At 36.0% G+C, this 70,421-nt stretch overlaps 7 protein-coding genes across 17 annotated transcripts in view; 2 read left to right on the forward strand and 5 right to left on the reverse strand.

Annotated features, from left to right (window-relative positions):
• Positions 1-2,931: 2,931 nt before the first annotated feature.
• On the reverse strand, positions 2,932-10,582 carry LOC18103572 (uncharacterized). The gene is made up of 4 exons (XM_006377948.3): positions 10,423-10,582; positions 8,750-9,407; positions 6,854-8,036; positions 2,932-6,411 (listed from the first exon to the last, which is right to left on the reverse strand). Exons 2-4 carry the CDS (start codon positions 8,971-8,973, stop codon positions 3,322-3,324), a joined length of 4,497 nt encoding a protein of 1,498 aa, XP_006378010.3. The 5' UTR covers positions 8,974-9,407; positions 10,423-10,582; the 3' UTR covers positions 2,932-3,321.
• Positions 10,583-27,475: 16,893 nt separating this feature from the next.
• On the reverse strand, positions 27,476-32,902 carry LOC18103573 (uncharacterized protein At4g26450). 3 transcript variants are annotated; one of them, XM_006377951.3, is made up of 6 exons: positions 32,722-32,902; positions 32,183-32,330; positions 29,902-31,824; positions 29,530-29,719; positions 29,174-29,228; positions 27,476-27,805 (listed from the first exon to the last, which is right to left on the reverse strand). In XM_006377951.3, exons 3-6 carry the CDS (start codon positions 31,776-31,778, stop codon positions 27,750-27,752), a joined length of 2,178 nt encoding a protein of 725 aa, XP_006378013.1. In that variant the 5' UTR covers positions 31,779-31,824; positions 32,183-32,330; positions 32,722-32,902; the 3' UTR covers positions 27,476-27,749. The 3 variants fall into 3 exon arrangements, with proteins under 3 accessions (XP_006378013.1, XP_006378012.1, XP_006378011.1); XM_006377950.3 differs by lacking the exon at positions 32,722-32,902 and having other exon boundaries at positions 32,183-32,677; XM_006377949.3 differs by lacking the exons at positions 29,174-29,228; positions 32,722-32,902 and having other exon boundaries at positions 32,183-32,682.
• Positions 32,903-34,127: 1,225 nt separating this feature from the next.
• LOC18103574 (probable WRKY transcription factor 2) lies at positions 34,128-39,740 on the reverse strand. 4 transcript variants are annotated; one of them, XM_024581376.2, is made up of 6 exons: positions 38,973-39,740; positions 37,565-38,079; positions 36,289-36,474; positions 35,204-35,982; positions 34,949-35,107; positions 34,128-34,830 (listed from the first exon to the last, which is right to left on the reverse strand). In XM_024581376.2, exons 2-6 carry the CDS (start codon positions 38,012-38,014, stop codon positions 34,278-34,280), a joined length of 2,127 nt encoding a protein of 708 aa, XP_024437144.1. In that variant the 5' UTR covers positions 38,015-38,079; positions 38,973-39,740; the 3' UTR covers positions 34,128-34,277. The 4 variants fall into 4 exon arrangements, with proteins under 4 accessions (XP_024437144.1, XP_006378014.1, XP_024437142.1 ...); XM_006377952.3 differs by having other exon boundaries at positions 35,204-36,033; positions 38,973-39,488; XM_024581374.2 differs by lacking the exon at positions 38,973-39,740 and adding an exon at positions 38,840-38,950 and having other exon boundaries at positions 35,204-36,033.
• An 11,723-nt stretch (positions 39,741-51,463) lies between these two features.
• Positions 51,464-56,698, reverse strand: LOC18103575 (receptor-like protein kinase BRI1-like 3). Its single transcript, XM_024581140.2, has 2 exons — positions 56,066-56,698; positions 51,464-55,903 (listed from the first exon to the last, which is right to left on the reverse strand). The coding sequence occupies exon 2, from the start codon at positions 55,606-55,608 to the stop codon at positions 51,934-51,936; it is 3,675 nt and encodes a 1,224-aa protein (XP_024436908.1). The 5' UTR covers positions 55,609-55,903; positions 56,066-56,698; the 3' UTR covers positions 51,464-51,933.
• Positions 56,699-62,208: 5,510 nt separating this feature from the next.
• LOC18103576 (putative 4-hydroxy-4-methyl-2-oxoglutarate aldolase 3) lies at positions 62,209-64,313 on the forward strand. Of its 3 annotated transcripts, none has more exons than XM_006377954.3 (2): positions 62,209-62,737; positions 63,405-64,313. In XM_006377954.3, exon 2 carries the CDS (start codon positions 63,429-63,431, stop codon positions 63,927-63,929), a length of 501 nt encoding a protein of 166 aa, XP_006378016.1. In that variant the 5' UTR covers positions 62,209-62,737; positions 63,405-63,428; the 3' UTR covers positions 63,930-64,313. The 3 variants fall into 3 exon arrangements, with proteins under 3 accessions (XP_006378016.1, XP_052312902.1, XP_024467549.1); XM_052456942.1 differs by having other exon boundaries at positions 62,226-62,737; positions 63,415-64,313; XM_024611781.2 differs by having other exon boundaries at positions 62,233-62,732.
• A 670-nt stretch (positions 64,314-64,983) lies between these two features.
• Positions 64,984-68,004, forward strand: LOC18103577 (F-box protein At-B). Of its 4 annotated transcripts, none has more exons than XR_002976822.2 (4): positions 64,984-65,454; positions 65,765-65,858; positions 65,973-67,408; positions 67,563-68,004. XR_002976822.2 is itself a non-coding variant. In XM_024581487.2 (3 exons), the coding sequence occupies exons 1-3, from the start codon at positions 65,093-65,095 to the stop codon at positions 67,299-67,301; spliced, it is 1,785 nt and encodes a 594-aa protein (XP_024437255.2). In that variant the 5' UTR covers positions 64,984-65,092; the 3' UTR covers positions 67,302-68,004. The 4 variants fall into 4 exon arrangements, 1 of the variants encoding a protein (XP_024437255.2); XR_002976821.2 differs by having other exon boundaries at positions 67,618-68,004; XR_002976820.2 differs by having other exon boundaries at positions 67,632-68,004.
• Positions 68,005-68,236: 232 nt separating this feature from the next.
• LOC18103578 (COP9 signalosome complex subunit 6a) overlaps positions 68,237-70,421 on the reverse strand; it is a 4,052-nt gene continuing 1,867 nt past the window's right edge. The window contains exons 7-9 of the mRNA XM_006377957.3: positions 70,109-70,209; positions 69,262-69,317; positions 68,237-68,493 (exon numbers count right to left, since the gene is read on the reverse strand). Coding sequence (XP_006378019.1) covers positions 68,412-68,493; positions 69,262-69,317; positions 70,109-70,209 — 239 coding nt within the window. The 3' untranslated portion in view covers positions 68,237-68,411. The remainder of the gene's footprint in view (positions 68,494-69,261; positions 69,318-70,108; positions 70,210-70,421) is intronic.

Consider the following 70,421-nt stretch of genomic DNA (forward strand, 5'->3'; position numbering starts at 1 on the left):
ATATATATCCACCCTCCTTCCTAGCCCTTTGATTCTGTGCTAGGTGCTCGTACTCATCTCATCTCAATATCCCTTCATCTCTTCCATCAGAATCATTTCATTTAGATTTCTTTCTCTTTTCACACATTGAATTGCCAATATCCTTTGAGAGGGAAATTTTGAGATTAATTCAACTTAATTAATTTAGTTCCCTACTAGAATCTTTATGATTTTTTTTTAAATTTTTCTACTTCATATTAATTCCTGATTCTTAGTCTAAGAGTACAGTACTCACTGTGAATTACTTTCTCCCACTATTAATCAAGTTTTTTAATATCAATTCAAATTGAAACCAATAAATTATATATATATGGGATATTGGTGAATTCACTATTTAATTTGCTGAATATATATATATATATATATATATATACACACACACACACTTCTGGTTTGTCCAACCTAAACCTAAACTAACATATAGATGGAGGTGAAGGTAAAGAAGAGCTGGAGAAGCTGAATTGATGACAGGTTAGGACCAATTAATGAATAGAGCATTGAATTTTTGTTAAGACATAGTTTTTTTTTAATTAATGACTAAACAAGATTATTAAAACCTGATGTTGTAGGTAACGACTAATCATTAAGTTTAAATACAATAAGAAATTAAACGATTTCAAGTAAATATCATCATCAATGTCTTAAGAAATAGCAGAAGTAGTGCTGTGGGGGTGTTCTTGGCATGTAATAATTATAATATTAATATAAGTGTATTTAAAACAACAAGGATTAGTCAAGGTCATCATAATCTTACATAGCTTCTATTACACAAATTATTAAAAAAAAACTAAAGGGGTGTACGAGGAAAAAAGTTTTATACTATCTTGCTCTGGTAAAAAAAAAAAAAAAACCCTCGTAGGCTAATACGTGAGAGTAAAATTGTCAGTATATTAATTAGGTCTATTTAGACATTTTAAAATTGATCGATGATAAGACGGATATTTGCCTTCTACATCCTTTATTTTATCCTTAGTTATTTTTTTATTTAATTGAGCTATTTCAAATTTTTTTATTTGTCGTTCTTGTTAAATTTATTTTTTTAAAAAAAATTTGATTCTTCAATTAAATAGAATTAATTGATTGAGTATAAACATGAGATGCTCACTTAATGATTTTTGTTTGTTTGCTTGCTTTCCTAGCGGCCCATGCGGTTTTCTTCGGTATCATCGTACATCCTTTTACAATGGGTCTACACCGTCTCGGAAACTCTTTTGGTGGTAGACGGTATAAATGATTAAGTGACGGTAAGTCTCAAACAAACTTTGTTTTATTTTCTTTTCTTTCCGGGTATGATATTGACAATTTATTTTTTATAGTTAATTATTATAAAATATTTTTTTTATGATTTGTCTACTATTGTTGACTATGTTTTAGATTAAATTATTATTATTAGGTCGAATAAAATTAATTACTGGTGTATCAAGTTTCTCTTGTTTCTTAAAAAAGAAAAACGTTGTAATCACCTTAACATCCTTGTGTTTTTTACAAGTTAAAAAAATGTATTATTACCCCCTGAAAAAGGTTCTGGAAGGGGCGGAATACATAAAGAGATGAAGGGGGACAAGTGATGGCCCACACGTGATTAAAACAGGAATGGAGCTTTCTCCCCTTTGCTTTCACCATGCAATATATAATAAAAATGCAAATTAATTAATAAGATGGGAAGATAGCCAGGGGAGGAGTGCATGCAGCATTTCATGCCTGTGATCACAATCCCTAAATGGTAAAAGCCACTTCCTGGTAGGAAATCTCCTCCTCAGTCCTCCCGAATGGCGCAAATTAACCCAAAAGAGCCTGCCTGCCTGCCTGGCCAGGCCATCATGTCTTGTTCTTTACTGCCCTTTTGACTAATGACTATGCCCTTCTCTTTTTTCTCCCCCTCCCTCTCAGAGTCATGACCCATCATACATCATCATCGTACTCTCCTCTCGTTTACTATGCCATAAGTAACGGCTATATATTTCATGGTCCGGCAAAGCAGCAACACCCATCTCTCCCCATATCATCAATTCACTCATCACCAAAGATGAATGCACAGTGCTCACCATCTTTTTCCATGGAATATATTGCAAGTATCAAAGGCAAAGAGAATCGAACGAAGAAAAAAGGAGGAGAGAATGACCAAGTTCCACATTTTCTAAAGGGTCCTACAATCTTTATTGTCGTACATGTAAACCCCACATGATAAGCCTTAACTTGCTCCGCTTCTCTCTACACACACACACACACACACACACCAAATTAAACCATCATCAAACAAGTAGATGAAGACTTAGAACTGTTCAATGCCCCCCCAGTAATTAATTGAAGGACATCTTTTCAAGTGATTCATTTCATATCCCTTGCACACACTCTCTCTTCCCATCGGCGGTGAGAATAATCATGATCATATGTGTTAATGTACAAATGCATGGTTCAACAACACAGACCCTAGGAGAAGAATAAAAGGGGTCTGCATTTAACATGCACCCTTGTCGTTGCTTGCGTCTAGCCAAGGAATTTGGCAACTTGGAGTCATTTCATGTGCATGCACCTGTTAGAGCTTGCCCTATCATGAAAATGACTTCAAAGGATAATTGTCACACGCATCTACATCCTTTGATGCAGATGCAGCCATATGCTTGTATGGTAACAAAAATACATGCCCTCAGTTTGCCTACTTATAGATTCACTCATACCCTCACAAAAAGTTCTTGTTCAAAAAAATTACCAGCTGTCTTTTTTTCACTTGAATCTCGCATGCATGTGGAAAATCAAATCCAAATGAAAATAGTTTAATGATAAGTCACGAATGCTTTGTAACCTGTGATCATGCACAAATTTTAAATACCGAGACAAATAGCAGCTCCAATAATTGTATATAACAGGAAATAAATGTCAGAAAAGAAAAAGGAGGTGAAATTTTCTCTTAGGAACACTTGACTCCATTGTGTTTCAGCCAAGTTCCTTGTCAACTATTATTCAAGGATTTGCTTATACACTGTCTAGTTTTTGAAAGCTTTGAGATTGCCTAAGCAGAAAGCCTAAAAAAGTTGCATAAAATGTGACTCAACAAAATCAGTACATTGGGAATAAATACAAACTTTCTGAGATCTCAACTGCTGAACTCATGCAGTACTTGACTAAACTTCCGTAATTATTTCCTCTATAGAGAGTCATTTCTGAACCCAAAAGTTTTTGGCAGCGGTAGCTATGGGAGAAGCTCGAGTTCAGTGCCTCGATGTGAAACATGCTAAAGCACATCTGTGCAGAAATGGCCAAGCAAGATAAGCTCACTGAGTATTAAAAGCTCGGAGAATAATACAGCGATGCAGATCTTAGATGACCAGATGAGTTTGATGCGGCCACAAAAGGATTCATTTGCAATGCGCCAGGACCATCTGGAGGACAACCCCACCTAACAGGACTTGTGTTAACTAGCCTGGTGGTGGATGCATGAAAGCTGCCATTGTGCGCCACTGGTGTTCCACCAATTGGAGGGTGCTCTTGTGACTGATAACAAGTGAAGGGATTCACATTTGTCATGTTATAGATCGGGATAGTTGGAACCGAGATACCTGATGGAAATACTTGTCTTTCCCTCCAGCCTTCATTGTATTTTGTAATGTCACTCATCACAACAGTTTGACTTTCAGGAACATCATCAATGATGATGATTTCTTTTACGGGATGAGTGAATGAATCAGCACGCTTGCAATGGCGGTCAGGAGTTTCGGTAGCTCTTTTCATAGTGCATGTGGGAAAAGTTTCCAGTCTTCTCTTTAGCCTGTTCTGTGAACTTGAAAAATTGTAATCCTCTTTGCACTGATGAGGCTTAATAGATGGTGCAAGTCCACCATCACTATGTTGGTCACAAAACATGCCTGCTGGTAACTTTGATGGTGCTTGTGATAGCTTAGAATCAGTGTGGCTTCCAAAACTGTCGGAAAACCCAGCATCCAAACGTTGAACCGCTGTCTTGTATGGATCCCGACTAAAGATGACAGAACCTTGAGGGGTCATGGGATGAAATGAATGACTGTCCAGATTCTGAATATTGCCAGGTGAGACTGCAGAAATTGTTGGAATGTGAGAAGTTTGATTGACATTTTGAGCACAAGGTCGGACCTGCCCATTTGGCATGGATACATTATCTTCTTTGTTGACCACCATTAAGTTCTTCCCCATCAGCCTAAGTATAGGATTGGAGGCAGATGGACTAGCAGAATCAGCATCCGCGCGAGCTAAGAACCTCACTCCAGCACTACTGGGAGAGTCCTTCAAAGGAATACAATCTGTGGGGGGCTTGATGAGCGGGAGGACCATCTTTTCAGATCCTGAAGCTGAGTAGCTGTTCAGGGGAACTAATTCAGGGCTGACATCCAAATTAATCGGTGTCAGGTTTGAATTGCAACCCATGTGCTTCCCCTCGGAAGGAACTGGCATTGATGCCATTTTCCGCCGCCTTAGTAGCAGTGATTCTTGGTGATTTAGAGCAACATTCTCAGAAAATCTCTCCTTTCTTTGGCAACAGCATGGCTGATCGTTTTTGAAGCCAAAAGATTCTTTCTCAATAGAGATTCTATCAAGTTTCAAGTACTCTCCAGAAAAAGTGGTTCTTTCCACTCCTCTAGTTGCTGCTTGCGGAACTGCACCAGCATTGTGTGCCAACGGCTCAATTCCAGCAGACATTAATCCTGACCTAATCTTGTCTTGAAAGACACAATGTCCTGCTGATGATGCTGGTTCTGAATAACTGAAATCAGATCTACCTACCATGGAGTTAGAGATGGTCGATACTGCAGATAGAGGGGAATCTGATGAATCACCATCGATCATGTCATGCTGGTCTGGTGAAGAGTGAACCCGGATAGTAGTCAATGATGAATTCCCTTGAAAATCTTCAGAACCCATATCTCTAGGACTTGGCAAAAATGACCCTGGTGGTCCAGGAATAGGAATGGGATCAACCTCAGGAAAAGAATCTACTTTCGCAGCTTCAGAATCCAACCCCACCCCCATATCACCAGCATCTTGGCTCATCATGCCATTACCAGCTTCAGTAGCAGAAAACATCCTTTGGTCATGGATAAAAGGCCCAGTTGGACTAGTTGACACGTTGTTTTGACTTAAAAGTCCTCCATAATCTTCAATAGACCGAATGCAGTTTGATTGGACCTTTGAACAAATACCCAGCTCATGAAATTCAGTGTTGACAGATTTACTCATACCTGCAACGCTCCTCCTCCCATCCAAAGTCTTGGAAGATGGTTCAACAACAATGTCCTCATGGATTGGAACTTGTGTTCCAGGAGACTCTAGGGAATCAACTTTGTGTACATAATCGCCATCACCTCTACCTGAATAATCTACATTTATTCCCTCAGCATGACCACAGCCAAGTGCAGATTTTGAGCTCCTCAAATTCAAGGCTTCCAGCCTTTCAGAACTGCAAGAAAATCTTTTTCCTTGTCTAACTTCCTGGACGGGGCTTCCACCAAGAGACACCTCATCAGTCATTTCTTCTCTTTCAAGTAGATTTTCTGTATGATCCTGCATCAAATCATACTGTTCATCAACCTCAGAATGCCTACCCACAGCTTCTTCATCTATTTCTCTTGTCAAAGGCTCTTGAGATTTGTCAAGGGTGGACCATCTCTTACCTTTGCTGGGCCTGGATTCAGTCACAGAAGATTGGCTGCTGACAGACAGTACACTTTTCCTAATGGAGGAGAATCTCATTGCTTTAGTTACAACTGCATGAGAACTCCGGGATGATTTTGTGCTAGCAATGGGATACATATCAGAATTATTACATGTATCATCATCAGTATAGACAGTCTTCTTGGTTAGTGAAGAAACATCATTCCTGGGAGAGTTTGGTGGTCTCAGCATACAGCCATCATGGATAGAAGTGCCATCTTTGTTCAACTGATTGGCATTACGCTTCATTGGTGGAAACAACTTATCCACTTTCCCACTAATCCTGTCCCCCACTAGAAGATTCCCTACTGTCTTTCTTCCAGGAGACCACTCCCTCCTCTCATTAACCTGGTCTTTATGAAAAAGCTTCTCCATCCTCTCACTGTTTCTGGGAGAAGATATTTGATCATCACACAAAATGGTAGGTTTCTGAGCGCGGCTCCTCTCTGAAAGATGATCACCCACAGATGATTGATCATTCTCAACCAGCAAGTCCTGAGCCAGGTGCCATTTACATCTCACAAGTTGATGACTCTCTTGTGTTGCAATCTTCTTTGGAAAACCCCTTCGTTTGGAGCAAACCCATGGTCTTAAAGTCCCACAATCACTAGGTTTGATTTGCCTCAACATCTGATGATCTTTCTCGCAACTCTTCTCCTCTCCATTACCTTCTTCTCGACCTCCAGAAATCTGCTCAACAGAAACATTAACAACCATATATAACTGAACACTTAAGCTACAGAATTTTCAACAGAAGATGGTGCATAAATCAAAGGGCAGAATGATCACGATAAGTGTACAAAATGTCATAGAAGGGCTTAAGGAAGTAAAGAAGTGAATATGTCATACTGGTGTTTTAGCAATTTTTCTGTGAAACAATTCCATCCAATTTAACTTAAACACTGCACAAATGGAGGCGACACAATATCAGCTGAAGCATCCAAGAACATTTTGCCCCAAACATAACATGATTAAGCTTCTCAATGGCATTAGAGCACAAAAGGTAAAATAACAGGTCTATTACATACTCAAATTTCTTAGGTGTTGAAAATGGACAAGGGCAGTCATTGAGATGAATACGTAGAGTTTGGGAAGGGAATTAATAATATACATTGAAAGCAAGAAACTGTACCTGAGAACCAGGTGCCTCGTGGAACAAGACTTTTTTTCTCTGAGAAGCAAGTTTTAGATACTTCTGATGCTTTTGTGCTAATCGTTTTTTCTTTTTCATTGAAATGTAGTTGCTTGCTTTGCCACCTTTCAAAGATTTCTTTCCTCCAATATCCTCCCTTCTTGCTCCATCATCCTCGCTTACTTCTGCTACTGGTGATGCATCATTAAACTGAGATAGAATCCTAACTTTGGTGCCATTTGCATCTATATAAACTGGCCCTACATCACCAGCATCCTCAGGATGAATTGGCAACACCCTTGGCTTTTTCCCTTCCTTAGGTGCATCACTCTTCTCAGTCTCTTGAGCGGGCAAGCTTGACATGGTGGCCCAGCTTGTACCATTTCTTCGATCAAGCTCTTCCAATGTGCAATATTGAGCAGTAGTATAAATATCCACCATCAACCGTGTCTTCCTTGGCTTAATTCTATACCTGGTTAGCTTAGAATCAGCTGTCCACTTGGGTGTTGACTCCACAGAAAGGCACTGATCAATGTGAGCATTCAAGGTGGTGTTGGACGAGGATGAGAAAGTTTTGCAAACAGGGCAAAGTTTTGAAGCCATCGTTTCTGATATAGTTGTACAATTAGAAGCAATATCTTCAGCCGAGGCACGATCAGAATTGCCACCAAATTTCACAATCAACCTGCACTTCTTATTAGCCAATGGCCTGGTGGTGCTTTCAGTCTTGTGGGTCACAGTAGCTCCAACTTCAACTGCAGCTTTGGCCAAAGTCCGAGTTTCTAAAGGTGATCTAGGTTTCCTGCTATCAGGAACTGAGTCTATCTCACTTGTTGCTGTAGATGGGAAATCATTTTCTTCTCCATATCTACACGAACTAATGTCTACACAAGATTCTGCTAACTTGGCATGCAATTGAGCATCATCAGATAAGTCTACCACCACATGACTTTCTGGTCTAGAAGCCTCCTTGTCAAAACTGCTTCTTTTGCTGATATTTTGCTTCTCAACTGAATTGGTTTCACCCTTAAATCTCTTGAAGAACTGGTTTCTTACAGTATCAAGAGGCTCAAATTGTGGCAACACGCCCTTAACGCCATGTTTCAAACAAAGTTGCAGATTTTTTTGAGAAAAAGGCCAGCTATTCTTGATATCCTTGCTCCTGGCTTTAAATACATAATCTCTGCAGTGCAAACAACCAAAGTTTCTGTTAGCATCAACTAAGATCAACCTATCTATAATAAGCTAAAGCTATACCAACCATATGTACACAAGAACTGGAACCCTTAATCATATCATATGTTAGAAAAAACAAGTCTGGTAGGGAAAATCTGGTTCATGGAACTGAAAGTGAAACACGAAACAGTAGGAAAACAGCCAAGCAAAACCCAAGTGAACACAAGATTCGAAAATCTAGTGTCTGAGAAAAAGTCTGCAGCTAGCAGCACGATATGGTTAGAACAAGGACAGATTGTTTGTACAAAGTGACATGAAATCACAAGCAACAACAATCAAGAAAGATTAGAGGCAGTGAGTATGACTCGGGAATCATTAAAAAACACAAACATAAGAGCCCCAAGGAGAAGCCTTGGATATGATCACTAAAAGCAAAGCAAGAGAAATTCCTCAAAAACCAGAATAAAGACAAGAAGGGGGGTGTGCCATGTTGAACTGAGCCATAAGGGAGCATGTTACTCTGGATCTGACCCAACAAAAGATCTTAAAGATTGATTAGCTGACTTAGATCAGATCACCACTAAGAAAAAGAGAGAAGTAGTTAGCTTAGCATAGCAAGACAGCCATGACAAAAGGAAAAAGAAAATCGAAACAGTACTATTCATAATATCCCTGAAAGAAAGGATCATATAAAAGGAAACAAAGAATGAATTGTTTTACCTTATGGAGAAATTAGGAAGTGGGGTAGGATTATCAAGACATGGGTTTGGGTTTGGATTTGGGTTTGGCAGATCTACTACTACTACCTCTGACAAATTAGAAGGTGGAAGCTTATTATAAGTACTACTAGTGGGAAGCTGAGAAGCCCTCTCATCACTTCTACTATTCGGTTGAGAAGAAGAACATGGGGGATCTGGTACTGGAGGGTTTTCAATGGAAAACATCTGATGATGATATTATTCTCTCTTCTTCTTGTGCTGTTTTTTTGGAACAGTCACAAGCAGCAGCTTCTCCACAACTATATCTTCCAGTACTGCTGTCTTGCCTTATCTTTATCTTCTTAGTCTTCAACATATAGCTAGTAACTAGTTGTATATCACTACAGCCCCTCCTCTCTCTCTCTCTCTCTCTCTCTCTCTTTCTTTCACTTATAAATTATAGCAGTAGTAGCTAGTGTCTTTCTTTTTATCTTTCTCTCTCTTTCTACACAAAAAAACCCCACCACCAAAGAACTATCACCACATGCGATTGACCTCCACAGCCGCAACAACAAAGAAGCAAACCAAATTAAGCAGCTCTAGCTATCTATATATGTATTTATACAAGAAGAAGAAGATCAAGGAACCCCACTAGATTCTTCATCCATTTAGCCAGCTGCCTGCAAGGATGAAAAGAAACCGTGAGATCATTAACAGTTTTAGCAAAGACCTGGCAAGAAGGAGATGAAAATATTAAAATCAGTGGTGGAAGGAACAGCTAGTTAGGTAGCAAATTAAGGAGAGTTTCGTTATTTTATGTGGGAATGATTAGTAGTGTTTTGATTGATAAGCAAAGCACCAAAATAAATTTTCAGCAAAACAACAAAAACTCAATAACACGCACTTAAGCAAAGATGATGTTGAAACTCTTCTCAAAAAGTTTGATGGGCATACGTTATTTTATGTGGGGAAGACAAACCCACATGAAAAAGAAAAAAAAAGGAAGAAGATGAAGCCAAGTACTACTCAAATTCAAGTACTCCACCAGCCAGCATCATCAAAGCAAACCTCATATGATAATACATAGTCATAGAGATTAAACACCTTAATTAAGAGATTGTAATTTGCAAGAACACCAACTTTCAAAAATCAAAAGGAGCAAGGAGCTCTGAAAAGGATGTAGCTATCCATCCATCCATCTTGCTAACCATATGAATTATGAATGAAGCAAGTTAATTCCAAAGACAAAAAAAAAAAAAAATCAAAGCAAGAAAGAGTTGGAGAAACAACATTAGTAGACATAAGCCAGCTGAGAGAAACAAAGAGGACAGACAGACACCCCAAGATTCTTGGCATCTCTAGATACACGCAGATGTATACTTCAGAGTGAACAGTTTGAACTGACCAAAAACTAGGAGGAAATCTAATCTAATCTAATCTAATCTAAGAAAGGAAAGGAAAGGGCATCTGAGCAGAGACCAGACCAAACTCTTGACTACTTCCAAAATATGGAAGAAGCTGAACCAACCCGGAAACTCGAAAGGCAGGAATTTGAAACAGAGCGATCATGAAATCAAATGAACCCCATATAAGGCCAAAAACAAGAAAAGACTTGATCTTTGAGACAGAAGCAAGCAACCCACTATGACAGATATAGAAGAGCAAGAAAAAAAATCAATAACAAGTTAAACCAACCTTAACAAGCTTTGTGTTTGAGAAGAGAAAGTGAGGATTTTTTGGAGTCTTTGAAGAAGAAAAGAAGGGAAAAGAAAGAGCAGTAGTAAAGGGAAAAAAAAAAATAGAGAGAGTGAATAAGAGAGAGAAGAGAGAAAAGAGCACCACCCACTCACACATCAAAAGAGGCATCTGGTTCTCTTCTCTCTCTTCTTTTCCTTTTTTTTTTTTTTTATTTTTAACTTCCACGTTAAAGAAAATAAAAAGTAAGTTTTTAGGTATTATTTATTTATTTTATTTTATAATAAATAAATTTCAAAATAAAGAATAGAGATGTATATGATTGTGGAAATCAAGATAATATAGATTAAATATCTTTTAAAATATTTATTAATTGATAAAAAGAGAGATGGAGTAGTTTTTCTAACAAATATCTTTTAAAATATTTATTAATTTCAGTTCTTAAGACTACATTTAGATTTAGATTATTAATGATCCAACTAACTTATTTTTCACCATTAAATCCAAGAAATTAAATAAGAAACATAAAAAAAATCTTAAAAAATTACTAAAAAGATTACCGTAAGAGTAAAAATTATAATCTTAAAGAGCTCATACATACACTTAATTTGGACATTTATGTATTTGGTTTTATATGTAATAATAATACATGTAGTCAAGAATAAAACATATATTTTTTTTTATCTTGTCTTCTTGTCTCTTGTTTAGCAAATAAAATATAAAAACATTTAATCTGCGTCGTAAATTACCATCGAACGTTTCTTCTTTCATTCTATTTTAATTGTTTTTTGTTTTTTTTTATTCAGAGAGAAAAACCAAACTCTCTACTTTGAATTAGGAGCAAAGAGTTTTTTCCTCTCTCTTTTTTTTTTTTCCCCAACAAATAATGAAGAGAAAGATAAAAACAAGAGAGAATGTGAAAGGCATTAAACAGCGTGTGAGGAGTTTTTGAGGTTGTGTTTATCTTTGTCTGCCATGGGAGGGAGGGAGGGAGGGAGGGATGGATGGATGGAAGGAGTAAATTGTAGGTGAAAACCAGTGAGAGAGATAGGCGACGAAATATTAATATTTACTCAGTCGCTACCTATCAACCTCCTCCCCTATAGCTCACAAAAAAATAAAAAAAAACACTTGTTTATTGGTTGATATTTTCAATCCCATGGGGTATGTGGGTCCATGCGTGATTTCTCCTTTCTATCCTCCCCTTTCTTCCCTATTTTCCTCATTGCTCGTTTCTTGCCCTTACTACACGACAACGCCTCTCTGTCAAATCCTTTGATTGTTGACAGTTACCTCCCCTCTTTTATTTTATTTTATTTTTCTCTTCTTTTATTCCAAGTTTCTAGTGCTTCAAATATTTTTAAAATCTATTTCTTGAAATACAATGGCAGTTCTAAACACCCCAAAGTTTATAAATCTTTTTAAACCTGTCTTTTCAAAACATAATCACAAACATGGCGTGGCTGTGTTTTTTAAAAAAATTCAGATTTTTTTTATGTTTGTTCATGTCAAATACATTAAAGTTGTTTTTCCATGTTTTTTTTTTATTTTCTACGTTAATAAATCAGAAAAAATAAAAAGGAATATTTCAATTTAATATTTTTTTTTAAATAAAAGAGGCTGATTGTACTCGCTTGGTTCGAGAATAAAGCGAGATTTTGTTGAGAGAGAGAAGGAACAGTATGGGGAGAGCATTCATGCACCTAACGGTACTGTACAGTACCAGAAAAAGGAGTAGCAAAATGACAAGAAGATATATAGGGTGAATGGTTATAATAGATGGAAGACGATGGTTGTCATATACCTCCATGTCCCCATTGTGTCTGCGACCCCTCTAAAAGACAGAATCACAGAGGGAGAGCCGAGGAGGAGATAGGATCTCCTCCTCTTTCTTTGCTTTTATATGTAATATAATATAATATATGACAGCTTCCTTTCTTTGATCGAACCAAGTAAATATATATATATATATACACACACACTTCTTCTGCAACTCCCATATAGCTAGCTGAAAAGCTAGGAGGAGGAAGAGCCGAGGAGGAGGAGGAGGAGGAGGAGGAGGAGGATGCATATAATAAGGTCTCTCCTCTCGAAGCAAATCTATATGTATCAATCAGCACAATGTGTATATATATATATGTTAAGGTGGCTACGTTTCTCAAGGTCGAGCTACGCGTAGGTCACAGTACAACTACACCACTCCTTTTCAATTCTTGGTTTGGTTTCTTCATGCATTACATTTACCCCCTTCCTTGCCTTCACTGATCAATCAATCCCCATTAATTGTGTGTTCATACATGCTTGTTGTATGGCTATGGTTTTTTCCTTATTTTTTAATGATACTCCCACTGGTTTCACCATCAATCTTAAAGTCTATCAATATTCACTTCATACCAGAGATGAACATCAGAGAGAAATTGAAGAAAGAAAATTAATATATATATATTTTTATTATTTCTCACGGATCCAATGTGTTTTTCTCTTTTATCATTTATGATCTCCTTCTTCAATTATTCATTGAACACCTCAAATCTTCTTATTGAATATATAGTAATATATATATACCTCGAATCAAAACTGCCGGAAAGAATAATATTTTTTTCTATCTTTAAATATATAGTAATATCTTTAATTACGTGTTATAAACGAATATATATATATATATATATATATATATATATATATATATATAGCTAGATTGAACAACGTTGCACCCTAGCTAGGGTTTATATATACTTTAAAATGTTTCAAATTAAGTTAGCTCCAGAATTTCAACAAAAACGTTTTGCTAATTAATATCATGACTTCGGCCATTTATCAATTATAGCAGGGTACTGAAACTAACGTGATATTCACCCTTTTTTCTTCTTTTTTTTTTTTTTGTTGTCATTATATTATGCATGCATACGTACTGTGTTCATAAATGAATATGGATGCATGCATGAATTTATTGAATATTGTAATTATATACAGTCGATTTTTGATTTTTTATATATAAAAAATAACAGAGAATTCACCCTCCTCTCATTAATTCTCTCTCTTCTTAATTTCCTCAATATATAGACAGATGGAAAAGAAATTAAGAGCTAAAAAAGAAATCCATTCCTCTTCACCACCAAGGATTAACCATGTTGTTGCCAGTTCGATCGGTCCTTGCTCCGGAGATTTTTCTTCCTTTCATTTTCTCATATCGATTGTTACTTTTAAATTTTGTGTAATTAATTTCTTGCTTCGGACCTTTTCGATCGGTTGCGAGCGAGGTCGAAATGGTTGTGTAAAACGAATTAAGAGCGTAAATAAGGGTACGTGCGTAGGAGGAGATTGTGCAAGGTGGAGTGTATATATATATATATATATATATATATTTATGAATGTGGGAAATTAAATGATAAAGAAGAATTCGGAAGGCAAAAGACGCCTTAATTAAAATCATTATCATGCCCCGCCCCCCTTTCTTTTATAAATTTTCTTTTTCAACTCTTGATATTCGTCATATATATTGCATAAATTAAAAATAACAGAATCTGCTTTAACAACTTTTGCTGCCAAACAAATTCAGATGCGGCTCTGCCCATATGTATATATATATACACACACACTATAGTATAAACTATAAGAGTTCGACCAGTGCACTGTGGCATGCGAGGCCATTTAATTACGTACCATATATGGATTATAATAATAAAGTGACGAATTTATCATTCAATCTAAAATCATTAAGCTTTCCATGAGGGAGGTAGAATGGTACTTTCTTGATGGCTAAAGAGTCATTTACAAATAACGGCAAGAAGAAGATCAGTACTACAATAAAATTGTTCAATCACCCTTACAAGAGGCTTGGTGGTCTTTTTATTTTTTTTAAATGATTTAAATGATTTATTTGACTTTAAAAAAAAATTATAACTTAAGCGCCCTGTCTTTTTATATGGGTTATTTTGTAATATTCATGTTGGTCGAGGGGCTCTTCAATAATTAACTTAGTATAGAGATTCTATTTTAAAAAAAAAAACTCGATTGGCGTGTGTCGATTGTCTCGGTGCTCTTATGGCGGCATTTGAGACGTCGTGCGATGATCATATGGTGGCTTCTAGGACGGCGTTTAATTCATCTCGACTTTCCTTCCGTCTAGGTGCGACACATGTTCCAAACGAAGCTCTGGTTTGATGAGTGCAACCTTCTTTTTTCTTTCTCCTCCTTGATTTCCCTGTTAACTCTGCAAAAATTAAAAGTAGCACTTTAATTTGTTTATGCCTTGCATAATATCTATGAATAGCATATAGGGGAATATTTCATCCACAACCTCTAGTAGACTCTACGAAAAGAAAAAAAAAACAAGTCAAAACATTATATAACATAGAAAAACATGTTTAAATATTATGGATAATATACCATTTACATATTAGACATCATGCTAAAATACCTCTGATGTAAATGAATATCAAGTTTTTGATGACCAAAGAAATATTTTAGCTTATTTGGATAAAAGAGAGTGTTCATGTGGTAAATTTTGAAATTTAATAATTTTTAAGTAATACAAAATACCAATTTACCCCTCCACTAATATGCTTCTAACATATAAACCAACATGAAAATCCAAAATGCCCTCAAAGTAAGCCTAAATTATTTTTTATTCCAAGAGTAAGTTAGCAATCTAACTGCGCTAAAAAATATGAAATATCAAAAAAATTCTTTGATTTTTGTTTTTAAAGGCTTTGACTGTTTTAAAAAATATATAAAAAGACATTTGCTACACCATTAAAAATAAAAAATGAATCACCTGGGAAAAATCATTTTATCCATAAACTTAGTTTTTCTAGACTGATTTGATAAAAATAAAACAGTATTATTAGTATTCACAATAATTTATGTCGAGCGATACCATATATATTTTTCCGATCACTGTATATTTTGTAAATGCAAAGGGGAATGACTTGGCTTAAATTTCATGTATTCATACGGAAAAAGGAGAAAGGAGAGTGATGGCACGCCTAGCTTGCTTGCTAGCTAGCTACTGGGCAGGACAAGAAAATGGGATGACTAGAAGCAGCAAAACAATAATTCTTTCAGAACTCCATCTAAGAAAAAGGCCTTGTACCAGTAGCTTATAATATATATATATATATATATATATATATATATATATCGATGGCCCTACAAGGATTGTTCTTGTTATGGAGTTCTGAATTAAAACTACGTACCACTAACTTGGCCGAAGGACGACATCACTTTGAGTATATGATCGATATTGACTGAAGATATACATACACACACATACATGAAGTAGTGCTTCATGCATTTATATGATACGACACACACACATGTATATACACGATATTTCTCACTAATACGTATATCTATTGATGTCATTTCCCATGGCAATTCTCAGCTGATTAATTAGTGTGTCTGCGTTGCCATTTTTCCAAATTGGAACAAACCTCATACCTCTAATTAATTAACCACGTAATTAAGTATATGATAATATGGTCAATGCACTAATCAGCTACTTCGAAGACTAAATCCTCAAGATAATCAATTTAGGCCATTAATCATTACTTACGTCTTACAAACCTACTCGCAAAATCAGGAGAAGGAAACTTACGTCTATACAGTTTACTTAACAAGATGTTCGGATAATAAGTTGAATTTTAAATGAAATTCAAGCTCTAAAAATAATACAAAAATAAATTAGATGTCAAACTAAAATGAAGAAATTAATGTTAAAATTGTTAGTTTAATATGTCATGTAGTCATTCGGCTGGTTACACGTTGTATTATTATATTCATATAAATACATATTTATTATTAATAAATGCTTAATTTATCTTTAATACTCATATGATATTAGATTGATGAATCTAATATTTGATTTATGAATCTAGAGTAAATATAAAGTCCATGCGATAAAAATATTTTGCAAATGAAATTATAAAGTTGTTATCATTATGAGATTCATATTGCATCAAAGCATTGTTCCTAAAATATCCATGGTCGACACTCTCTTAAATACTGGACATTTATTAGAGTCGTAGAAATTAGTACATATTATGTTCTTTCCTTTATGAAATGAAACAATTGTTCTCATAAACTAATGTATAAGGGATACATAGAACTAATATGTAGGTGCTTGTCATAAAACATGTATATTGAATTGATCCTCATGAGAATTTCATATAGAGAGATCACCTACATCTATGGAAAAGCTCATGTGATGGTTGTGTAAGTAATCATTAGACTTAAGATCATTAAGTTATCTTATATAAAGAATGTCATGCTTTGATCATGCAATATGTTATTTTAATCGAGATGACGAAGGGGCAGACATTAGATATAACATGAACTATATGAAGATACTTGACTGATCAAGAGAGGATTCATCATCCTAGGTGAGGAAAATGTTCCATCTATTCTTCAAATAGTACTGACTAATAAATCTTTGGCCAAGGTAGAATGGGATGTAAAATTGGTTTTTATTTTTGCAGGACTAATAGTTGAAGGAAAAGGAGAAACTTCAACAGGGCTTGTAAAAAAAGGTTTACCTTGGGGGTCTTTGCTCTTATAATTGGTAAAGGCAGAGGTGAAGAGGTGATGGGAGGACTTCCCTGTCATGTTGGTGAACCTTTTACTTATAAGGGTTATGTAATGAATTATCTTATTTCTTTTTTTGTTTGGTTTTATGATTATCATTTTTTACATTTACACTTGGTAGACCTTCATGATGTGCGCCCACTCTCAGAGGTGCTAGGTAGTCGAAAAGGGTTATGTGAGAGAGGTCGTGGTTGCGAACAACGCAAATCAAGCCGCCTTTAAATGACTGCATGGGAAAAAATCTATTTTAGAAGCTGAACTACATAGCCTTAAGGTGGTTTATTCCATGTTGAAGGACCAAGCACATGGCCTTGCCCTTCAGCCAAGCTCCAGTGAAAATTTGCTTTAGACTGTCTATAACTAAGTGGATCCTCTAAAACAAGAGCTCCTTGAAGCGAGGGCCTCCCAAGTTGGTATGTAGGCCAAGCTTGTTACTGCCAAGGAAGAAGCCTAGTGTTCTCGGGCTAAGTTAAAAGCTTTAAAAGACTCTTCTAGGGAGTACTATGAATTTTTTAGAGGGTCGGTAACTTTGACCAAGACGGTGGGTGATAAGATATTTATTATCATGTCCAACTTGTATTTGTTTAATCTCTTGAGGGGAATGTAGATGGATTTCAGTGTAGCCTTCCATCCAATCCCAATTCCTGATTTTACAAACGTGTTCGCAATCAGGGTTGTTGTTACCCAATATGGAGAGTATCTAGTTGAGGAGTCTAGGCTAGATTATTAAGCCCTTTTTGTGTATATTGGTGGTCTTGTTAACCACTGTAACATAATTTATTTAATAAAAAAATCTCTTTTATAGAATTCACTTATCTCAATATGAAGTTGCATAAATATAGAGTCCTTGTGTAGAGATTTTATTTAAGTTCAACACCCATACTTAGTCAAACATTTCTGGGTCCAACGCCCATACCTAGTCTAAAATTCCTTATTTTTTAGCTTTGAATTCTCTAACCTTAATAGGGTTTAAAGGGGTTCTACCTCCTTCCTGGAACTGAGAGAGATCTTTCTTGTAAGTGTCCTCTTATCAATCTAGATGTATATATAATGAATTGTTAAGAAGCCTTATTTATCCTATCTTTGGAGAGATATGTGATTGCACTAAGAAGACCATGCCAATCCTTTTTAAAGTAAACTGTGCCATAGCGCTAAAAAGATATTGATTCCTTCCAAAGTAATTATACAATTGCACAAAGGAGAGTGAATTCATCCTATCCTTGGAAGGTTGAGGGGCTTATGCCCTGGGGAGACTGTATTCATCCCTCATTGTTGAGGCAATGTCTATCATATCCTTGAAGAGATGTGAGATTATACTAGAAAGACCAAATCAATCTCTTCCAAAGTAAATTGTTCCATACCATTAAGGAGATGTTGGTTCCTTCCAAAGTAATTATGCAATCACTTTAGGAAGAGTGAATCCATCTTATCATTGGAAGGTTAAGGGGCTTGTGCCCTAGGGAGATCGTATGTATCCCCATTACTAAAGTAATGTCTATCTTATCCTAATAGAGATATGTGATTGCATTAGGAAGACTATATCAATCCCTTCCAAGGTAAACTATGTCGTGACGTTATGAAGATATTGATCCCTTCCAAACTAATTGTGCAATAGTACTAGGGAGAGTGAATTTGTCCTATCCTGGAAAGGTTGAGGGACTTGTGCCTTGGGGAGACCATATTCATCCTCATTGTTGAGGCAATGTCTATCTCATCCTTGGAGAGATGTACGATTGCACTAGAAAGACCATGTTAATCCCTTCCAATGTAAATTATGCCATAACACCAGAGAGATGTTGATTCTTTCCAAAAGTAATTGTGCGATCACACTACGAAGTGTAAATTCATCTCATTATTGGAAGGTTGAGGGGCTTATGTCCTGGAGAGACCGTATCTATCCCTGTTATTAAGGCAGTGTCTATACCATCCTTAAAAAGATGTGTGATTGCACTAAGGAGACCATGTCAATTCATTCCGAGGTAAATTGTGTTATATAACTAAGGAGATGTTGATTCCTTCCAAAGTAATTATGCAATCACACTAAAGAGAGTGAATCTATCCCATCCTTAGAAGGTTGAAGGGCTTGTGCTCTAGAGAGCTCATAGAAAGCATTTTTTAGGTAATGAAGACTTGTTGACACACCGATGGAGAAAGTGTATCAATAACTATAGGAAAGTCTGTGACACGTCTCATTTCAATAATGCTTTAATGATTTACCTTTAGTAGTGAGTAGGGATGTTAATAACTCAACTCTTGAAAGAACAATCGATGGTTTTTTTTTTTTTTATCAATTTCTCATAGATGACATCGTTGATAAGGTTTGAGTTTACCCAATGGGCTTGAAGGCCAAGCTGATATATTGGACAATAGGTTAATCTCTTGATTTTGACAATCTAAAGCGTTCTTCGTAGCCAAGATGACTTACAGATAATACCTTATACCTGTAAAAGGCCCTCTCTTGTAAATTTAGGGACTTTTCAATGCTTAAATAAGTATCGTTTAAGAGAAAATACAATCAAATTTTAGAGAAGAATTCTAAGAATAGATATACCATAAGGAGTGGAGAAAAAAGAAAACCTCTCCCGTGAGAGATATCTTGGTCTGTTTTTATAGACTGTCCGACTTATCTATACATATCTCTAACTTATCAATGTAAAATATCTTTAACTTAACAAAGTAATCATGAAGCCCAAGATTCTTCAGAGTTAAAAAATATATATATATATATAGGCTCAATACTTGGATTCATCAATACTTGATTGAAACCAATATTACTGAGTTATTACCCTATCTTTGACTATTCTTTTAAAAAAAAGGATCAATGTAAAAAAACAAAATACGGCCCATCATCATGTTTTGAGTTAAACCATTAGGGTTTGTCAACTTTATAAAAAAAGTAACCGTTGCATAATTTTGTAAGATCTACAAACTCTGTTTTATAGTCTTACATAGAAGAAATTATGATGCTAATTCATTTTAAGAACAATTGAAATCTGCGATGCCATATCAACGAAAGCAAGCGTTGTAATTTAACTCTCCACAGCAAGTAGCAAGTAGCAAGTAGCAAGCCTAATATTTGTAGTTACAAGTCTACTCTTCAAAATCTAAGATTTCAAGTCGCTAATACTTTGTTTTTAACCAATTTGGTAAAACACAAGAACTGATTTAAGAATATAATTTATCTATAAATTATATTCTAATAAAAAATAAAGTGGACTAATTGATCATTAGGGCCTTTTTGTTTTATTTTATTTTCCTTTTGAGTTGAAAGATAGAGAGGCAATTAAGAGAGAAGGAAAAAAGGGGAAAGCATTTTGAATTTTTGGAAGAGATGACAGAGGAGGAATCAAGGCTTCTAGTAATGTGAATCACGTTACAGGCATCTTGGATTGTGAAAGGGATATATATATATATATATTATCAAAGTCATTTAGGACATGGTAGTGAAAAAGAAAGGAGAAGGGCCACGTGTACGGAGATTAAGGCTATGAAGATGCCACGTTTACTTTTACTATTACTCTTTTTTTTTTTTAGTTTATGAATATGCATGCAGCATGAGAGGTGATTTTACTCTCTGGACCCTACCATCCTTCTTTTCATGCTGCTGTGGAATCTGTTATTGCATTTGTAATTGTACTTGTATGAGTTTTAAAAATGTATTTAAATTGAAAAAAATAAATTAATATTTTTTAATGATTTTAATATACTATATTAAAAATAACTAAATTAAAAATAAACTATTTTAAAAAAAATACTTCGCAAAATAATATCAAATACTAATAAATCAAGGAAATATACTCAAATATATTGTTATTTAGTTGACTCGCAAATTGATTTTTTATTTTCAAGTAAAAAAAAAGAGAAAAATTGTATGGGTTGACTTTTTATTTATTCATTAGGATGGTGTTTGACATTGAAGCCCAATCATATTTTTAAATTAAGTTTTTATTTTTAAATTAATTTTGTATATATATATATATATATATATATGGATCATTTAAATATGTTGATATAAAAAAATTAAAAAAAATTATTTTAATATATTTTTAAATAAAAAATATTTTAAAAAATAATTTATACTGGTAAAATTGTAATAGGATAGTTAGATAGACTGGAGTTTGAGATAGATCAATATTCAATTTAACCTAACTAATGCATGGTCAGACCACAATAAGGTCTCTTGAGTTTGAATCACTTGATTTTTTAGTCAAAGTAATGAACCATTCCGATCCGGATTTTGACAGCTATATATGCCTTATGCTGCTCTCTCATTGAAAATAAAGTGTAGACATTTATTAGTTTGAAATCATTATCAATCTTATTATAAACACCATATATAAAGTACAATATAATGCCCCCTTTATTTACTCCACCCAACACATCTTATTTTTCTTTTATAGTCCTCCACTATACTTTTTATAATCGTTACTGAAAAAGTTATATATAAAAAAAACCCTAATTAACAAACAACTAAAACAAAAGGAGATTTCATTGTAACCCCTCTTATATTTTGATGTTCGTCGCTATAGTCAGTGGCGGAGCCAGAATTTTTTTGATAAGGGGGCAAATTACTAATAAATACTATAACTTTTCAATATAATTTTTTTTTAACTTGATTGAGTTACATGATTTGAAGTTTTGAATAACTATTTATTCTGAAGGGATTTACACTTGAAATACTTGTATAGTGACGTGTTAATTTAATCAATGAACCTACTGATTTTTTTTATTATCATTAGTGTCTACATAATAATTAACACAACTACATAATAATAAAGTCAGTTGAGTTACACAATAATTCTAAATCTTTCATATGTTATTCATAGCAAAATATACATCAATTCATCAAAACTCATTTCAATTCATATCTATATGTATATAATAAGTATGTTGATTAAATTATACTTAATTATTTTTAGACATTTAAATTATTTCTAGACACACACAAAAAATTTGTATGAACTCACTAAGTCAAATATATGAAACAAGTTTTAATACTATCCTATACTTTCAAATAAGAGAAAATACCGAGAGAGAAAAAGTGTAACTTATAGGATTTAAACCCATCCCCTCTCCTAACTCCAAGCATTTCGTTAACAATTAATTACAAATAAATTTGTGATATAAAATGACAATTAATATATGTACATTGTAAATTAAGAGACCTCAATTAAATAATTAATCCATAATTATAGAACTAAGAGGCCTTAGTTAAATAATTTCAATAATCTACTATGTCAATACAAGAGGTGTCAAGAATAGTGGTTTTGCATGAACATTAATTTATTCATTTATAATAAGAAAAAAAAACATTTAATTGATTAAATTAGTAAATTCAAACATTTATTTTGAACATATTTGAACACATTCATATTAAAACCCCTAAATTATCATAAACCCTAATATTTTTAATAACTAATTATAAAAAAATAAAACTAAAATTAGATAATGAAATAAATAGAAAAGATAAAAAAAAATTTATTTAAAGTATAAAGCTAAAGAAATTACTTATTTATCTGGACTTTAAAAGAAATTTGCATAAGAGAGAGGAAGACAACAATTCAAAAGGAAAAATGACTCTCTATTAATTAGTGAAAAAAACGAGAAAAAAAAGGAAAAAGTTTAAGTAAATAAACTGAAAATATATATTATATATTATATTAAAATATAAGTAAACAGCAACTTTCCACTTTCCGTGTATCAAATCCTCCCCAAATTATTATATTAATATCCTAATATAGAAAATACTTTAAAAAAAATGAAGGGGGCAATTGCCCCCTTTTGCACCCACGTGGCTCCGCCACTGGCTATAGTGTAGTGATTATTTTATCTTTTCCATAAAAAAAATTATATGCCTTTTGATCATGGTTATTTTGGTATTTTTATGAGGCATATTAGTTATTACTGATTTGTTTGGAGGTATTTGTGTCTATTTAATGCTTTGTAAACAATATACCCCAAAAGTAAAAAAAAAATTAGTGGTCTCGGGTAGGGGTATTTAGGTATTTTTGGTTTTTTATACATAGTAGAATTACCCATGTACCCTTTGATGCAAGGCATTTAGTTCATTGTAATCAGGGGTATTTAGGTCTTTTAGTCTAGGTTTTATTGTAAGTTTGGTTGAGGGTAGTAACGTAATTTCCTTTTAAAATTATGATTTTTTAATTGAAAAGCTGCTAGAGCAAGAGCCAGCACGTTGAAATTGCTGCACACATTAGGCGGCGCGTGCAGAGCAAGAGCTAGCACGTTGAAATTGCTGCACACATTAGGCGGCGCGTGCAGTGGTTTCTAGCAGTAAAAAATCTCTTATGTCATCTTAGTTGATTCTTCTATGTCTCTTCTTTCATTATAGGTGGCGCGTGTACTCCAAATGTGGCTAGTTTATCGTTGGTGATCATTTTTTTTCTTCATTCATTTCTCTCGTACCTCGGTAAATACATTATGTTCCTCATTGTAATTGTTTTTTCAAATTCAAACCTTTTAGTTTTGATTGTTGTTTTTTAATCATTTTTCTTTTTGCTGAAGTTTTATTTCTTTTCAATTTAACCATTGGTTTTTAATTCGCATATATAAAGTATTTCGATTCAGTCTTTCTACTTGTTATTTTTTATTTTTTTCTTTGCTCTTTTATCAAAGTTTTTATGTCTTTCAACTTTATTCCTCAAATCAAATTTATGATTAGTCGATTGTCGGAACCTCTAAAATATAATTCGGACTTTACTATCATAAACAAAATAAATTTATAGCATGATCTTGAAAATCAAGTCAAACCCAAGAAAAAATTAATTTAATCTTCCTATAAGAAACTGAAATAAAGAAGAACGGGGACGGGGGTTGAATAATTAAAGAAACAAAATTAAGAAAATAAAAATGATAAATTAATATGTTGTTAACTCAGTTCAAGGATTTACGCATCTATTCCTATAAATTTGTTGATCATCTAATTGAAATAAATATACTTTCAATTCAAACAAATAAATTTGATATCCATTAAACCTAAGTCTGTAAACGTTTTTATGTAATATGAAAGTAGAGAATCATGTTACAAGTAGGATTTCAGCCTGATTTTACAGGTCTTATTAGAGGTCCAAACAAACTTGAATTTTTTACTATAATATCTTTTTAGAAAGCTTGATATGTGTACTTTAACTTTGATTTAGCTCATGTTCACATTCTAGAACTCCAGCTTTGTGCAGAACCTGTAAGAAGAAGTACGGTCCGAAACATAAAATGCAGATTTCTTATCTTTTAGCAATTAATTTACCAAGTCTTGTAGGCATACCAAAATCATAAAATAACTTCCAATAAGCTCAAAACACATTAAAAATCATAATGTAAAAGGAATAAAATTTATATATATATTAACAATAATGTTAGTATTTTTTATTTCTCAAAAAGGAAAAAAAAAAGAGTGGTAATATTTTTCAAATTAATAAGAGTGTTAGCTAATGGCATAATTACTGTGGGCAGCAATATATGAGCCTTAAGTTACTGCAGTTGTTGTAAGTGTAAATAGATAGGGCCCAAACCTTGTAAAAAAAGGGCCCAAAAGTTGAATCCTTGAAAGTGCAAAGTGCCTTTTTTTCCCTTAAATTTCTTGTCTTTTTGAAGGCATATAATCCACTCTTATTACGACAATTAATCTCACTCGCGAGTTTCATGTTTTTTTTTCCTTTCCTCTAAGAAAACCAATCGAGATAATGTGAAAAAAAAAAACACACACACACACACATATATGCACCGACACAAGTGGTCGCTTCATAAATTCCTAGATAAATGTGATTCTTCAACTCAATTAATACATTAAGCTTTTTCTATTTTCCACCCTCCTTTAAACATAAAATAAAATAAACTCACATCTATTTGATTTCCATGTTTGAGTTGCCATTATTATTAATAAAACCATCCATCATTATCATTTTTTTTAATTTTTTTTTATTTTCTTAGTTATTTATATTTTCTTTCCTATCTAGTTTGTTTAAGATTTTTATTGCTTTTTTTTATTTTCAAGTTTTAGTTTTTTTTTTAAATTTATTTAAGGAGATATAAACTTTTTAGTAAGATAAATAACTTAAAAAAATTTGTGTGACAATCCTATTTGACTTCAATTCTATTTTTCTAACCTTTTGTTTTCTTGTTTGTGTTTTTATTTTAATTGAGAAATAAGATGGTAATTACAAAAAAAAAAATTGGATATGAGTCATAAGGAGAAACTTTATGCAAAGAGGTGTTAAAAATTTAATGTGGTTCGCATAAATAACATAAATTGATATGTTTGGTATTTCAGTAATGATTATTTTTTAAAGTGTTTTTCTTTCAGAAATGAATCAAAATAATATTATTTTTATTTTTAAAATTTATTTTTAATATCAACACATCAAAATAATCCAAAAACACACACAAAAAATAATTTTATGAAAAAAAAATTAAAATTTTAACAAATAATATTTTAACTACAATATCAAATACGTTTACAGTACATACATCACCTAAACAAAGACTAAAAGACAAAAAAAAAAAAAAAGGTTACGAGAATTCTTTTCTGTATTTGCTTCATTAAATTAGTAGAAACTGTCTTTTTCAGGTGCTGTTTGCTTAAGTAACCAGGCAGTTTTTATTTTTTAGAAACTGCATTCATGCCTATCCTTCATTTCAAGCTCCATAAAAAAAATTAAATTTTTTTTATTAAATATTAATTTTTTTATATATTTTAAATCATTTTAATACGTAAATCTCAAAAATAACTTTTTTAAAATAAAAAAATATTATTTTAATATATTTTAAAATAAAAAATATTTTAAAAAATTAAAAAAAACATATAAGTCTGCCCTTTAAAGTTAAAGCACACGTATTAAGGATCACAGTACACAATCATGAGCGTATGTCTCCTAACCTAGAACTAGCTAGCTAGGCCACTTGCACAGTTCTTGTACAAAAGCAATTTTTGCAGCAGCTACAATATTGATTATTCATTAAAAAAAAAACACAAAAACAAATCATTGATACTAGCAAGTGATTTGCCAAATCTCATCAGCCATGAAGGATTTTGTTAGATTGACAGAGCAAATCAATGCCATCAAGTAAAATAGTCAAAGACCCGTCAAGCTTAATGCCAGGATGCATAAGGGGAACTTTCGACATCAACAACTACAACCAGGAACCAGGAACCAGGAACTGTAGCTAGGTAGATGTAATTTAAGCCCAAGACTCTACCAGCCTTCCGTCAGCTAAATGAGTGAATGATCCTGGAGTATACAAGAGGATTGGGTGCAGATGAAGAAAGGTCATTGATACGTTACCATTTCAGTGTAGTTCTCAGCAATTAAAGAGTGATTTGTATTAGGGAGAATGAAAACAATCCTTTTTTCTAACCTCGGGTTACTTCATCCAAGCCTATTCAATTCCCTTTTGGGATAAGCCAGCCATTTCCATAGCTGCCAGAGCCAATTCACCAACCATAGTTTCCTCTCAAGGATTCACTGATGTTCTTAGCATTGATATTTCTATATGACGCACTTTTAACCATTTTGAATGTAGATATAATGAATCCCATCTCTCGGAATCATCAGACAACTCCGTTTACATGTAAATACAGAACTATCAAATCAAAAAACACAACAGGTAGGGCTCAGGCTGCTTTGGCGTGGGAATTACTACTACCTTTGTTCTTCAGCAGGTTTTTTAAAGTTTGATCTTTTATGGAGTTTTTATGAGATGGAAAAAGGAGTGATATACAGGTGAATGGTACCATGTAAATCAATGCAAAGCAAGTGGTCGGCACGTGATTATTTAAAAACAAAAAATGATTGATAACCGAAATGCTTTTTTCCAAGAGAGAATGCCTCCATAACCATCCTATATCGTAAAGGCATCATCCTTCTATGCATCTATAATTGGGAGGTGGCATTTCTCCTAAGAAAACTTGCAACCGGCGTTGGATGACGCAACATGAGCACCGGAGCAAATTTAAAACTAGATGGAGATGCAATAAACCACATGATTCCTACGGAAACAGATTTGAAAAGAAAGCAAGTCTCTCAACAAAAAGTCAATTGGAAACTAGGAAGCAAATTAATGTTATAGCAGGTCTCTTAAAACTACGAGAAACTATTTTTTGCTTTAGGCAATTCAAAATAAGTTGAACACAAAACCAATACAATCTCTTATTCAATGTCAAACGTCACATGTCAAGTTGATGTTTGTCATTTGAAAGCTACATCAAATATGATATATGCCTCAGGTTATTTGAAGAGTGTTGTACACCATGACTTTATTCAGACAGCCAAAAGTTGAGAAGTCAAAAGGAATCGGAAGCAATAGTCACTACTAAGTACCCCTTTGGAGGAGAACTGAAATCAAAGTAAGAACCTACACTGCAAATGCAAGATGCACATTCAAATCAGAAGAATCTGCGTTAAAAGCTTATCTATGCGATACTTTTAAGGACTTGAGAACCCAGGTTAATAAATGAAGACAAAGGGCAAATTGATTTCTTGATCACCTTTAAGCAAATATGACAAACCTCTTTTAACCATATAATGAAGAAAAGCAGCATCCAAATAAAAAGAAAAGCATTCACCGTCCCTAAAAGTCCTACCAGGAAAGACATTGCTTCTTCCTTCCTAAGCAAAATAGTGGGGAAACAAAATAAAAGGCAGTGGCAGGTATGAGCTAGTAATTCCCCAATGACCAATAGTAAGCATACCAAGCAGTAGTCCATTCTGATTCAAAGAAATGCAGGATCAAAAGGGCTTCTCATACTCCTGAGGGGTTGGTGGTTCCCAGGCAGGTATGAAGCCTACAAGAAAATATTAAGAGAATTAGTTGAGCAGAAAAGGAGTGCTCAGATAAGATGCTGAAAAATATTGACCGCTAAATTGATAATCTATTTATTCACCCAAGAACATCAGTAACATGCAAGTTAAAACAAAATGGTTGTGTTGATTGATGATAACAACGAGTGAGAATCAACTACCAATACAACATCAAAGAATATGATTTAGCACGCTCATAAGGATTACTGACTTCTTATTTGAACAAACAGTTCTGCTATGCCCTGAAATCTGGATTCCCCTAGCCATGGAAATGAATAATAATGAACTAAAAGGACCAGCTATTCAATGGTTAATTTCATATAGACACCACATATAAGACGTTCAAAGAGCATCAATGTTGTAAACTTGCTCTTGAAACTCAATGTATGCCTATTATATTTTCCGTAGCCAGCTGAAATAATATTCTTGCTCCTGCCAGGTAGCTAACTTTGTTCTAGCTGTACGCCAGATTTATTAAGACCCTAATGCAGCCTCATAGATTTACATTGAAATCCTCGTTGCATTGCTTTCAACAGACACTAATATCATTAATTTGCTTGTTGAAGGAGAAAACGATAAGATCACTACTGTTTCAATTTCTATGATGAAAACACTAATGCAACTGAAATAAACTAGTCCAAATCTCATATAGCTGCATCTCCATGATATGAGCAAAATTTGATGGAGACATGAACAATCATAGATGAGCAAATTTCCAAGTAAATGATTATTCTGATCTAGAGTAGACTGGAAAATAAAGTGCTCTCAGTGAAAGCAGTTATGATAAAGACTAAAAATTTGGAGGAAAACATAGTTTATAGGCTATCGGTCACCCTGGAGTGCACTTAAATTTATCAATAATCAATTTTTCATTTCAAACAATTTCAAAGCAAATCAAGTTAATGCAACATCATGATTTACCACTCCCCAATCCTATCTTTTATTAAATTTATACTTTAGTTAGATTGCACATAAGGTTTTTGGTAAAAGACTTCAGCTTTCATTTGAATGTCAAGTCTCAAAAAGGTCAGAAAATTATTAAAGATGCCAGGGGAAGAAGTTTCTTTATAATCCTTTCCTTTTCCAACATATGTGCTTTTGAGATCCAAATGGAGCCTTTTTTGTTAGAATAAATTACATATCTATAGATCTCCATGCACATCTTATTGTCAAAAAACATGTTTCACGATTATGTTAAAAACCATCACCAAATATACCTCAATGGTTAATAATGGTAAAAATGCATTTGTACAGCCTATTAGCATGCGATTAAACACCAGAATTAGGTAGATCAACCACATAAACTCTAGATTTATAAGAAATCAAACCAAGAAGTTAAATATGTGGCATACTTAATGGTATTTCTCCCAGGGACATATAAATCGAGTCATCATCACCAAGAGTCCCCTGAAACAATCAGTAATACTAAGTGAGTTATTCATCAACTATACAAAGGGAATGTATTTATTTAGCTTTCTTCCACTACCAAAAACATGATTTCTAAAACCAAGAGCCACATATATACCATGATATCATATGCATAGAATTATACATTTAATGATGCAATTAATAGGAATGTGGATGGAATGCATAGAACATGAAGTAGCCAAATGAATACATCATCGAATTCTTTCAGACCTTTTTTAATTAAAAAAAGGCTACTAGGTTTTCATGTTCTATTCAGACAAATAAGCTACTTCTATGGTACCTCTCCATTGTCAAGGTCCATTTCGCTTTGCAGCGGAGTTATGTTATCTGGTTCTGAGGTACAATTTGAGAGATTGTTGAGAAACTCTGCGAGCATAAGGCCATCATAATTGACCTGAACATCAGTGATATCACCAGTATTCTGTGGAAGGCTAGGAAAACCTTCTGTCCCAGTAAATGCAGTCTCCATCCTGAGAGAATGGACAAGTTAAGATCATGTAGAGAAATACCACATCCAGGACATATAATAATGAAGTAAGCTTCTTGACGTCAGAAACATGCAAGGTATTTGGCATTATTCTTTGACAAGTTGAGAAACGTAGAAGTGTAGAGAGAGAGAGAGAGAGAGAGAATGATTATAAGAGGGACGTACTTTCTTTGTGAATTATCAAAGTCCTTGTCTTCCAGGGTGCAATCATTCTCTAGATCAATTATTTCAACCTGCTTGCCATAACTCATATGTCTAGCATATTCATCGGACACATTGGAATTACTTATTGACAAATCAATGTCAACCTGTGGTGCTTCTCTTTTGGTTGTCATAATAGATGGGTATGTGAGAACTGGATCGCTACAATGAGTTTCATTTATATCAGATGTTTCCATGAGATTAAGATCAACGATTTTAAATGAACTAGGAAATAGCTGTTTCTCTTCAGCATACTTGAAGCCTGGTTCACCAGCAATCCTTGGAAATTGACAATTACTAATGTCACTGTCTTGGGTAGCTGCCACAGCCATAGTCACCTGCTGATCGGGTGAAGCCCTCTCTTCTTGTGAACCCCCAGTATTTTCACTTAAATCAGTGCGGTGCAAATGCTCATCAGCGGTGTTAACCAAGGATGAAAGCCATTCTCTTGGTTTTTTGGCTGCCTCGCCAATACCACTGCTTTCAGCAGCCCGTTTCTCACCTCGCTCTTTGACTGAGGTGGACCTTCCAAAACCTGAAAGTCCTAGACTAGATTCTTGTTCATTGTCATGCATAAAAGCTCCATCTGAAAAAGAATGAGACCTCACACATTTTCCCTCCACAGCACCATATTCAAGGCCTTCTTCATCAGCATCCTCGGCAGGCTGGACAACAGCTACTTTAATTATTTCGGAGTTGGGACAATTTGAATCATGTGTTGCATTCACATCAGTTGCGGAGACATTGTCCACGCCATCTTGAACTACATCTTCAGATCCTTTGTTAAGCCCATTATCAGATGTGTCTTCCTCTTCATTATTGGGAACTTGATCAACCCTGGAGGACCTACATGACAATGCAGAGCGCATTTTCGTTGGCACATTGGCAAACTTGCTCAATGTTAGTAAATCAGATTCATCCTTGCCCGAGAGATCACTCTGCTGGATAGGTAAATCCTCTGGAACAATCTGTTTCTCAATTTCATAATCATAATTGCCATCCTTCATATCCTTGTTCCCCAGATTTACGTTTGCTGGGTCACCAGAGCCCTTGGAGGGTTCACCATCAGTCTCTTCTTTCAGAACACTAGAAGAACTTGCCTTGGAGCCAGTTTCATTTGGATAGTTGTACTTGCTCAGTCCTGATTCTATATCAGCAGTTTCTTCACTTTCTGGTGCCACCCCACTCTGACCAGATTTCTCCATTCCATCTCCAACATCATTGCTAACTTGCTGCTCTTCGCAGTGTCCAGAAACTGTATCATTCTCCTCTGTATCAGGAGACATTCTATTCCTATCTGACAATGACCCACTCCTCCCATATTCTCTACCCCACTCTGAGCTGTAACCCCGGTAATGCTCTCCTCGCCTCCTTCCCTTCACATGATTCCTCAGATTGAAGTCATCAGGGTATCTTCTCCTGCCCAACCCAGCATCAGAAGCACCACTACCTAGCCGAGAATGGGCAGATGTTCGGCCCTCCTGCATAAGGTCTTCTTGTTGCCTAAAGTCCTGATAATCCCCAGCTTGCCTTTTGAAACTACCATTCTGCCATTTACCAGAAAGTGCACTCTGAGGTAACAATCCCTTGGAAACTAAATACTCAGCTGCAAGCCTACCAGCTTCCATTAAAATATCGCCTTTCTGTGGTGGTGGCTGACGAAAAGACTTGGGGTGGCCCTGGCCATGGGCAAAGCCACGGTTATTGAAGCTTCTATATTCGGAATTGTAAAAACCATGACCTCTAGCAGAATTATCTGGGGATATTCTGGATGCACCCATTCCCACCCCCATGGAACCAGACCTGTATCCATTTCCAGGACTTCTATGCCTAGCATGCATGTTTCTCCTTCTGGTACTATGTATCCAAGTGAAATGCTTATAAAACCTACAAGCATGCAATCAATCAATCAATCAATCCTCACAAAATTGAAAACCCATAACAGCAAACACAACACAAGTAGCAGGTGATTATATAGCTTCAAGTAGTAAGCAAGCAACCAATCTATCCTCGAATAGGGAATCCACAGAAAAGTTCAAATCTTTTTCATATTAATCACATACTGTAAGGAGAAGGAGAAAAAACCAGAAAGAAATAATATTGCAGAAGAAAAGGGCAGGTACTTAACAATCAAAAAGTAACATCAATCATAACAACAGTGCATTTGTTGAGGTCAACAGATGAAAATGGTCAAAATATGAAGCAAATCCAGTAGAACGAGGGGGATATTGTCTAAAAATCTGACCTTTCTTGTGTTTTGCTATTAAGAGAGGTACAGTGTAATTGTCCAAGAGAAGATCCAGAGATGTGGTAATTAGGGTTTGGAGATCCAGGAGGGCAGATTTATGGCCCCCACATCAACATCCCATCATCATCATCATCATCATCATCATCTACACCATGTCAGAGAAATACTAACTATATAAGAATAAAATCCTCAAAGTAGTAGAATAATTTCTCCACTGTATAAATAAAAGGGAAGAACTTTAAGGTCAAATCGATCACAATTCACAAGTTTGTAGCTTTCCCTTCTTTCTAACAAGGAAATGTTTACACATACTATGTAGTAACTCTACTTAACGAATAAATTTAACCCTTTTTTGGTTCTTTCCTTTCCTTTCCTTTCCCTTCCCTTCCTGCCTGTCTGGTGATGGTGTGCGGCTTTTGGATTGTTGGCGTTCGGTTTTCAGATTTTTCTTCTCTTTTACTCATTGTTTTTACAGAAAATAAAGTAAGATTAAATTAAAAAGGAAAAGAATGAGAGTGATTATTTGTTTTTCCCACCTCCATGCTCTGGCACGTGTTCACGCGCCTTCCTCTCCACCTACTTATGAACAGAGATGGTGAGTGAGACACATGACATGACTGTCTCAACCTGCCTCTGCCTCGCAGGTTGGCAGAGAAATTACAGGGGGGGGGAGGGGGTGTTGTGATGACAAAACAACAAGGTGAGAAATGAGAATGTGGGTGGGTTGTCATGATAAGGTTCTCTCTTTCCATTAACAAAAAGGAAGATGAGTGTGTCCTTCCTTGTCATTTTGTTATCCCTACCCCTACCCTTTGCTAATTCCATTTTCCCTCCTATCTCTCTTTCGACAGCAGCAGCAAGCTAAATTTTTATGTTTTAAAATAATTTTTTTATTTTAAATTAATATTTTTTTGATTTTTCAGCTCATTTTAATATATTAATATCAAAAATAATTTTTAAAAAATAAAAAAATATTATTTTAATACTTTTTCAAATAAAACACTTAAACACCCCAAGCTTACCCATGTATTTGAAAACATTTATGCCATTTTCAATGCAATTGGATCTTCAACGTTTTCCTATTGTGTCAACATTCATCCCTGGATGCTATAGTTTTGATTGTTCTGTTATTCTGTGTATTTGAACATAAATACACATGAGTGTTTTTATTTTGTTTTTTTAATCTTGTCCTTTGAAGGCTTGATTGGAGGTGGATTTCAGGTTTTGAAATGGTTTTTTTAAAGGATTTTAAGGTTATTAATTGGTTTAACAAGATTTTTAAAGTAGTTTTTTTAGTTGTTTTTGGGTTAAAAATGGTTTTTTTAGTTACAAAACTTCAATATTATTTTTTAGCTACCGCAGTGACCGCTAGATATAATCAGATGATTTATCTTCTGACTTTTTTTTCTTCAAATAAAAAATATAAAAGTTCAAGTACAAGGCAAGGGTCAATCTAGCAGCACTTGGCCTTTATATATATATAACTTTTTTTTTTATGATTTGATATTAGAACGATTAGGTTTTAACTTAATAAGATAAGAAACAATATCTTAGTTTATAGAGTTGTATTTCATTGGCATTTCCATCCTTGGATAATACCACCTCTCTCAATTTCATCCCTTCTCCTTTTATATTACTCTCCAACAATTAAATTAATTTAACTTTTCCAGTTTTAAAGAAACACCTGCCAGTTTTCTCTTACCCCACAATTAATTAATTAATTTAAAATGAAATCCACTTTTTGCTCACTGATTGGCAGCAAGTGAAGGCTACATACAAGTCTCCAATTCGCAAGTATTCATTATTTCTCTTAATGTATTTAGCATTCTCTGGGCCTGGCTTTTAATTATTTTAATAGTGAAATACATAATGTATAGGAAATAAAATCATATGGATACGGATATCACATGGTTTAATTTTCATATAAGCATCAGGAGGAGGAAACACAAATAACTTGTGGCATTTGCCCTTTTCTATATAATATATAGATAGATAGGAGTATATGTTCCTATTTTCCTTGTAACAACGACAAAAATCATAACAACAATTAATAAATAAACGTTTTGATAACATATTAGAGAAATTAAAAATTTTACATCTGAGGCAGCCTACTCATTATTTGCTGATACACTGTTGGATTGTTGGAGGACAGGCTCATATTAGCTTCAGTCACTGGCTCCACCTTTGCTTCTCCTTTCGGCATCATCAACCCCATTTCATTCACTGCACGTTGCTGTGCTAAGTATGGATGCATGGGCATAACTGGCATCCTTGGTTGCCCTGGACCTAACCCAGCCATTCCCATATTGGCAAACCCAGGTTGATTCATTCCAAATGAGAAGCCAGCCGAAGGCCCCAGCTGCTGCCTGAAGGATCCAAATGCAGGAGGCCTCTCAAATCTACTAGTCATGCTGTTGTGAACTTGGGATGCCTCAGGTCTGTGAACTTGGGTTTGAACTGCGATGCCAGCTTGGGCTGGTGTGGCATTAGAGGTGCCAGAGTTGACATGGTTGCTATTGCGAGCAGCAGGGACATCATGATTGTGCTTCCCCTCATACGTAGTGATCACTGACTTAAGGTCATGCGATGCCCTCTCCACATGCTTTCTCACTGTGCAGCCTGCGCTAGTGCACTTGTAATAACTCCTGCAAAAAAGATCACCCGCCCGATTTTTCAATTTCAAATGGTCAACAATTCATTTCCTTTCTGCACAAGAAACTATTCATTTAACTAGAGGTGCTTCCCCAATGTTGATTTAACTACCTAGGATTTGGATTTCCTTTAACAACTTTCTGTCCATACTTTCTCCAGCGATATCCATCGTCAAGGATATCCACCTCACTGGTTGTCTGGACCACAACTCTAGGCTCACGGATTGCTCTGGTGGCTCCACTCATTTCGGTTGCATATGTTTCAACTTTCCTGAGATGTTAGACAACATGAGTACATCTTGTGCCTATAAAAATGTCATAAAAGGTGACAGGAATGCATTGAGAAACAGAGAAATGGAGCGGGAACCTTCTCTTGGACTCAGATTCTTCTCCTTCACCATCATAACCTACACTGCCATGTGTAGCCCGATCATCATCTTCATCATTTGAAAAGGTAGACGAGGCATCCACAGCATCAGCTGACTCAAAGGGAGTTCCGCTCTGACCCTGTACCGAGGAAGATGGATTCCCGAATTCAGGGCCTAGGCCCCCAGATGCTGAAGATGAAACCTCGACATTGTCATTCCTCCAATCAGGAGTTCCTGCAGCAGTTCCTTTTTGTGTACCTGCCCAAACCGAATCATTAACAGCACCAACCTGTGGCCCAGCTTGTTCAGGAATATCCAGTTGTGTATCCATTGATCCAGTGGCTGACCTCCGGTTGGGTGGTGGCTTGGGATGGTTGTGTGCCCCCTTATATATGATCTCTGTTATATGGCCCTCATGAGAACGTTCCACTTTCTTCTTAACTGGGCAATTTGGATGCGTGCACTTGTAATAACTCCGTGGATACTCACTGCCTTTTACTTGTTTCTGCCCATATTTTCTCCAATTATATGCATCCTCAGATGGTGTGCCTCCAGCAGCCATTGAATCTTCACTGGCTCTTTGATCTCCTTCTTCATCTTGTTGCTCAGCAAGAGGGGAAGAATGCTCGGCGTTGCCAGCAACAGTGTCAAAGGTCCTCTGATCTGCTACAGTAATACATCCATTATCCTTTTCAGTAGTCAATTTGGAGAATTCTGCTCGGAAATGGAGGCTGTTTCTACTCTCAAACTGAGTTTTGGCGGGTTCCACACCATGCGACTGAAAAGCATTCTCAGAGTGAACAGAAACATCGATACTGGGAAAGGATTGCTGTGGAAAAGTGGCTGAAGTTATTTATATGCAGAAGGCAAAATTTAAACCTAAGATGCACATATTATTTACCTATTTATACCATAAACCCTTCTGTCATCAAGTAAGGCAGATCTTCAGTATTTAAAACATTCTAAATGAAACATGATAACTAGCATGAGCATGTCTCTCACACACTTGTGTGTGCAGTGTTTTTTTTTTTTCCTTGTACTCCAAACAAATAATATAAAAGGCAAGACTGCCAAGTGCAATTACCTTGCTTGTTCCACCAAGGAAAAAAGAACCTGATTCTCCCATAGGCTTGAACGCAAATGAAGATGAATCAATGTTGTCAAAGAAAGTTTCTTTACTTTTATCAGGAGGGTCAGAGCCCACTGTGGAGTTCTTGGTGTTACCATTTGGAAAAAAAGAAAATTTTCCAGTTGTTGGAGATGGCTGTGCCTGAGGAATGACATAGAAAAGCTCAATAAAAAAAATTGTTTGATCTTTCAATGCACTATTAATGTAATACAATATTGATCTTGGAAAAGAAAAGATTTCGAAAATCAAGATACTACTGTGTTAGAAAAGATTTAGACAATCAAGATACTACTGAGTTAGCCTCAAACAATGGTTATCACCAAATCGAGCAGCCTTGGACCAAATTATTTGACTTCAGAAAATCAAACAGAGCTTTTTTTTTTATCAACATTTCTCCATGGCAGCTCCACACATGTTCAGGTGCACAGATATTTAATCCATTGCCTGTCAACCTGTTTCCAAATCAACTCAAGTTGTGTAATACTAATGTCATTTACAGCAGCAAAATCATAACGGTACTTGCAAGGTAAGGCCTCCATAGTTTTGGAGCAGGAGTGCAAAATTAAACTTCTGCATTTGGCTTAATATTATCATCTATAAAAAACATTACATCACCAAGCTATTGCATGCCCTAGATTCGTTGTATGTAATTTCAGTGTACGAAGAATCAGTCAACACAGCCAAAATATCCCGAAACCCCATCAAACCTGATGAGATCAGCTTGAATAAACAGATAAAAATAAGAAGATGAGCTAAAATTATGAATCACAGAACTTTCTTCAGAAAACATTTTCTGATTCTAAATATCTTCAAGTGATTTCTTACAACTTATATAAGCAACTAAAAATCTACAAATTGGGGTTCGCCAAGATGTGAAGAAAAGGGGAAAGAAGAAATCAACCACCCCAGAATGAGAACATTGTATTTAGGCAATAGATATAGAAATCAGAAGTAGAAGTTATGTTTATATTTGATTGAGCTCTAATTGATCGAAGCTTAACCAGAATGAAAACCTTAGCCCAACAATCTGGCATTTACTTTCCACATTTAAGTTCCGTCATTGGATTCAGTTTCCTGTTATTCTGATTTAACTTGAATTATGAGATGATTGCAACTTGCTACTATCTTCTCAGATTCCTTTTTTTTTTTCAAAGGTGTCCTGACAATCTCTCTCTTGAAGGCCAAGGGCCAACTGGACAGCATTTAAGAATTTCAAGATTCTAAAACTTACCAAATTTGAAAGGAAAACTGGAGATTCCAGCAAGGTTGTCGGGCTGAGACCAGGTGGTATTGTCAAATAAGGCGACCTAATCTCAGGGTTCATAGAACTTTCAGTGGACCTGATACTTTCTGTATTCAACCGCGGTGCATTAAATCCAGCTCTGGCTGCAATTCTTTCAACAAGACCTCCACGAAAGTTTGATTTTTGCTCAGAAAATGTACCTAATTCAGTCAACTGAACACCACTAGTTTGTGCTCCATCCTTTTTCTCAGAATTTCCTGTTGCCATCTGCTCTGGTTGTCCCAGATAGAGCCCTTCATTTCTTTTCTCCCCAGGAGATTCTGGGATTGTTCTTGAGTTAATATCATCACCTAACATTGCTGAGAAAAAAGCTCTTGGACTTGGACTAGGAGGTACCCAATCACCAATTATAGCAACGTTATCATCAATCCCAGCCATGTTTCAAAATCTTGGCACACGGTCTACAGCAACTATTAGTGAAGGCGTTGGGGACGGCTAAGTTCCTGAAAGGTTTAAGCAAACGTATCACTACACGATTCAATCAAATACGAGTCCCGGGAGTTGAAAGAATCACAAACATGCCAGGAAAAGAGCCATAAATTTGAATCTTTTAGTTGCAAAGGACATATTGGTAGAGAAAGGGTCGAAAAAGGTTACAAGTTTCAACCAAATTCTTGTTATAGTCAAGCTACAAAACCAAAACTTCCATTCAACAAACTGCAACCGAATGGTTGGGTTTGCTTGAGATGAGTTTACAAAAACTGGAAAGCAACACAAAATCAAAAATCAAATCCAAGCAATGTACTCTCAAGTTATCCAAAAGAGATTGAGCAATAAAGCATCAACTTCGCCAGTAGGAGGTAATTCATCAATTAAACCCAACTCAGCCTGATTTCCGATTTCAACTGAACATTTATTAGGGGGTAAAAGATAAGCAAAAAGGACAAATAGGCAGTAATAATGACCAAGCTGGTTTCCATTCTTGTTAGATGTCAAAAAGGAGCAACCATTACTATAACATTACAAACAGAAGATGAAAGACAACATTCTCAATTTGATAATGTTTTGTTGAGGAAAAAAAAACATAGAAATGCATAATATCTAAGCTTAAATATCTCGTATCAAGATCTAATTAGGCATTTGATAATTACCCAAAGAAAGCAAAACAAGGAAGATTTTGAAGACCAGAAAACCCCCCACAAAAAAAAGTTTCAAGATTTAAACTCCAGAGGTGAATTCAATTATGAAGCTGAAGGTCAGTACCTTAAATTGGCAGGGAAGTTATAGATGTCAGACATACGATAATAAAAGAAAGAAAGTTTCAAAATTTGAGAGGTGCAAGACAAATTAATGAAAGAAAAAAAAAGGGGGGGGGCGATTAATTAAAAAAGATTACCTGATTGATTATGGATTCAAGGCTAAGATGATGATAACTTGAGACAAAGACCCACCACCAGCACCAGCCTCTGGTTCCTTTGATCACTTCTCTATTCAATTCAATAGAAATGGGAATGACCCACTTTTGTTTTTTCAATAAATATATAAAAAACACAGCTTCCTATCTGTCTTGTTTAGCTAAAAAATGATATGATGATGTTTATTGATTTTGAAAAACAAAAGGAATCACCTTTATTTACTGTTATTGCAGATGCCATGTTAAGAAATACTTAAAACAAAAATTAAAAAGGAGAGGAGATGATTGTGGAATGGAATGGTGGGGGACCAGAAATGGATGGAATCTTTGAAGAATGGAAAGAAGAAAAGAAGGCCAAAAACAAAAGCTTTATGGAGATGGAGTGCTCTATATATATTTCATCATCCTCTTGTTCTTTCTGCATCGATCTTCCATTCTACTTCTCGGCCATTTTTATTTTTTACTCTCTAATCAACCTCTGCCAAAACTGTTTTTCAGCTTTGGACTGGGCTTTGCGTTGCCATTAATTAAAAACAAACGGTAGGGTCCTTTGCAAGATAGCCAATGAGACACCGCCATGTGGAGGATCCAGGTCAGTTGTTGTCCTACGAGTTCTGATATGATTTGTTAAGGCGCTGCTTCGTACCGCGATCCAATCAAATTTACTTTTTTATATTGTTGAAGTTTAGAAGGGATTTTAAGAAATAAAAAAATTTATTATAATATATTTATGAGTAAAAAATAATTTAAATTACCATAATATTAAACTGTCTAGAGTTTAATATTTTAATATATGAATATTAAAAATAAAAATAAAAACTTTAAAATAGTACACAGTAACAAACATGCATCAAAGATAAAGTAAAGAGGAGGGAGGGAGGGTGGGTGGGATTTGGGATTTTGCAATATTATAGATAGGTATTAGTTAAGGATAAAATGAAAATATATAAAAAAATATAATATGTGTAGCGTTGGGGTGTCGAGCTAGCTACATAGGTGCCTGACACCCGCAACCTCTACCTCCTCAGAATGTGAAAGATGTTATAACCACCTCAACCTCCTCCGTGGACAACCACAAATAACGTATTTATTTAATTGATATATATATATATATATATATATATATATATATATATATATATATAGTTCTGTATAAATTATATTAAAAACAAATTATTTTTGCTATGAAAGAGCTATAAATAATAAGTTTTTTTAATTTATTTCTCAAAAAGGGTAGTCGCAGAAGCTGCCTCAAGCTTACGTGGTTATCTTCCTAGCTAATTAATTATCCCTATCTAGAAGAATAAAAACGAGACAGCATTCTAATTAAGTGGAATTTCAAGATTGTTATGGTCTAATATATATTCGCTTTTCAAGTAATCTTAAGAGATATATATATTGCGTTGTGAATAAACGGAGCCCCCAAAGATGCATGGCCATGGAGTGTAGGATGAGGACAAACGGAAAGGTGTTAATCCACGTTTTTGGAACCATCTTCCTTGGCTCGAACGATGGAATTAAAGGATGGTTTTTCATTCCATCATTTTGCTTAAGCACGTAGATCGCATTAATGAAAGGACTGGCGGCCTGCTATTAATATATATATATATATATCTATTTATTCCTAGCTAGCTAGTACTGGAAATTAAGAACACACAGAGAGGATCCAATTCTCTAATCTTGTCAAAGGGAATTGTACGTACGTGGCTCGTTCTGGCCTCCCCCCTCCTTTGAATTATATATATATATGCTCTGGTATTGTTGAATTCGCTTTTAATTAAGATCGTTAAAAAATATAGCAGTTAATTTATATATAAGCTCATTCGATGCGCCAATCATTCAAAAAACAAAAACAAAAGAAAAAAAAAAAGAAAAAGGGAAAGGTTATTGATCCATCCATTTATCTTCCTTGAAACCCAGCTAGTTTGTGGTGGCTTAATTTGAGGATGCGACTCTAGCTAGCACAGGATCAGTCGTGTTCATGCAAGAAAGATTCAGGTGCATGGTGGTTGCGCGGGACTATGTATTAAGTGTACTTCTTCGACCTCGAGCCTAACCTTTTCTGTTCATGATGTCCAACCTAACCTAGCAATCACCAATCACGCTATCATGTCACTCACAATAATGTTGGCAAATCTTCATCAAGTTTTACGTCTGTGATACAAGGTTATTAATTTCATGTTCAATAAACTTGGTGATCAGATCAACAGTGACATGATACTGTCATCCACCGAATACAATATTTCACCTTTTTTCTTGGTTCCATTCAATCATTCACGCTCAGAATCACGAGATGTGACTTCTGGTACTGCTGCCTGGATGTTCTATATGGCACTCTATTAGTTAGCTGAATATTACAAGCATTATTTGCTAGTTTTGTCGGCAATCTTCCCTTTTGTTTGGCCATCCCATCCTGCCCTGCAATTTGCCACCCTTTGCCTACTGGATTACTTATCCCGGTCAGTCAGTTGACGTTTTAAATCTCCTAGCATCTTTAATTCATTAGCACAGACCAAAGAAAAAAAAAAAAGGAGAAACAGGCAACAAGTAGCTAGGGAGGACTTGACTGAGACTTTGTCAGTGCTGCATGTACTCTATATGCCATGATTAGAAAGCAAAAGTTGAAAAGAAAAACAGGGAGTTGATTTAGTCAAAAAAGAAGAAGGGAAATAATAATATATGTTAGCAGGGAGGGAAGAGCAGAAAACTGGCATCAAGTACAGTACACAGGAGATGCAAGTTTTGTTTGGATATGGAAATAATATGCCAATTGGATGGCTGATGTACAGATATTATCACCGCATCACATTACCAGCTAACAAACAGCATTTCAGTCTTCTTTAATTTCCCTCTTGAAATCTGGTTACATTCCCTGTTTAGTTGTTTTATTATTAATATATCTTGATCTGGAAAGAAGATGGAGATGTGCCCTTCTTCCCCCCACCTCGCCTAGCTTCCCAGTCAAAAAGATACTTTTTGACCAAGTCTTTGTCTTTTCTTTTCTTGATACTGTATTGGTGACACCAATGTTTTCTTCACAAATCAAATTCAATTCGCATGTGGATCCCTCTTCAAGGACTCATGCATTGGATTGTTTAGGAAACTTCTAGCAGTTTTGGAGATATTTAGCTAATCAATATATAAAATAAAATAATTTATAAAAAAGTTATAATTTATAGTTTTTTTTTTTTAAAAAAAAAGGCTTACTTCTTAAAACCCACAAAAATTACCATAACATCACCAGGCCTGGGTTTATTACTATTCTAGTGCTTGGAAGCTTCATAAACATAGAAATGGAAGAAACATCAGAGGTACGTTACAAAAGATACATCTATGCTAGCTACTTCGTACTTCTGACTTCTAAGATGTTTGTGAACATATTCTCATGAAGAACAGACCATGGACCTCAACTTTTAACAAAGCCAATTTCAAGATTTGTTGCTCAGGATAGCTTAATTCATGTTGGAGACCATGCACGGTTTATAGCCTGCAGGCTGCAGCGTGACTTTCATAATCTATTTGTCTCCATTTTTTGTCACAGACCCAGTAAATTATAAAAAGGGGGTATTGGTGGGGACCTCAAAAAGGCTGGGATTGGGATGCTGGAAGCCAATCTTGGACTCTTTATGTAAGCCTCGAGTCAGAGAATTAGCCAGTTTCCCTGTCAATGGGACCTCTCCTTGGACTGAATTCCATGACTGAATAATTTCAATATATATTCTGTTGCCTTGCTAGTGGGCCATATGGACCCCATTCTTGGAATGTCAAGAACAGTTGAGAGCGGCAGCCTGTAAAATAGATGTGTGCATTTTCTGGGGCCATATTGAGCCTGGAAAATCACCTTGCTTGGGTTTCATTACATACCTGTCTGTGGGCCTTTCCAAGTCAGGGATGTTTTGCAGCCATCAACCAGGACTATAAATGATTAGATTGAAGGGGCAGTGGAAGGTGATTGAAGCAGAGTGCAGGAGATCATGCTTTCAATGCAGCTATATTATGTAATGTTATGGAAGCCACAGAGGGGACCTCAGATCAGGAGCATGGAGCTGCTCAGTTTAGCCCAAAGCAACTGCTGGAGCTTCTCGCTGAAATATAGCTAGTTTGTGATGCAAACACCAAAAGTCAATGGGATATAAAACAAACAACATCAGGAGTGAATATTATAATGCCACGAGAAGGGACAGAAACAAGCAGTATCACTGAAACAATCTTATCCTTGAGCCAAAAAAGGGAAGGAAGAAAAAAAACAATCTTGTTATGCATGAAGAAATTCTAATAATGGATGCATTAGGAACCAGATGACAGCTTGGATTTGTAAGAGAAAACAAGAAAAATGGACTGAAGAAAAGAGGAATGGTATTGGTGGGCCACGTTGCATTTCATTTTCCTTCCTAAAATCAAAAGCATTCTAAGGGGCTTTAGGCACGAAGAATATATGAGCCAGGAAGGATTTATATATGCATGCTTATGTTGACAAATGCTTCATTATCCACCATAGGAGTTTTGTCAAGAACATCATGAGAGTGTTTGATTCTTGGAGCTGAATAAAACAAAAACATGAGTGGTGCTAAAAAGATTCATATTCTTAAACAGGAACCTAGTACTAGACCTTTCTTAAATTAAACAGACAAAATAATCATGGGCCAAAACATCCTTGAACTCCTTAACACACGCAGGATGCCATCAGCTGGAGAGGTTCCTCAGACAAAAACCACCAGCATTTGCTTATGTCACCGACCAACGAAGAGGTGCTTCCTGTTTCTTTATTTATTGAGTTTTTTCCATTTTACACTGCAAATAGAAGGAGCCTTTGAAAGCAAAATGAGATAAAAAGCGAATGAGATATAAGCACAGGTTCTTGGAAGAGATTGCTTTACTTGACATGCTGCTTGTTTGGAACTGCTGCTATCAACAACGAGAATATAAATATTTTTTATTCCATTTTTATTACCACAATCTTCACAGGTCTCTTTATGCGATGTTCAAGGGCACTGTTTTTTTTTTTCTTTTCCCTGAACTTTCTTATTGCGTTTTGAATGAATATAAATTGTACGGTGTTCATGAAAAGAAACCTGATAGACTTAAGCGACCTCCCCAGGGCTGCTTCACTTAAATGGATGGTTTGTGTTCCAACTTTTATTTGAAGGGGTTTTAAACATGGCATGATTCATGAGGAGGGAGAATGGTGGTTAGATTTATAGCTTCAAATGGGATAACCTCATGCTGAAATTGGAATGTTACAGAGATTAATTGGAAAACAAATGCTTGTGGGTCATATTCTGCTACAATCCATTCTACATTGTTTAGTGATAGAACGAGATGACATGCCCGCACGCTGCCGCGGGCTTATAAAACAAATGCACTTGATAGCGTTATAATTGTGAACCAGCACTAGATAAGTAATAGAAATTAAAAATATGATGGAGCAAATATTTCATGACGAAAAAAAAGTTGTGTTGGTGATCAAAAACTTAGAGACTGAACAAAATGATTTGTAGCAATTTACCGTGTTTTGTGAGGAAAAATACAGTGTTTTCGCCACAAGATTTAACTTTTCAGTTAATAAAAAGAAAAAAAATTACAAAACTAAATTCTCTACCAACTTAATATTAAAAAAAAAACAAAGATAATTTTGGAAGGAAAAAAACCCATGAGAAAAAATATTGTAGCAACTGACAATGTTTTGTGAGGAAAACTATAGCGCTTTTCCCAATAAAATAAAATAAAAAACCATTTAGAGAAATATTGTAGCAATCCACAGTATTTTGTGAGAAAAACTACAACGCTTTCCTCATATGATTTAGTTTTATTGTAATTATAATTCTTAACCAACTCAATATTCAAAAAAAAATCGACAAAGATAATTTTGAAAAAAATCATAAAAAAATCACATGGGAAAACACTGCAACAATTCACAGTGTTTTAAAGAAAAAAATTACAAAGCTAAATTCTTAATCAGTTCAATATTAAAAAAAAATCGACAGAGAAAATTTTAGAAAAAAAAAACAAACACCAAAAAAAGGAAAAAAAATCATGTTGGAAACACTGTAGCAATTCACAGTGTTTTGTGATGAAAGCTACAGTGCTTCCCTACATGATTTAGCCTTATTTGTAATGACTTGTAATTATAATTTACAAACAACTCAATATTAAAAAAATAAAATGAAAAAAGATAATTTGAAAAAAATTATATATAAAAAATTATATATAAAAAAACCATGCGAAGAGACACTGTAGCAATCCACAATGTTTTATGAGCAAAGCTACAATGTTTTCCCCACATGATTAAGCTTTATTACAAAGTTAAATTCTAACCAACTCAATATTAAAAAAAAAATCGACGAAGATAATTTTGGAAAAAAATATCACAAAAAAAAAACACAAAAGAAACTGGAAGAAAACCATGTGAGGAAAAACTGTATCAATCCATAGTGTTTTGTGAGAAAAAACTTGTATTTACTTGTAATTGCAATTCTTAACCAGTTTAATATTTAAAAAATAAATTGACAAAGATAATTTTAGGAAAAAACATTATAAAAACAGAAAAAAACCATGTGGGAAAAAACACTGTAGCAATCAACAGTAATTTTCAAAAAAAGTTACAGTGCTTTCCTAACATATTCTAACTGTAATTTTTAACCAGCTTAATATTAAAAAATAAAATAAAAAAGATAATTTTGGAAAGAAAAAAACCATGCGGAGAAACATTGTAGCAATCAACAATGTTTTAAAGAAAAAAAATTACAAAACCAAATTCTCAATCAGCTCAATATGAAAAAAAATCGACAAATATAATTTTGAAAAATAAAGAAATAAAATAGAAAAACTATGTGGAAAAACATCGCAGCAATTCACAGTATTTTAAAGAAAAAAATTATAAAGCAAAAATTTTAACCAAGTCAATATTTAAAAGGTAAAATCAACAAAAATAATTTTGAAAAAAAAATAAAAAAAAATATATAGGAAAGTTGAAAAAAAAATTGAAAAAAAAAACGAAAAAAAGAGAGGGAAAGTTAGCAAAAAAAAAAAAAAACCAAACCGGGAGAAGAATCATTGTGGATTACTGTTGTAATCCACAGTGAAATGTGTGTGGGGGAACAGTAATTCCCCCACACCATTTAGAGTATGTTTTAATAGTTACGCCTACTAATGATGTTTCAAAAAATCCAACTAGCCTGGAAATAAAGCTTCCAAATTGAAAAATTAGTTGATCGATTGGTTCTAGCAATCTCCTTCATTCTCCTTAACCAAGATAATTGATAGCTTATATTTGGTCCTTTGATAAGTCAAAGCTGCTCGTGGCTAATACCTGCAAAAGATTCTATTTAGTGGAGGTGAGGACTCTCTGATGCTTAAATAAGTATCTTTTTAGAGAGAAAAAATACAAAAATATTTTAGAGAGGGATGCTCTGAAAATATAAATGTAGTAGAGAATTGAAGATTGTGAACCTTTTGTCATGAAGCTCTCATGGTGTATTTATAGTCCATGAAAGGAGGGTCTGCAAGGTAATTACCCTGATAGCATTGAATGAAGGATAAATATATCTTACCTGATAAGAATATAGTGGGTCCATAAAAGACTTTTATACATCTAAAAAGGTGTAGGGAGATTTAGAGTATAAGATGTCAAATGTAATTAAGCCTATAAAGGCTGAGTTCTTCCCCGAGGTTAGAGTCAAGGAATGTTGGTCACTCCCCTAGACATGCCATGGGAGGATTGATAATTATATTGGACTTAGTTGACCGTCAAATCCAAACGTCTTAGGTCTGGCATACGTGCCAAACCCAAGTTATCTTGGGCTTGGCACACTGCCAAGTCCAAGTGTATTGGGTTTGGCATGCATGCTAGATCCACGCCACCTTAGACTTGGCGCACTTCCAAGTCTAAGTGTATTGGGTCTGGCATGCATGTCAGACTCACGCCACTTTGGACCTGGCTGGCTGCCAAGTCCAAGCGTATTGGGTCAAGCATGTGTGTTAGACCCACACCACCTTGGACTTGGCGTACTGCCAAGTCCATGAACATTAGGGCCGACAAGCGTGCCAGACCTATACCACATTGGACTTAGCTGACTGCCAAGTCCAAGCGTATTGGGTCTGGCATGCGTGCCAGACCCATGCCATCTTGGACGTGGTTAACTGCCAAGTATAAGCGCCTTAGACTTGGCTAACTGCCAAATCCATGCGTATTGGGTCTAGCATGCATGCTCGACTCACACCACCTTGGATGTAGTGTATTGCCAAGTCCAAGCGTATTGGGTTTGGCATACGTGCTAGACCCACGCCACTTTGGACCTAACGTATTGTCAAGTCCAAATGCATTAGGTCTGTCATATGTGCTAAACCCAAGCCACCTTGGACTTGACACACTTCCAAGTCCAAACGTATTGGGTCTGGCATGCATACTAGACTTGTAAGTCCAAGCGTACTGGGTCTGGCATGCATGCCGGACCCACACCACCTTAGACCTGGTGCACTGCCAAGTATAAGCGTCTTAAACTTGGCTAACTGCAAGGTCTAAGCATATTGGGTTTGACATGCGTGCCGACCCACACGACCTTGGACCTAGCACACTACTAAGTCCAAGTGTATTGGGTCTAACATACGTGCCAGACCCATTTGTTTATAAAAAATAAATAAAAACTTAATAAAATTGACTCATCAGTTGCCCTCCAAGCCTTTAATATGTTATTTCACATTTAAAGGCTTAAGAGAGATGGAAGTGACAACTTGGCTAAAAACGTATCATCATCCTTTTAAGATAAAAGGTGGGAGGCGTTTATGTACCTGGCGGATATTGGATAATAATACCATATATTTCTGCACTCTATCGTTGTTGGCCCTCCTTAATGTTCTCTTTCCTCCGGGGACAATTCTTGATTGTTTTCTTGTACAACACCGTGTTGGAGTTATTGCCCTTAGGGAGATCATTTTTATCCCTTAGCAAGTGATGCATATAGCACTGCGGAGATCACATCCATCCCTTGAAGATTGGTGCATATAGCACTGGGAAGACTATGTCTATCCCTTAGAGATTGATGTATATAACACTAGGAGGATCACATTCATCCCTTGAAGATTGGTTCATATAGCACTTGGAAGACTATGTCTATCCCTTAGAGATTGGTGCATATAGCACTTGGGAGATTACATTCATCCATTGGGGATTGATGGGGTTATCGTCCTACAGGGCCATCTGGAGAAAATAAAAGGTCATTTTAAATAAGTCATTCATATTTAAGAACATCCTGAATGATCGGTGATTTACATACATCCTGAATGATTGGTGTCCATCCCATAGTAACTAAAGGATGTGCGTTTGGAGTGTTTGCTCTGTGCATGGATATGACAATGGTATGACCGATCCCTTGAGGAACCTTCATGGACATCATTCAGTCTTGTCTCCTATAAGTAATGTAATTTTCTGCGAGCTCTTGGTGTAGCCGGTGGCCCTAGTGTTAAGCTAGTGTAGGTTGTTGATGGTGTTAAGACTTGTTGCGGTGGCAAAGTCTGATTTTGCCCTTAGGTTATCAATACAGCCTGGGTGAAGAGTTGCACCTGACTAGTGAGTTGTTGAAGCTCATGTTGGGTAGGAGAGCCAAGGGCAACAAATTGATTTGTCCCTCTTTCTAGCCCTGAGGGGCATTGGTTATAAGCCATAAAATGCCTTGGAAATGCTAAAAACACGTTTTAGGTAGAGACTAATTGTTTTTTAATCAATTTCCCACAGATGGCACCATTGATGATGTCTCAAAAAAATCCAATTAGCATGAGAATATGGCTCCCAGGTTGATCAATTGATCCTGACAATCTTCTTCATTCTCCTTAGCCAAGGTAATCGATAGCTTATATTTGATCCTTTGATAAGCCAAAGTTGCTCGTGGCTAGTACCTGTAAAAGATCCCATTTGGTGGAGGTGGGGACTATCTAATGCTTAAATAAATATCTTTTTAGAGAGAAAAAAATACAAGAATATTCTAGAGAGAGATGCTCTGAAATTATAAATGCAATAGAGAATTGGAGACTGTAAACCTTTTGTCATAAAGCTTTGGACTCGACATACGTGCCAAACCCATGTCACCTGCGCACTGACTATCAAGTCCAAGCGTATTGGGTCTAGCATGCATGCTAGACTAGGGGTGATCATTTTCGGTTCGGTTCGGTTTTTATTTGAAAAAGTAACCAAAAAAATTTTAAAATTGAAAAATTCTAACCAGAACTGGTTCAAACCGACCGGTTTCGGTTCGGTTCGGTTAATTTTACATAAAAACTAGAAAACTTGAATTTTTTTGGGCTATTTTTGGGCCTTTTTGAGCTTGTTTTGGGCTTTCTGATGGGCTTTCTAATGGGTTTCTGATGGGCTTGTAATTAATGTTAATATTATCTCATTTTGTTACAAGATTCTATAATATATTTAATTTTTTTATCAATAAATATTAATTTATATTAAATAATTAGTGCCAATATTGTGTTTAAAATTAATTAAAAGTTTTTTTAATATTTGTGTTTTGGACCCTCCTGCATCAGAGTTTAAATAACAAACACACCAAGTTAAAATTTAAATTACAAAGCATTGCCTTTAAAAGGGCTTAAACAACAAATAACCTTGTCATAAAAAATAAAACACTTCATGCAAAAATATAAATCTTCATTGTGCACGTCATCCTAATCGAAAGCACATCAAGATGACAAGAACATTGCACTTTGATTTTTTAATACCATTGACATCAAAACCTGGAATTCAAAATCTAAAATTATAACATGATAAAATAAATTAGAATATGAAAAAATAAAAGGTAGTATTTTACCATCAAACTAATTTTTGAACTAATTATCATCCGTTGCTGGATATAATTTTCCATCAAATTCTACAAAATAAAAACTTAGACATATTAGATGATTGCAAATGCTTTAATTAATAAATCATAAAAATAAAATAAAAGGTGTAAGTTACCTGACTTAAGGTAACATTAACAACAAAAAGTTACAACACTGCACTTCAAAATTGCGGGAAGAAAAAATCTTATTCTCAGATCAAATAAAACACTTCACATTGGATGTGTTCAAATGATTCCCACTTCTTTCCATCATAGGAACATCATTTCCTCCTTCCACTGCATCAATTACTTTCCAATCCATTCTACCAAAAATAGGTTAAGTGCAAAGAAACAATTAACAAAACATTTACAAGCAAACCAATGGAGCACCGATACAATGAGCCATCAACAGCAAAAAGTTGACTTATATCCACACAAACAAGCCCTCATAGTTCCGAGTTTGCAAGATTAAACAGATAAAAACACAACACCTTTCATCTTCAAACATGTCCAACTCACCTTAAATTATTGTTTCATAACAGCCCAAATACACCAACATGCACATGACCCTTAAAAATCCCACCTTTTTCAACAAACAAAGCACAATCATCCGAAAAAACACCACCCAAGATCCAAAAATCTAAACTTTATCAACACCCAATACACAACCATCTAAAACAAACAAAACCCAGCACTCAAAAAACCATATAAAAACGTAAAAGAGAGTTACTTACTGGATAAGATCTTGTAACTGTTGAGCTCTAGTGTTCACAAATCTCAAATACACAAATCACACTACAGAGTATATGTTTAAAAAAAAACAGAGATTGACAGAAAAAAAAATCATACATGATGTGACAAGATTCAAGGTCGGGTCGGGTGTGAGAGAGAGAGGTGACTGGTTTGCTAGATCTGGAGGTTAGGTCGGGTTGGGTCGGGTGTCATGCCCGTGTGGGAGACTAGGAGAGGGATATGGCTGGTTTGTCCAGATTTGTAGAGTCAGGGACTCAGGAGAATGGAGATGAAGATTGATTATCTTTTATCTAGTTTGTGAGGGTTGAGAGGGGGCGGCTGGACGACTGAGAGTGTTAGAGATTCTGAGATTGAGAGTTTGAGACTTAAAAAAGATGAAAGATCTGTGATCATTGAATCAATGAATTGTGATTCTGTGAATTTGTGAGGGTCGAGAGGGGGCGGCTGGACGCAGAGGACGAGTATTGTTTGCTAGGGTTAAGAAATTTTGTATTTATAGTACCCCTTAACTGAACCAGTTCGGTTCGGTTGGGGTTTGGTCGGTTTCAGGTTTCTTAAACCAAAACCGAACCGAACCGAACTTTTTTTAAAAAAAAATAATCGATTTAATCGGTTTGTTTTTTCGGTTCGGTTTTTTGGTTATTTTTTTCTTAGTTTTCTCGGTTTAATCAGTTTCTTGATTTTTTTGCTCACCCTTATGCTAGACCCACACCACCTTGCACTTGGTGAGCTGCCAAGTCCAAGACACTTAGACTTGACTAACTGTCTAGTCTAAGCGTATTGGGTCTGGCATACGAGCTGGACCCACGCCACACGCCACCTTGGACTTGATACACTGTCCAAGTATATATGTTCACAAAAACTTAATAAAAACTTATTAAAATTTACTCATCAGCTACTAAATGCAAGCAATACTCTTGTGGTTTACTTTCCAACAATGCTATCACTACAACTTTACAAAACAGTGTGTTCATTTCTGAAATCATAGCTTCCTATAAACAGCAATAATTGGAAATAAACAAACAAATAGTGGAACATCAGTTAGCAAAACTGTGACAGAATAAGAAGCTCGTGGTGAAGAGGCAAGGTTTCAAGTCTTTTGCAATAGCCATGATGATCAATGGAAAAAAAGGAAAAAAGTATCAAGTTACTGATCGTTTAGCGACCGGAGGACCTGTTCCTTTGTTCTCTCCCCGTTTCCCTGCTACTTTTCTCTCTGTCATTTCAGCATTCTATTATTTACAGTAGCTGAAATTTGAAGGATTAGCCCATATCCAGTTCAGCAGCGCAAATAACTACTTCCATGTCGGTAATCACAGGTGAGCACATTAAAGGTGCCAAAGACAACTTCTAGTCCAATCGAAGGCTAAACATCATGAACTAGACTCCTCCTTGAATTCATCAATACTTGCATCTTTCAATGACAAACCATCTAGGATATCGCTTTCAGAGTCAACCTGAAGCTCTTTGAACATAGCCATAACTTGAATCATGGTTGGCCGTCTGAAAGGCCTGTCATCAAGGCACTCAAAAGCAATTCTCAAATACTGGTATAATTTGGCCTCTCCAGATGTTTGTGTCATCAACTCAGGGTCTAATATCTCATTGCATCTCTTCTCTCTATATAGCTGCTTTGCCCATCCTACAAGGTTGTTATCATCACCAAACTCAGCGGAATCTATTGGCTTCTTGCCTGAGAGGAGCTCCAGAAGTATGACACCATAGCTGTAGACATCCCCTTTTGATGTGCATCTAAAGCTCTGATAATACTCAGGGGGCACATAACCTGGAGTTCCTGCAAGTGTACTCACGCTAAGATGTGTTTCAAGGGCGTTCACCAATCTTGCCATTCCAAAATCAGATACCCGCGCTTCAAAGTTTTCATCTAAAAGAACATTACTAGACTTCATGTCACGGTGGATAATGTGAGGTATGCAGCTGTGATGAAGGAAAGCAAGGCCTCTTGCTGACCCTATTGCAATCTTCTTTCTTGCTGCCCAATCAAGCCTTGAGCATCCTCCTTTCGACCTGTCATGAAGAACAGACTCTAAACTCCCCCATTTCATGTATTCATACACAAGAAGCCTCTCCTCTCCAATTTTGCAATAACCCAGCAAAGGAACCAGGTTTCTGTGCTTGATCTTCCCGATAGTTTCCATTTCTGCCATAAACTCCCTGTCACCCTGTCCTGTGACATGAATCAGCTTCTTTATAGCAACAACACAACCATCTCCTAGTTGTGCCTTGTATACCTCTCCAAACCCACCAGACCCTATTAAGCTATCAGCACTGAAACCATTTGTAGCTTCAAGTAGATGAGCAAAAGTCAGCTTCCGTAGAGGTTTCTCGAATGTGGCAATGTTGATGCTCAAAGGCTCGGGGACACCTGAAAGTTTCCAGCTGCTGCTACCTGAAGTTGGGAGACTTTCGATGTACTTCTCCCTCTGTTCTTCCTTCTGCTGGTACTTCTTCACTCGATAGAGAGCCAATGAAAGACCAAAGACGCACAAGATGAAAAATGTGATGCCAATGACCATACCTACTTCCACAGATTGCTTCTTTCTCCGAGTGTTAAGACTTTGGGGGTGGTCTCCAGAGCTGCATGGGGGCAATGGCACACCGCAAAGACCAGAATTGTTTTCATACCTGGATTGAGGAAAAGTTGTCAACTGCCCCCCAGAAGGGATAGGACCAGTGAGGTTGTTGTTCGACACATCAAGATCACTAAGAAACGAGAGAGTCCCTAAAGACCCTGGCAGAAATCCTTGAAGATCATTGTGTGAGAGATCCAGAACTCCAATTGCTTTCAAACCTCCAAAACTGTCTGGAATATTTCCGGTTAGCTTATTATGCCCCAAGTTCAAGACCTGCAAATAACTCATTGAACCAAAATTTTGAGGGATATCTCCTGACAGTGAGTTGTAGGCAAGATCAAGGAATATCATGCTGCCATTGGTGGTGAATGTATAAACTGTCATGCCAGAGTAAATTCTTGTTGTTGAGCAAGAGTGAGCCATAGGAAGATTTTCCAGCCTTTCTGCCCGGATACCCTGAAACTCAACCAATCCCCCAGCTCCTCGGCATGATGTCCCGCCCTCATTTCTTACAAATGCAAACTGCTTCCCAGAAACAATTCCAGGAACAACTAGACCAGCTTGGTCTGCAAGCTCAGGTGGAAGAGGACCAGTTAGGTTGTTGCTGTTCAAATCAAGCCAAATGAGGCTCCGACACTTGCCAAGCTCTGGTGGTATTTGCCCGGTAAGTGAATTATTACCCATTTGGAGAACAGCCAGGTCAACTAGATTTCCAATGCCAGCAGGAATTTCTCCGGTAAGCCGGTTGCTGGAAAGGGAAACCCAAATCATATTGGTGCAATTGCCTATGGACTGCGGAATGCTTCCTGTGATGAGATTGTTGTTGAGAATCAAAGTCTCGAGGTTTCCTCCGTTAACACAGATGCCTTCCGGGATCTCACCAGTGAGGTTGTTTGCCCACATAACCAAGTCCAAGAGATTTGGCAAGGTCCAAACCTCCATGGGAATTGGTCCAATTAGATTGTTGAAACTGAGATCAATGCTCCTCAGGTTCTTGCAGCTTCCAAGCTCTGGTGGAACATTTCCTGATAGATAATTGTCAGCTAGGAGTAACTTTTGCAGCGCGGTGGGGTTTGACGAGGAGCACAATTTAGAAGGAACATCCCCAGTAAAGGCATTAGAACTGAGGTCCAGCACTTCAAGTTGGGTACACTTTGTAAGAGACAGAGGCACAGTACCAGTGATGTTGTTGAATGGAACATACAGATATTTCAGACTTTGAAGTTTGCTCACAACAGTACTAAGGAAATCCCCTGAGAGCAGATTGTTGCCAAGATTAAGACTCCGCATAGAAGAACACGATGCAAAAGTTTGCGGCAAGCCACCGGTGAGTTTGTTTGCTGATAGATCCAATTCCTGTAGAGTTCGACACGCCTGTCCCAACTCGGGAGGAATATCACCATAAAACAGATTGTGAGCCAGAGACAACTGCCTTAAATTTGTTAAACTCCCCAACAAGGAACCAGGAATCTTGAATTTTAGCTCGTTACGGGAGAGGTTAAGCGTCTGTAGAAGCACACAGTTCCTCAAACTAAATGGAAATCCATTGCCAGAGAGCCTATTTTGTGACAAACTGAGCCAAGTAAGATTGCTACAATGCCCAAAATCAAGGCTGGAGAAGCTGCCAGAGAAGTTGTTGTGTGAGAGATCCAAATACTTGAGAGATGGTGGAGAGTCTGCAACAAAAGTAGGAGGTATCTCCCCAGAGAATGGATTGTATGATAGGTCTAAAATGGATAGACTCTTGCAAGACGAGGGAGTTGCTCCAAGTTTTCCAGTAAGCTTGTTATCAGAGAAGTTGAGAAGATTCAAGTTCTGGCAGGTAGAAAGGGAATAGGTCAACCAGGTAGAATCAGAAATAGTATTGCGAGAGAGGTCAAGTTGTAGCAAGGAAGGACCAAATCGAAGGGTACCACCAGAAATGGAATTGTGAGAGAGATTAACATAAGAGAGATGAATACAAGACTCTAAAAAGGAGTTTCTTGGAAGAGGGTCGGAGAGATTGTTTGAAGACAAGTCAATAGTCTCAAGAACACAGGATGGGGAAGCAGAAAGATCAGTAGCAGAGAATGAATTTCCTTGCAAATAAAGATGTTTGAGAGATTGCAAGGCCCCAGTGAGGTCATGGAGGTTTAGGGTTCCAATGAGACCAGCTTTGGCGAGGTTGAGAGTGGTGACATGACCAAGAGAGCAAGAGATGCCTGACCATGAACATGGAGTAGCAGAATTGGGAGACCAGTTGGCTAATAAGTTCTTTGGATCAGATTGAACAGAGGATTTCTTGAAGGCTAATAACCCCACAACTTCATTATTGCTACTTTGCTGTGAAGACAACTCTCTGGCTTGTGATGATGATGGCATAAATAACAGCAGCAACAGCGATACATAACCAAATATTCTAATCATGGCTTTGGGTGGTTGCCTTTGTGATGATATCCTCCAGTGTTTCTTCATTTTATTTTTATTTTTTGCCTTTTGGGGTTAATCTGAGAGTTCAGATTTGGTTCAACATGCAAGCTTCTCACTTAGCCCTCTAAAGCTCTCTCTGCATTATAATTGCAGTTGAATCAATCTTGAGAAAATGAAAGCTTAATCACTCCCTTCTTCTGTCTGTTAGTTTCTCTGAATCTTCCTTGCAATCAAAGAAGCATCTTTTCTCAGCGCATTCAGAGATCTGCTGTTAATTAAATCTCCTTCTGGGGTTTCATATTTCACCAAATTTCCAAACTTTGACTTGTTGCTTGAAAATCTGAAAATAAAAGAAAATAAAGTAGTAATTAAGAATAACTTCAGAAAAGAAAGAGATGGTAGAAATCACCGTCAGAGAGGTAGTAATCAAGTGGGACTAAATTCCAAACCTTTTTCCCAGAAAAATAAAAAAGAGAAGAAGAGGGGGGAGAAATTTACTTACCTGGAGTGGTTATGAAGTAGAGGAAGGTGATGTGATGGTTGCTTGTAGAGTACAAATTAAGTCTAAGGAAATCACAGGATCAGTTAAGGAAGAAGACAGAAGAGGGTGTGCGCGAGGGGAGGGGTACGATGTGCAGAGAGAAAGTAATGTCGGCTGTCACTTGTTGACAGATAGCATTACCGACGTGTGACAGACATATCCTGGTACTAGCGATGGCATTTCCAATTGAAGGAAGCAAAGCAAGAACAAGTACAGGTATGGCTGCTGAGGCAGGCTGCTCAGCCCAGGTGCAAGGCAAGGGAGGGTTTTCGTTTCGTTTCGTTTGGGAAAAGGAAAAGAAAGAAGGAAAGTGGGCATAAAAACTAAAGAAAGAAATGGAAAGATGTCATTCATTCATGTTGTTAAGACCAAGTAAAGTGACATCTTCACACGCACACACATTTCAGAAACAAGGAGAGAGAGAGAGAATAGAATATTAGAAGTAGTGAGTCTCTCAAGAGGACAAGTTGAATGGTGGTGCATCGGGGGTAGGCAAGGGAGCAGAGAGAGAGAGAGAGAGAGAGAGAGGGCGCAAAGAAAAGAAAAGGAAAAGGAAAAGGGAAGAGTGAATTGTGGGAGATGTGAATCTGTTGCTCCCCCCACTTGTTTTAAAATTTTGTTCTCATTTTTCGGGTCCAGTCAAACTTTGGATGTGCTTCTCTCGTATTCTCTCTCTCTCCCAAACTGTGTGTACCTTTTCTAGGACCAGGAGCAGGAGCCAGAGGAGTTTTTGTCTTGCTTGTACGTCTCTCTGTCTATTTATCTATATTTTATGAACTTTTTTAAAAATAATTTAATATAGTTAATTAAAAAACTGAAAAAAAAATTGTTGAACCAAGCTCCTATTAAATATTACCAGCATCTTCTAATACATCTATAAATATAATTATACTAAAAAATAATATTATCAAATTACAGTTTTCATAAAAAATAAGGATGGTATTCTTTATATTTAAGCATTAAGTAAGATCCACTCAAGTTATTACAAGTTATTATTAATGATTTATTTTAGTATGTTGAATTTATCTCAGTAAGATTTTTTCGATTATATTACTATTGGGTATGTTTTTATAGTTTTTTTATTATTATTTTTTCTCTCATGTCTATTTAATATTTTTCAAAAAAATATTTTCATTATAAATAGCAACAAATTATAGAAGTTGCATTTCTTAATCACAATAACATATACAAACTATTCTATTTTACTAATTTACCAATGTTTTTTTTTTAAAAAAAAAAAGGGTGCTAGAAACCAAAAATAGCCATTCCATTTATCACTTCATTCTCCACAGTACACTTGTACAGTGTCTGTATCCAAAACTTCCTTCTCTTCACATTTCCCATCAGACTAATTGATTAAATTAGGTTCTAAGTAAACTACAAGCCACTCATCATGTATAATAACTAGAAAACTGTAGCTCTTTACCCCAACATACATCTCAGCATGGCACAGGACACTAGCTAGCTAGCTCACCCATTTTGTCACTATATATTCTTGACTACTCCCCCCCCCCCCCCCACCACACCCCTCCTTTTCTTTTTTACTTTTTATTATCCCCAAATAATCTTCAATGATGATTTAATTTAGTCATCGAATTCAATTTGAAAGACCGGAGATTCAATCCAGTACTGACTCAAGTATATATTTCTGTTCATAACATATAAATACCTGTTGAGTTGTTGTACTGGAGTGCCGGAGAGGCAACTCATCACCTTTTCTTACTTACTGTTTAATACAATACATGGATCAGCTAGGTTGCAAGAAGGAAGCACCACGACTGTAAGGGCAACGCTGTTAATGCATTCCCTTGTTACATTTATAATTAATATATAGTTCGTAATTTAATTTGTAGTTGAAGCCATGGTGAATGAGAAATAGAACAACCTAACCACCGATCGAAGAATAAGAAGCAGTAACGTTAGGTAGGATATATAGACCCAAAGAGAAATTAAGAGAGAAAAAATACATGTAGTTGTTTGTTGTCTAGTTTTAGGTCAATGGTTATTGTGTGTGTATATGAACAAAAAGAGACTTAATTAATTAGATAAGGCAGAATAAGAGAATGCATGCGCATCAATCTTACATCATGATGAAACTGAAAGAAGGATTAATTAGATTATAAAACCCTAGCATGTAAGATTATTTTTTAAAAAAAAATAGAGAATCCCTTGGCATAGGGATATCGGATGTATAGGAAGGGACAACATTTTGCTTGGAAAGTGGTGGGTTCCCTATACTATATATGCAGTACCTCTCTCTCTCTCTCTCCCTCTCTCTCTCTACACACACACACACACACACATATATATATATAATTACAAACATGTATAGAAATATTTAATTAAATATTCTTGAAAGATGATAGAAATTATTAATAGAAAGCTAAGCATAGGCAGGCAGGCACGGGGCGCGGGACGTCGGGCTAGATGGCTATGATCAATTATAATGGATGGATGGATGTATCTGGCATGCATTAATTCTGGCTTTGGTTGTAAAGCACCAAATCATATATGAAGATCGATGAAGGGGGGAGTGGGGAAGCATTTTGTCTCTATATACACACCACACGAGTGCATCCTATCCTTTCCTTTCCTAGTTATAAGTGTTCTCTCGTTTCTCATAGAATATTATATATAAAAGGATAAGTTTGGAGTTGAGATAGTTTTGATATATTTCCATTTTTTTAATTTAATTTTAATTTTGAGTTGATGATTGAGAGACTTTATTTTTATAAGTATACTAAATTGATGTATGTAGAAGATATTTTTAGAAATGTACATTTCAATGGATGATGATGATATATAATGATAAAAAAAAAAAGAGAGAAATCCACATACGATCTCATATAGATTCGTACTTTACACGTATAAAGAAGAAGAAAAAAGAAAAGGCCCCCATCTCCCCCCCGCAAGTCACAAGCCCCACAACGCATGAACAAAAAATGAGACGAGGTCCTTTTCCATGTAAGATGGATAGATAATTTGGTAGAAATTTGAGACTTTATTATCATCAACTTTACATAGAGATATATTAATTAATATGTGAAGCTTAAACTAGAAATTAAATACGACAATGATGATTAATAAAAAAAAATATAAGCATATGCTTTTTCGATAGAAAACAGCGGAATCCTCGCAAAGAAAGCAGGCAGATTTCTGGACCATCCCTTTTATATATTCTTTTTTTTTTTTCATTGTAGACTTACATATCTTCCTTGTTAGTTGTTTCTTTTTTAAATGATCACCAAAGTGTTTATCAAGTTCAAGTGTGTGTGTGTCCCTTCAACCAGAGCCAAGAAGACTGCTTTGCATCAATGTTAGTCGTCAGTAATTGCTTCTAGCTACTGCTTGCAGCTGGAACTGGAACTGGAACCCCGACTGTCCTTTTCATTTTACCACACGAGCGTCGTCCATTTATTACTTCTTTTCAACAATTCGTTCATTTAATTGCATGCTTAATTATATCTGCAGCTCGTAACGATTGATTCATGGGGTGTGTGTGTGTGTGTAGATATATATATATATATATTGCCTTCTTCTTCCTCATGTATAATTAATATTTCTTATAAGAATCACTAATTTGGTCATACAGATGAGACAATACAACCGATTTGATCACCCTGTAGGACGTGGGGGAGCCGTTTCGTTTGAATGAAGGCTTTTGATTTCTCTTTTGAAAATTTGAAAGGGGTGGCGTGGTGGTGGAGTCAGTCCCCCCCCATAAGAGAAGGCAAACGAAGAGAGGACTGGTCTTGACGAGACAATAATATTCCCCCAGGTCTAATTAAGTGGGTGAAAAAGGAAAGGGCGTCTAGATGGTAACAGTAATAGCAATCAGTGAAAGGGATCGTGGATTGGGCCCTTCCGAAATATTTGACTTGTAGTAGTAGTTCTTCTTCTTCTTCTTCATGTGTACAGCGCGTTTGCAAGGGAAGTTTCTTTGAAAATGTGTCCAAGATATATGTATGTGAGAATTCAATGCAGGTGGTAGGGACGTTAGTTGGAATTGGTTAGCTTCGAAAAGACGTATTCTGAATACTATTAGGTAGTTTCCACAGTCCACACCTAGATTTGCATAAGCACGGCACCCCTTTTATGCAATATCTAGGGTTCGGCATGCGCTGTTTGCACAAGAAAAGATATCCTCCCAAGATTGGACATTTCTCTTATCGTTTTATTTTCTTTTAACATTTTTTGAATTTGGATTTTATAACCATCCACTCTTTTTCTTAAGGAGATAAAAAACATGCTTTTAAATTGATATCAAAGGGTGCTTGCTTTTAAGGTAGTTCAAGGAATGCATGTTATACATGTAAATTGATATGAAAATAATATATAGTAATGACAGACATTACATGCTGGTAATTTTACCTGTTCGTCGATCTTAATTTGGATTGCATCTCAGATTTATATTGTTGATGTGGGACTCCATTAGGGCATTAAACCACCTTTTCCTACTGTTTCGAGCATAATTAGTGATGTACCAACTTTATTGTTCATCCATATCTGGTGGGATCATGATTGTTTGATTTATTACCTCTACCACTTGTAAGTTTGTAATTACAGGATTGGAAAGTAATATCATCGTTCAAGGAAAAAATGAGTACAGAGTGGGAACCACTCTTCTTCTTTTTTATGTGTTTTTTCTTTCCATAGGGCAAGGGCCCCTGGATGCCTCGGTCTCTTTAATTTCCTCGTTTAGGCCTGGATCACAGCGGATTTGATACATCATCTTCTTCTGCTCCTCCTCCTCCTTCTATTTGAGAAGCCAGCCTTTTGCTTTGACATTAGGAACCGGCCAAATTATGAGTGAAAGCAACTGTGATGGACAATCAATATCCTCTCATGGATTTTCATCATGCCATGTAAATATATTCTTTGAAACGCTCGTGATATGATGTGTGATATGATTCACCACAGTATCATTCTCGGCTTTTATCAAACGATCACAGCTGCAAGTTTCCCACGATGAAAGAAAGAGTTTGAGTTCGTGGGCTGTGGACTAGTTTAACCAAAATGGACTCTGAGATTTGGACCGTCCATGAGCAACAACTTAATATGTGATCTCTGAAAAACACAATATCTTTTAAGTAGTTGATATGTATTTGTTTGATTCATTGTCGAGGTTTCATTCATAAAGAATTCAACACATTAACCACTGATCTAACCTTAAAAGTTAAAACTCACAATATCTAAATTTCAAGTATTAATGTTTCCTCTTTATTAATACACATAAAATTGCTTCAACAATTACACATTAGCACTAGTGTTGAAAACTAATACTTCGAGACAAATACAGTTACAAATATAATTTTTTTTAGGTAAAGAAATAGATATTCGACCACATAAAATTGTAATTATCATGAAATAAAGCAGTATATTTACTAGAAATGTTAAAAAATATGGTATCGTATTATCCAAAATGATTGTGTTATTATTAGCAGTAAAAAATAAAGATATATCAGTCCAATTAATATTTTTATTGAGATTTGCAGGAGGGAGCTTATCTTCTCAGGCATGTGTGAACGTTATCACAGCACAAAGTACTTTTTAGCAATCTATAGAGAAGAGAAGAAAATAGCTGCTGCTGCTGCTACGCTAGCGGTGAGTGAGAGACTTGCCTGTTGCCATTTATTGGATAATCAATCCATCATAAATTCAAACCCCAAACCTTCCATTGCATGTTGTGCTGGAAAATTAACAAATCATGGGAGCCTTTTTCTTCTGCTCACTTGAAATCTCAGATCGGAGAGGATGCCGATATTGGACCCTGGAGAAACTAAATGGTGCGCTTAATTAATCATGGAGGCGTGTAAAGGGTTCGAGTAAAGGTCCAAAACTGTAAGGGGGATGATGGCCCAGGTGTTGAAGAGAAATAAAAATCATCGTGGGCTCAGATGAGTACTTGTCCTAGTATGGAGGAATTAAATGGTGGGCTTGATTAATCATGGAGGTTTTACGAGACTAAATTTTAGGTTATTTTTTTAAAAAAAGCATAGCCTTTACTCATCTACACTATTTTAAAAGGAAGAAAAACTAGATAAATTGCTTAGTGAAGGTGGACGGAAGGGAGAAAGAAAGAAAGAGAGAGTGGCACGCTGACCAAGACAAATACTAGATTCATGGGTTGCTTGCTTCTTGTCATTAGTTTTCGATGAAACTTCTTAATTGTCCTTTGTCTTTCTTTGGACCCAACTCACAAGACAAGATGATTAGCAATTTAGCATACTAATTAAGTTTAATTAGCAGACTCTCTCTCTCTCTCTCTCTCTCTCTCTCTCTAATTAGTGAGTGGTCAAAACAACACCCCCTGGCATCGGTGGGTTTCTTTCTGTCTATTCTATATTTTCTATTAGGGCGTGCGTGGAACATTGATGATACATGGATAACAGGACATCTCCTCCGTCACACTTTTCTAAGTTGTTGATGGGTTTGGATTAGATAGATAAATAGATGGACAGAGCATCAAAGAAAGGCACAGACCCAACCAGGAAAAATATATTACAGGGAAACAAAGAGAGAAAGACACTCAGTGCGAGCCAACACCCTCTGAACCGGTGAGTGCGAGCTGCTGTGCTGCTTACAACACTCTCTTTCTCAACTCAACAGCTGCTTTCTTGATTGTAAAGTAAGGTAATTGCTACTTTCAGTTGCTTTCTCAATTCTTCTATCTTTCTATCCATGTCTTTAGGTACTGTTCACATCCACAGCCATGCTCCTTACCACATGTATCTTGATTCTGCCTACTTGTCTGCTGCTGTTTGGTTCTGGGGCACCTCCTCTCCTCGACTCCCCTCCTACAAGCTAAACTAGGACTACTCTCTCTTTTATACTGTGTTTGCACTCATGTATGCATATATGTAGCTTGAAATTAATTCATGTTCTTAATTTTATGTGTGTGCTACTCCACCACTTAATTCCACAACAATAATCTTCTTACCTTTTCACTTATCTATTAATCTTATCTTGAAGCTACATCCCCTTCCCCTATCCAGGCTATAGCGAGGCTCTAAATCCAATTAATTTTGCAAATCACAATTACAATGATATTATTTCTCGTAATTGTTTGTGATTTATTTTAATTTTTTTTTTTTTTATGGACTGGAAATTTAACACCCACCATTTCTACCAATTAACATTATTGGAGATTGTTTCATCAAAAGTCATGATGATATTTCATATCTTGCCTTTTGTATACATATCGTTGGAGATTATATATGTATATACATGCTTCTTTGCAAGCCTGCTTGTTAATTGCTGCTCGGTCATCACATCTAATCTGTTCTCATTTTCACTGCAGGGGAATTCAGTAATCTAGCTATATATGGCTTTCATCACAACTGCTGAAGCCTGTGACTCCAACGTACCACTCCTGGCATCTGGTGACTTGCGAGTTCTGCCCCCCATTTTCAAGATATATGGCCAGAGCCGGGCATTCTCGGGTCCCATTGCCACTCTTAAGGTGTTCGAGGACAACGTGTTGGTCAGGGAGCTTCTTGAAACCGAGGGTGAAGGAAGGGTTCTTGTTGTTGATGGAGGGGGGAGCATGAGGTGTGCTTTGGTCGGAGGGAACCTGGGGCAGTTGGCTCAGACCATGGGGTGGGCTGGGATTCTAGTCAATGGCTGCATAAGAGATGTAGATGAGATCAATGGGTGTGATATAGGGGTCAGGGCCTTGGGATCACATCCTACGAAATCCTTCAAAAAGGGCGTTGGTGAGAAGCATGTGGCGGTTCACATTGGAGGGACCTTGATTTGTGACGGGGAATGGCTGTATGCTGACAGTGATGGCATTCTCATATCAAGATGCGAACTGTCTCTTTGAGCCACCACTTAGTTCATCCTTTCCAACACCATGCAATGTTAGTTGAGCTTTTTAGAGGGATGGATTCTCAGTCACTTTGGGAAAATGTTTCTTCTCCGTTATATGTAGCATTGTTGTCATCAAATAAACTTAATTTAGGAATCAATTTCCCGCTGCACAATAACAATTCTTTGTATTTGTATCTTTACAAAGCAATTGTATTTTCTTTTTAGTAACATGTCAAGTGCGGTAGCTCCATAAATAAGCACGGTGTTTTTTCGGCTGTGAAGCAGGAGCATGGATATAGATGGCTTGGGATATAATTCAACTTTTTGGATATGTCCAGTTAGGTTAAATTTTTTTATGAATATTATAAATATTTATAAATTGGATTTATATTGTTAATTTTTATGTGTTTGTATTTAGAGACGAACCTATAATATGGACTACAAATATCAGATATTCTCAATATTATGTTTAATTTTCATACCTTGCATCCCTATTAAATTTTAGTTATTTCTCCCTTTCCTCCAACAAAAAAAATAATTTTTTTTATTATATTAAATAAATTTAAAAAAAGTTCACTAACAAGAGCTCTGGAGTTAAAGCATTTAATCCATGAATTATCAAATATAAAAATAAAAGGAGTACAAGATATATGAATTGGATTTTAAAAATCTCAACTCACCACTCGACATGATATCTATTTTTTAAGTTTTTTTATCTACTACCATCTATAATAATTATATTATTTGATTATAATTGCTTGAATTGGGTCAAATAATGTAACTATTATAGATTTGATATTTTTTTTAAACACTTGTTTATTTTGATACACAGGTTTAGCCATCAAAACTTAAATATGTGTTTATTGATACTTTTGTAAAAAAAATTTTTTATTAAAAATGCATTAATATATATATATTAATTTTTAATAACAGCAGTAAAAATTATAAAAAAAAATTAAAATTTAATTTAATATTAAAAAAAATACTTCAAAAATTATTTTTAAAAACAAAAACCAATAGCAACATGATTTAGATTTAAAAGGGCCCTGAGAGGCCCAACCAACCCCCTGAAGTGAGCAAATATTGAAGTACAAGCAACCAGCCGGTGGAGGGATCGATGGTTTTTGATAGATTGTTCTTTTAGAGAAAGAGGAAGAGAGAGAGATAGAGGTGGAGATGATGGATGGTTTGCCGAGCTGTTTGATCAGCGAAGAGATATTGTGGAAGATGTTGGATTTGGAGACACTGTGTACAGTGGCTTGTGTCAGCAAATCCCTGCGCTTCTCCGTGGACACCGAGGTCCTTCCTTACCTGGCTTCTCTCGATCTCTCCATTGTATCAATAGATGAACACGCTCTTTATCACATCCTGAGTCGGTTTAAGAGCCTTAATACACTGACCCTTAATTGCCAACGCCTCTATGATTCGTCGCTCCTCCCTTTTTTGGCTCCACAAATCCAACAGCTCAATCTTTTTAGCTGCTCTTTACTCTCTTCTTCAGTTCTTAATTCTATAGGAGCTAACTGCCCCTTTCTCAGGTAAATAAAGCAACTTTTAGTCTCTTTAACATTATTACTATTAAGGATTTGGGGATGATGTTAATTAGCAACTGATTAAAATGGTTATGATATTTTCTTCTCACTCTTTATTGGTGTTTTATCTTATGGAGCAATTTTCTTTAAATAGTTCATAACTTTCATTCAAAGTTTTGTTTTTTGTCATTTGATCAGCCACTACCACTCTCTTTCCGGTTACTACTTTTAAAATATCAAGTACTAATTACTGATTAAAGTGAAAAAATCAGCTAATGGTCTATATTAATGGAGAAGATTTTGTTTGGGGTGTCAGGGTGCTTGCAGTTGAATTCGCAGACCAGGGCTCGCCTCCTATTTTGTTCAGAAAGAATGTTGCCTACATGCTTAACAAGTGCCAGTATTTGGAGGTGAAATTGTTTCCATTCCATTTGCATTTATTTATTGGTCCAAAATTGTTCTATTTTCATATATGAATGTGTAATTTCCCTGTCGGCTGATGCTTTTGTCTTCTCTAACGATAGCGTCTCTCTCTAAAGATCAAGGGGACAGAAGTTGATGCGAGTGCCTTCCAGTCAATGGAATTCTCCCTGCCACGAAGTATCAAATTTCTCAAGTTGAAACCGATGCTTGAAAATAATGCAATCCATCTCGCAAACAGACTCAGAGTTTCCAAATCACCATCGTCCTCTGGTTTTGTATTGCAGTTCTTGTCACTTCTGTTAGATGTGATATCGGACAGGCTACTTGTCGCCATATCCAACTCTCTTCCTCTTCTGGTAGAGTTGCATCTTGAAGATAGACCAGATAAGGAACCATTACCTGGCCTCGATTTGACCAATGGCGGGCTTCATTTCTTAGGCTGTTGTCATTTTCTGACTGACCTCTCCCTTAAACGTAGTAGGCAGAACTACCAAGGATCATTTAAAAGAATAAATGATATGGGGATGTTTCTGCTTTCACAGAGGTGCCAGGCTTTGGAATCAGTGAGACTCAGTGGATTCTCTAAAGTTAGTGATGCTGGCTTTGCATCTTTGCTGCACACCTGCCAGAAGCTAAAGAAATTTGAAGTTCGAAATGCCTTTTTATTGTCAGACTTGGCCTTTCATGATCTCATCCAAGCCCCATGTACCCTAGTTGAAGTGAGACTATTGTCCTGCGGGCTCATAACAAGTGAAACTGTTAAGAAATTGGCCTTTTCTAGGAGCTTGGAGGTGCTTGACCTTTGTGGCTGCAAGAGTGTAGCAGATTCATGCCTCAGCTCCATTTCATGTCTTCAAAGATTAACGACTTTGAATCTCACAGGAGCTGACATTACTGATAGTGGTTTATCAGTTATTGGTCAGGGGAACACACCCATTTCGTATCTGTGTCTTAGAGGCTGTAAGAGGATAACTGACAAAGGAATCTCTTTTTTGCTGTGTGGTGGTGGGGCAATTGCGCTAACATTGTCAGCACTGGATTTAGGTTACATGCCAGGAATATCAGATAATGGCATTCTTACTATTGCTACCTTTGGTAGAGAGATAACTGAATTGTGCATTAGGAGTTGCTTTTATGTGACTGATTTGGCTATGCGAGCACTGGCTGCAAAGAGAAGGTCACAAGACAGAAGTAAACAACTTTGCCGAGTTGATATTTTCAACTGTGTGGGGCTATCTGCTGATGCACTGAAACTTCTAAGGAAGCCTTTATTTCGTGGACTGCATTGGATTGGTATTGGGAAAACTCATTTATCAAGTAACGAAGGCACCATGATTACTGAAATTCAGAAGGAACGCCCCTGGCTGACTTTGTGTTTGGATGGATGTGAAATGCAATGTCATGATGGATGGCAGTTCCATTCTCCCTAAAACAGAATTACTTTGATTTGTTTGAACTTCCTTTACGTATTGATGTACTTAAGACAAGCTTTGCAATGAGAGTTGGGAGCTTGATTTTGCAAAATGGAGCTTAAAAGGTAAACGCCTTTCATGTTATGATTTTAAAGTTGAATTGTACATGCATTTAATTTTTCACTTTTGAAGTTCTTAAAGCATAGATCTCTTAACACGGTCAAGTTAAAGAAAAAATTGAATTTTAGGAAATTTCTATTTGAGCCCACTCCCCAACAGGTACCAGGTGGGCTTTTGAAAGCACTAACTACAATAACAAATTTCAAGGTTCTAGATTTTCTGTTACAGAGCCAGATGCTTGTGGCATGGTGTGGTGGTTGACGAGGAGGCAATGAAAAACATGGAGAGCTTAGTCCAACAAGAGGAAGACCGAAAAACATGGAGAGCTTAGCAACAAGAGGAAGACCTGGCCATGTCCATTTCATGGAACGAAAAATGATTCTAGTAACAAGTGACTTGGCCATGGCCCCGTCCTTGAAGGGGAAATTTCTTGTCCTCGCCCACTCCCGCGACATCATTAAAGAAGACAGAAGACTGCACTATCATCGACTGCAATTGGTCTTTAGGCCATATTTAGTTGCTGTCTGGAAATAGAAAATACAGATGATAAAAGACAAATACATTTTAGTTAAAGAAATAAAGATATAAAATAACTATCAAAGAGCTCGTGTTCTGGTGCCCTTCCTGGTAATGTGTTGAATTGCTTCCGCGTTCTACAACTTAGTTTCAAGTTTCCAAATCAATCATCTCATTGATGATTCATTCGTTTTGATCAACATATGATCACTGTTCACGGAGGACCATTTTGAAACCATATCTTTTTGCACCCAAGACTAATTATTTAATTTGATAATTGAATGAAAACAAACGATGCACAAAATGGAAGCCAAATAGAAAGCAAAGAAAAATCTGATACATTTATATTTTTCTTTCTGAATGTTTCATTTTCTGGCAGATATAATTCCTAAAGCTTCTATGTGCTATGCACATGAAAACAAAACGGCATCACTCAATTCTTAAATGGTTATCAAGTCTTGATAAAAACTGCCATTAGAGAGCAAGTAGCTTTCAGATGAAAGCAGTTCGTCCACCCCTTCGACTGTGCCTGTCATAGGCAGTGTTGAATTTGTCCACTAGCTCATTCATCGTGCTGGAGAAAGGGGAGGAAAAGAGGGAAAATGCTGTGTTAAAAATCAAGGATGAAAGATACAACCAGAACAAATCAACTGAAAAACCATTCTATAACAATATGGCTAGTAAATTTGTTAATTGCAGTGTCTGCATATACTGTCATATGAAAGCTTCACTTATGCACATATGCATGTTCTAACTTATAAGGATATAAATAGGTACTAGAAGCCGAAGCCATTCCTAATACCATATGCTCGCACCATCTTTTGAGTCAACAGATCTAGTTCAGTAAAGACATTCTATTTCATTGGCGCACAGCTGTACTGATAAGTTTTTGCTAGATGGGAGATCATGTTTAGCCTCTACTTTGATTTCTTTTTCTTTGAAAGTAATACAATCAGGTTAAAAGTTTATAATCCCTATCTAGAATAGTCTGATTAATCAAGGTATGCTATTGACGGTCCTTGAGCTACATGTTCCCTCCTTAAATTATTTGTATTTATCTTAAGGAAGAGGCAATTGCATGGCGCGATAATCAGAACTTTGGGTTGCCATCACAATATTGCCCCTTCAAGCCTTGAGACAGCCACTTTATGCAAAAAAACACTGAAGGGCAGGAAAGCGTCTAAATTATGCCTTTGGAATTCCACCTCAGTGAAACCCCTTTTCTTTTTATTATCAAGATGTAGTCATGCCAAATTTATTGATACAAAAAAAGCAGAACCTTTTAAATGGAACAAAAACAAGACAGGTTTATATCACACAAAAGAACACCCATATATCATACCTTGAGCAGTTGGTGAACATGGCTAAGTAGGCGATCAATAGCGTGTCATTGTATTCCTGCAAAAAAAATTGAAAATCAAATCCATAGGTTAAAAATGACTTCATAATCCTAATAGTGTTCTCATAATCTGGTAAGATCTGAATTTGGAAAGCAAAACTGGTAAATAAGGCATACATTGCAAAAGCATGTGCTTACTTCTGAGCACATAGGTGGATAATGTCCAAATAGTATAATGTGCATTAACACTCTAACATGGTATCGACTAGCATTTCAAGATTTATGGTACAACTTAATTAAAGAAAAAACATGTTTATTCATCTCTAGAATCCACATGATCAGTCTGAAACCAAGTGAAGATATCACTGTTTCATTACCCATCCCTTCACCATTAACCCTCATTTAATCATGCCCAAACTCCACTCGTACAGTCACATATATAATCACTATCAGCTCCCTTGATATTAACAGACCAGGTTTTGACCATGGGCTTGCAGGGTAAAGATCGGCTCAGAGGATGGTGTAAGATGTGATCAAATAAAACCGCACTTGATACCTGAAAACCTCTGGCTCTCTTTTTACTGGATTAATAAATTACATCTTATAAGAAAAACTCACTTCTCATTTACCCAACAGAGACGGTCATTTTATTTTTTAAAGTCATCACAATGATTTTCTAATCAGATGCATATATTTGTCAATCCCTAACTTATACTAAGCCAATCTCGGTTTGAAGGTAGCATTTTAGATAGAAAAGCATCTGATGCACACTTCTACAAAAGGCTAAAAACAGTGACCATTATCACAGAAGACATGATAATTAATCTAAAAAAATAAACAGACCACTCACCATCAAGAAATCATCTTGAAATTTTTCTGATTCAATGGCTGGCAATCTCCTTAAAAGACTTGATACTTGTCTCAGCAATGAGTTCTCACAAGGAATTTCACCTGTGTTCAAGGATGTACATGTGATTAATCTCAACTTTGAAACAGGATGCAAATGTAATTGATCTCAACTTTGGAACCCTCATTGCCAGCTTTTTTGAAAACCAAATACACGTGCTTCAAGCCAACAGACCTTTTCCCTTTTCTCTCTTTTTTTTTCTTTTGATTATAATAGCAATCTAGTCTACGCACCAACACAAATTTTGCTCAAAATT

The sequence above is a fragment of the Populus trichocarpa genome, chromosome 11 (genome assembly GCF_000002775.5).
Source record: "Populus trichocarpa isolate Nisqually-1 chromosome 11, P.trichocarpa_v4.1, whole genome shotgun sequence".
Lineage (NCBI taxonomy): Eukaryota > Viridiplantae > Streptophyta > Magnoliopsida > Malpighiales > Salicaceae > Populus > Populus trichocarpa.

Bases quoted from the DNA above. Each gene is read 5' to 3' on its own strand.
- LOC18103577 (XM_024581487.2), top strand. From the start codon at position 65,093: ATGATGGATGGTTTGCCGAGCTGTTTGATCAGCGAAGAGATATTGTGG. The intron at 65,455-65,764 runs GTAAATAAAGCA...TTGGGGTGTCAG, and splicing joins GCTAACTGCCCCTTTCTCAG to GGTGCTTGCAGTTGAATTCG. The intron at 65,859-65,972 runs GTGAAATTGTTT...CTCTAACGATAG, and splicing joins ACAAGTGCCAGTATTTGGAG to CGTCTCTCTCTAAAGATCAA.
- LOC18103574 (XM_006377952.3), bottom strand. From the start codon at position 38,014: ATGGCTGGGATTGATGATAACGTTGCTATAATTGGTGATTGGGTACCT. The intron at 36,475-37,564 runs GTAAGTTTTAGA...GTCATTCCTCAG, and splicing joins CAGTTTTCCTTTCAAATTTG to GCACAGCCATCTCCAACAAC. The intron at 35,108-35,203 runs GTTCCCGCTCCA...CTAACATCTCAG, and splicing joins GAATCTGAGTCCAAGAGAAG to GAAAGTTGAAACATATGCAA.
- LOC18103575 (XM_024581140.2), bottom strand. From the start codon at position 55,608: ATGAAGAAACACTGGAGGATATCATCACAAAGGCAACCACCCAAAGCC.
- LOC18103572 (XM_006377948.3), bottom strand. From the start codon at position 8,973: ATGTTTTCCATTGAAAACCCTCCAGTACCAGATCCCCCATGTTCTTCT. The intron at 8,037-8,749 runs GTAAAACAATTC...TTTGCACTGCAG, and splicing joins CTTCCTAATTTCTCCATAAG to AGATTATGTATTTAAAGCCA. The intron at 6,412-6,853 runs GTACAGTTTCTT...TCTGTTGAGCAG, and splicing joins ACGAGGCACCTGGTTCTCAG to ATTTCTGGAGGTCGAGAAGA.
- LOC18103576 (XM_006377954.3), top strand. From the start codon at position 63,429: ATGGCTTTCATCACAACTGCTGAAGCCTGTGACTCCAACGTACCACTC.
- LOC18103573 (XM_006377951.3), bottom strand. From the start codon at position 31,778: ATGCATGCTAGGCATAGAAGTCCTGGAAATGGATACAGGTCTGGTTCC. The intron at 29,720-29,901 runs GTACGTCCCTCT...CCATTCTCTCAG, and splicing joins TTTGATAATTCACAAAGAAA to GATGGAGACTGCATTTACTG. The intron at 27,806-29,173 runs GTATGCCACATA...ATTTTCTTGTAG, and splicing joins CCTGGGAGAAATACCATTAA to GCTTCATACCTGCCTGGGAA.